General features: G+C 32.6%; 6 protein-coding genes across 8 annotated transcripts; 3 read left to right on the forward strand and 3 right to left on the reverse strand.

The window, feature by feature from the left end:
- The first annotated feature begins 9,029 nt into the window (after positions 1–9,029).
- On the forward strand, positions 9,030–13,254 carry LOC129883133 (low affinity inorganic phosphate transporter 1). Of its 2 annotated transcripts, none has more exons than XM_055957724.1 (2): positions 9,030–9,248; positions 11,390–13,254. In XM_055957724.1, exon 2 carries the CDS (start codon positions 11,401–11,403, stop codon positions 13,018–13,020), a length of 1,620 nt encoding a protein of 539 aa, XP_055813699.1. In that variant the 5' UTR covers positions 9,030–9,248; positions 11,390–11,400; the 3' UTR covers positions 13,021–13,254. The 2 variants fall into 2 exon arrangements, with proteins under 2 accessions (XP_055813699.1, XP_055813700.1); XM_055957725.1 differs by lacking the exon at positions 9,030–9,248 and adding an exon at positions 11,260–11,294.
- Positions 13,255–16,663: 3,409 nt separating this feature from the next.
- LOC129881858 (low affinity inorganic phosphate transporter 3) lies at positions 16,664–18,453 on the forward strand. Its single transcript, XM_055955967.1, has one exon. It carries the CDS (start codon positions 16,679–16,681, stop codon positions 18,284–18,286), a length of 1,608 nt encoding a protein of 535 aa, XP_055811942.1. The 5' UTR covers positions 16,664–16,678; the 3' UTR covers positions 18,287–18,453.
- A 9,686-nt stretch (positions 18,454–28,139) lies between these two features.
- Positions 28,140–29,830, reverse strand: LOC129881859 (phosphoenolpyruvate carboxylase kinase 1-like). Its single transcript, XM_055955968.1, has 3 exons — positions 29,460–29,830; positions 28,676–29,114; positions 28,140–28,451 (listed from the first exon to the last, which is right to left on the reverse strand). Exons 1-3 carry the CDS (start codon positions 29,802–29,804, stop codon positions 28,414–28,416), a joined length of 822 nt encoding a protein of 273 aa, XP_055811943.1. The 5' UTR covers positions 29,805–29,830; the 3' UTR covers positions 28,140–28,413.
- Positions 29,831–31,811: 1,981 nt separating this feature from the next.
- On the reverse strand, positions 31,812–37,060 carry LOC129883134 (cryptochrome-1). Its single transcript, XM_055957726.1, has 5 exons — positions 36,008–37,060; positions 34,668–34,889; positions 33,551–34,257; positions 32,377–33,058; positions 31,812–32,182 (listed from the first exon to the last, which is right to left on the reverse strand). Exons 1-5 carry the CDS (start codon positions 36,318–36,320, stop codon positions 32,169–32,171), a joined length of 1,938 nt encoding a protein of 645 aa, XP_055813701.1. The 5' UTR covers positions 36,321–37,060; the 3' UTR covers positions 31,812–32,168.
- A 3,485-nt stretch (positions 37,061–40,545) lies between these two features.
- On the reverse strand, positions 40,546–43,959 carry LOC129883135 (actin-depolymerizing factor-like). 2 transcript variants are annotated; one of them, XM_055957727.1, is made up of 3 exons: positions 43,798–43,959; positions 42,490–42,755; positions 40,546–40,965 (listed from the first exon to the last, which is right to left on the reverse strand). In XM_055957727.1, exons 1-3 carry the CDS (start codon positions 43,816–43,818, stop codon positions 40,815–40,817), a joined length of 438 nt encoding a protein of 145 aa, XP_055813702.1. In that variant the 5' UTR covers positions 43,819–43,959; the 3' UTR covers positions 40,546–40,814. The 2 variants fall into 2 exon arrangements, with proteins under 2 accessions (XP_055813702.1, XP_055813703.1); XM_055957728.1 differs by lacking the exon at positions 43,798–43,959 and adding an exon at positions 43,043–43,146.
- A 661-nt stretch (positions 43,960–44,620) lies between these two features.
- On the forward strand, positions 44,621–52,459 carry LOC129883136 (uncharacterized). The gene is made up of 7 exons (XM_055957729.1): positions 44,621–44,715; positions 44,809–44,900; positions 45,373–45,473; positions 46,557–46,626; positions 51,547–51,574; positions 51,771–51,831; positions 52,033–52,459. The coding sequence occupies exons 1-7, from the start codon at positions 44,703–44,705 to the stop codon at positions 52,139–52,141; spliced, it is 474 nt and encodes a 157-aa protein (XP_055813704.1). The 5' UTR covers positions 44,621–44,702; the 3' UTR covers positions 52,142–52,459.
- The last annotated feature ends 19,247 nt before the right edge of the window (positions 52,460–71,706 follow it).

A 71,706-nucleotide genomic window follows, 5' to 3' on the forward strand; every position in this document is an offset into this window, starting at 1 on the left:
TGCAAGATAGTCAAAACGCGTTTTGAACGCGTAGTCAAAAAAGGAACAAAACGCGTTTTGAACGCGTAGTCAAAAAGGAACAAAACGCGTTTTGAACGCGTAGTCAAAAAGGGAGGTTCAATACGCGGATTTTACGCGTTTCTAGTTTCCTATAAATAGAAGACCTCTTGCCCTCATTTATCCCATCCCAGAAAGAGAGAGTAAGAATACAAAGAGAGTTATACACCAAGATAAATATTTTAGTCTTGAGTGTCCTCTTTAGTAGTTGTTCCTTTTACAAGAGAGAAGTGTTAATTGTTGTTTTCTCCTTGTATTTGAGAGCTGTGTACTCCATATTTTTATAGTGAGATCCTTCTACCTCGTGGTTTTTCCCTTCTATCATTTAGAGGGGTTTCCACGTAAAATTCTCGTGTCCAATTTATTTTCATTATTTTCATCATATCAAACTTTAGTTGTGGTGCTTCCTCCCCCCAACAGTGGTATCAGAGCCCTCGGTTATTCTGTCTGTTTTATGCGAAGATACTATTTGTGAATAGTAAATTTAGTGAATAGTACTATTCACGTGAATAGTAAATTTCGGTGACGGTACAGTTTGTCACGATTGTTCGCAAAAATATTCAGAAACGATCTAGAAGGGTGTGAAGCAAATAACAATGTCGAGTACAACAAAGTTTGATGTTGAAAAATTCAATGGGACTAATTTCTCATTGTGAAAAATGAAAATAAAAGCGATATTGAGAAAAGACAATTGCTTAGCTGCAATTGATGGCAGGCCCATAGACTTTGTTGATGACAGCAAGTGGAACGACATCGACAGCAACGCAGTTGCTGATCTACACTTGGCACTAGCTGATCAAGTGTTGTCTAGTGTAGCGGAAAAGCGGACGGCGAAGGAAATATGGGATACCCTTACAGGGTTGTATGAGGCTAAGTCTTTACATAATAAAATCTTCTTAAAAAGAAGATTGTATACTCTTCGAATGGCAGAGTCCATGTCAGTTACTGAACATATCAATACTTTGAATACTCTATTTTCGCAACTTACAACAATGGGTTGTAAAATAGAGGGGATTGAACGTGCGGAGCTTCTACTTCAAAGTCTGCCTGACTCGTATGATCAACTCATCATCAACCTGACGAACAATACAGACAGTCTAGTTTTCGATGAAATTGCAGCCGCTGTCTTGGAAGAAGAAAATTGGCACAAAAATAAGGAAGACAGACAAGCAAGTTCGCAGCAAGTTGAAGCTTTGATGATGGTGAGAGGAAGACCAACGAAACGTGGCCCCAGTGGGAGTCACAATCATGGCAGATCTCAATCAAGAAGTAAGAAGAATATCAAGTGCTACAACTGTGGCAAGAAAGGACACTTCAAGAAAGATTGTCGGTTCAAGAAGAAGAGTGAAAACCCTGAGTCATCAAATGCTCAAGGGAATGTTGCATGTACCTCGGATGATGGCGATATTTTATGTAGTGAGGCAATATCAAATAATGAAGGCAGAAAACGTTTCGCTGATGTCTGGATCATGGACACAGGAGCAACATGGCACATGACTTCCAGGAGAGAATGGTTCCATCAATATAATCCTATCTCAGGAGGGTCTGTGTTCATGGGAAACGATCATGCTTTGGATGTTATTGGTATTGGGTCCATTAAAATAAAGATGTATGATGGCACGGTTCGCACCATCCAGGAGGTACGACATGTAAAAGACTTGAAGAAGAATCTATTGTTTTTAGGACAACTAGATGAAAATGGATGTTCATATAAGACTCATGGTGGAGTCATGAGAATATCCAAAGGAGCGCTTGTAGTAATGAAAGCGGAAAAACTTGCGGCAAATCTATATGTGCTTAAAGGTGAAACACACCAAGAAGGAGAAGCATCAACCGCATCAGCAAGTTCATTTGAAGAATCAACGATGATGTGGCATCGTAAATTTGGCCATATGTCGGAACGAGGTTTGAAGATTCTTGCTGAGCAAAAACTTCTTCCAGGGCTCAAAAAGGTTTCACTACCCTTTTGTGAGCATTGTGTTGCCAGCAAGCAAAATAGACTGAAGTTTAGCAGTTCCTCTGCTAAAAGCAAGGAAATACTAGATCTGGTTCACTCTGATGTCTGGCAAGCACCGATGGAGTCTCTAGGAGGAGCAAAATATTTTGTGTCATTTATCGACAATTACTCCAGGAGAAGTTGGGTGTATCCAATCAAGAGGAAGGCAGATGTTTTTTCAGTTTTCAAAGAATTCAAAGCGCGGGTGGAACTTGAATCTGAGAAAAAGATCAAGTGTTTGAGGACAGATAATGGAGGAGAATACACTGGTGATGAATTTAATAACTTCTGTAAACAAGAAGGTATTAAACGACAGTTCACGGTGGCATATACTCCACAACAAAATGGAGTAGCAGAGCGGATGAACAGAACCTTATTGGAACGGACAAGAGCTATGTTGGCAACTGCAGGGTTGGAAAAACCATTCTGGGCAGAAGCAGTCAAAACCGTCTGTTATGTGATCAATCGGTCACCATCAACCGCAATTGATCTGAAAACGCCAATGGAGATGTGGACAGGAAAACCAGCTGATTATTCTCGCTTACATATATTCGAAAGTCCTGCTTATGTTATGTACAACACCCAAGAAAAATCAAAATTGGATCCATAATCCAGAGAATGCATTTTCTTAGGGTATGCTGATGGAGTCAAGGGGTATCGCTTGTGGGATCCCACAGCCCGCAAGGTGGTAATCAGCAGGGATGTTGTATTTGTTGAAAACAAGATACAAGCAAAAGAAGGTAGCACTTCAAAAGAAAAATCTGAGACTACTACAGTTGAAGTTGAAGAAATAGAAGAAGTTCTAGTTTCTTCTGAAGCAACACCAGAGCACGAAGAACAAGAGCAAGCTGAGATCGAAACTCCAGAAGTTCGACGGTCAACTAGGGAGAGAAGAGAACCAGCTTGGCACTCAGATTATTCTATGGAGAGTAATATTGCATACTGTCTATTAACAGAAGATGGAGAGCCTTCAACCTTTCAAGAAGCTATGAAAGGCCAAGAATCATCTCTATGGGTGGCAGCAATGCAAGAAGAAATTGAAGCTCTTCATAAAAATAAAACATGGGATCTTGTTCAATTACCACAAGGAAGGAAGGCCATTGGAAACAAATGGGTCTACAAGATCAAACGCAATGGTAATGATCAAGAGGAGAAGTATCGTGCAAGATTGGTGGTAAAAGGATTCGCTCAGAAAGAAGGTATAGACTTCAATGAGATATTTTCTCCGGTGGTTCGACTCACAACAATTCGAGTGGTCCTGGCGATGTGTGCTACATTTGACTTGTACTTGGAGCAGTTATATGTCAAAACTGCATTTCTTCATGGAGAGCTTGAAGAAGAAATTTATATGCTCCAACCAGAAGGTTTTGAAGAACAGGGAAAAGAGAACTTGGTTTGCAGGTTGAACAAATCTCTATACGGTCTCAAACAGGCGCCGAGATGTTGGTATAAGAGATTTGATTCCTTCATTATAAGCCTTGGATACAACAGACATAGTTCAGATCCTTGTGTTTATTATAAGAGATTTGGTGATGAAGATTTTGTTATTTTGTTGTTGTATGTTGACGACATGTTGATAGCAAGCCCCAATAAAGATCGTCTTACAAAATTAAAGGCACAGTTGGCTAGGGAGTTTGAAATGAAGGACTTGGGACCAGCAAACAAGATTCTAGGGATGCAAATTCACCGAGACAGAAATAATAAGAAGATTTGGCTTTCTCAAAAGAACTACTTGAAGAAAATCTTGAGACGCTTCAAGATGCAAGACTGTAAGTCAATTTCTACCCCACTTCCTATTAATTTCAAGTTATCCTCAAGTATGAGTCCTAGCAATGAAGCAGAGAGGATGGAGATGTCTCGAGTACCGTATGCATCAGCAGTGGGAAGTTTAATGTTCGTCATGGTATGTACAAGACTTGACATTGCACAAGCAGTGGGAGTGGTTAGTCGGTACATGGCTAATCCTGGAAGAGAGCATTGGAATACTGTTAAGAGGATCCTGAGATACATCAAGGGTACCTCAGATGTTACAATGTGTTATGGAGGATCAGACTTTACTGTTAAAGGTTATGTTGATTCAGATTATGCAGGTGATCTTGATAAAAGCAAGTCCACCACAGGTTATGTGTTTACTCTTGCTGGAGGAGCTGTAAGCTGGGTTTCAAAACTGCAATCTATCGTGGCTACATCTACGACGGAAGCAGAATATGTAGCAGCTACACAAGCTAGCAAAGAAGCAATATGGATGCAGATGTTACTGGAGGAGCTCGGGCACAAACAAGAGAAGATTGCTCTGTTTTGTGACAGTCAGAGCGCTTTGCACCTTCAAAGAATCCGACATTTCATTCAAGGACAAAGCACATACGAGTTCAGTATCACTTTGTTCGTGAGAAGGTGGAAGAAGACAGTGTGGATATTCAGAAAATTCACACTAATGACAACCTGGCAGATATATTTACGAAGCCGATCAACAGTAATAAGTTTATATGGTGTCGATCTTCTATTGGCCTAGCAGAAACGTAACATTGCAGTAATTGGGTAGAAAGGATGGTGTGAAGACTTAATTGATTCTCAATTAAATCTTCAAGTGGGAGAATGCAAGATAGTCAAAACGCGTTTTGAACGCGTAGTCAAAAAAGGAACAAAACGCGTTTTGAACGCGTAGTCAAAAAGGAACAAAACGCGTTTTGAACGCATAGTCAAAAAGGGAGGTTCAATACGCGGATTTTACGCGTTTCTAGTTTCCTATAAATAGAAGACCTCTTGCCCTCATTTATCCCATCCTAGAAAGAGAGAGTAAGAATACAAAGAGAGTTATACACCAAGATAAATATTTTAGTCTTGAGTGTCCTCTTTAGTAGTTGTTCCTTTTACAAGAGAGAAGTGTTAATTGTTGTTTTCTCCTTGTATTTGAGAGCTGTGTACTCCATATTTTTATAGTGAGATCCTTCTACCCCGTGATTTTTCCCTTCTATCATTTAGAGGGGTTTCCACGTAAAATTCTCGTGTCCAATTTATTTTCATTATTTTCATCATATCAAACTTTAGTTGTGGTCTTCCTCCCCCAACAATATATAATGCTATGAGGTAGAATCAGGCATGTTCTAGATAAGGGATTAGGTAGCAAAAAGGAACTTTTATCTGAATTAATTCAACTTTGTTATGTATGACATGAATAATGAAAAGATATACTTAAAAAAACACCATAAGTTAATGTGAATATAGCTGGCAAAAGATTAAATACGAACAAATCATATAGAAATTAATTTCTTCTGTTTGGTATAAATGCCGCTTAGGTAATAGAATGTGAAAAAGCTTTAAAAGATTTTTTTCTAAAATCTTTTTTGTGATCATTAAACTATGTTATAGTTGACTCTAAGAGCAAACATCCAACTGTGACATGACAAATTAAATATTTATAAAATAATTATAGGAGTATTTTTTATAATTGAAAGTAACATGATAGTCTGACGTTGAAAAGGGACACATTATAATAAATTCTACTTGCAATAACTAGCATGACCCGTTGACTTGAGACTTCATATTGTCACAATACATCAGGAACTTGCATCAATTTGAGCTTTAATTACTGATATCATAATAATTATTATTTTTAATAGTATCATATTTAATATTTATACTTTTTATAAATATATATACAAATATATATGTATTTACTGATTTTCAATCAAAATCAGAGGGTGGTGTGGCATCCCTCCGAACTATGTAATTCCTCTCCTGATTGGGAGTTGATTTTTTAAATTAAAAAAAGGGCAGTCCGGTGCATTTAAGCTCCCGCTATGCGCAGGGTCCGGGGAAGGGCCCGACCACAAGGGTCTGTTGTACGCAGTCTTACCTTGCATTTCTGCCAGAGGCTGTTTCCAAGGCTTGAACCCGTGACCTCCTGGTCACATGACAGCAACTTTACCAGTTACTCCAAGGCTTCCCTTCGATTTTTTTTTTTAAATTACTCAATTAATAATTATTATTTTTTAAAATTATTTTTTGTTGAAAATATTAAAATTAAAAAAGAAAAATGACTTTTTAAAATAATAACTATTAATTGAGTGATCATATGAGAAATCAATTTTAGTGATTAATTTTTGGTATTGTGGTCCAAGACAAGGGAAATATCATATATCTTTGAAATGAAATATATAAGGACAGATATGTGTTTGCAGCTACTTAAAACTTGCTAATTTTTTACTACATTTTAAATGCTGGCTAATAATTGAATATTAGAATCATAAAATAACCATATTACACCAGTTTTATAATTTCATAAATTAGCTTTAGGAATTGAGTTAAATTCAAGTTTTATTTCTTATTAATTAGGTTTTTATTTTTGGGTGGTAAAAATAAGAATTAATTGTTAAACACACACTTATACTATTTTAGTTTTTGGAGTTTTATATTTGACTTATTGAGAGTGTGAGTTTCCTATCTATACTATCACTCAATGATTAGCAAAAAACATATCGACTAATTTCTGATGGTGTGTACTATACTCTTTTTTGTTTAAAAATTATGCCATATGACACTCCACGTGGAAAAATAATTCCATCTTGGCAAAGTTAAATATATTAATATTAGGTTAAAAGTGAAGGTTAAAATTCTAACCGTATAAATTAATTTATCCTCCTTCGTGACATCCTACATCTTCTTCTCCACCATCTAATTAGTCATGGTCTCACGTCTCAACTGTGACGTCTATATATGCTAGCACCCCTGTGGTCAATCTAGTCAGTATCTAGGTGTGTTATACTTATCATTAGGTAATAGTTCACGTGAGAAACTCACTCTCTATAATTCAGATATAAAACTTAAAAATCTAAATTAGTTTAGAACGCGTTTTTGACCTTTTAACTCTAATAATAACAAAGGAGGACTAATTTCGTCAGCATCGTAGCATTTCAAAATATGCCCACAATTTATTTTCAAAAGTCTAATTAGATAAATCTTTTTGTTCTTCTTTTTCTTCCTCCCATTTTTAGCATCTTTTCAAACCACAAAGTCACAAACGCAAGTCCCAAACAAAGTAAGTTGAACGCCAACTTAGTTTTACTTTCAAATATTCTAAGTTCATTTTTTTGTCAAAAGACAACTTTTCACATCATATATATATTTGATTCTTTTCTAGAAAACAATTTACATTAATGATTGGATTATTTTTTTTTAAAATTTTCCACCTGATTCGAATATTTGCATTGAGGCTTGACTATATTCAGCTTCACACATTACAAAAACCATTTCTGAAGGCAGTGATCTCAACAAAATTCTTTTCTATTTTCAAAAAATCGAATCTGATTGTATTTTGCCAAGAATCACAACATGTCTACTACTACTATATAACTTGTAAATGCATTATATTTTGACTTAAGATATTAACAAAAGATTGGCAAGCATGATAGCTTCACCCCTACCTATCCCTCTAAAAATTAATATATAGTCGTCTCTATCAAAATCAATTATCTACTCATCATATCTTGCTAAATTTGACTTCAAAAATACAACCGGGCTTGTATAAAATTATTTTTAAGAGTACATTTTGAGACTTTGCAAAAATAAATAATATAACTAGTGAAGTAAACGAAGACAATCATATAAGAAATTGTTTTATTTCAGTCACCCTTAACATATCCATATAAAAATACAAAAATAAAAAAAAGAGTGACTAGGAAATATCCACAATATTTTTTAAAAGAAAAATGTAAACAGAAATTCGAAATATATGGGGTAAGTTGGAACTTTTCTAACAAAACATTAGGATCATTAGTTGGGATTTAAGTTGTATATATACATGTAATAAAAGGATTTTTTATACTATATACACCAATATTTATTTGACTTTCATCATATGATTACGTTGATTTTGGTATTTTAAGACAAATCCATAGCTTTATTGATAACCATTTGTTATATTTTGTTATTTTGAGAAAAAAGTTTACGTACTTTATTTTTTACTATATATATATATATATGGGGTTACAAAATTCTTCTTTTTGATTTTAATTAGGGTATGAGTAATAATTCAATTATAAGTTTTTAAGTGATTCTCTAGCACAACAATATTGATATATCTCTTTTTTTATGATAATATGATTCTAAAATAATATGTATGTACCTAGATTAATATATCGAAGAATTTGTTATAATAAGCACAAATTGTGAAAAAACAAATTTGTCTATCAAGACTAAAATAGATGAACTTGCATGTAATATTCTTAGGCAAATTTGAATATGAAATCTTAATTACGATTACCCAATTATAACTTTGGATTATAATGATCTCTTTTTAATAGTTAATGCTACCTGAGCTACCATATATCTTGTACTCATCTTTCAAGTTTTTCGTATATTTCTTTATAAAAATATTTAATAACTTTAATTATATTTACCTAAAGTAAACTATGTCACTTTTTAAGTATTCTCTTAATAAATACTCAACCAATTAAAATAATAATAGCAATAACAATAGTTATAACAGATCTAGCGTAATCTCATAACTGAAATCGATAAAACATAAAATATATGCATATTTTAATTCTACTTTTATGAAAATAAATAACTTATTTTCGATGCATTCTCATCTCAAAAGAATTTTATTTGAAGCAAATAGACAACTAAGCAATTCCTAAACTAATATTAATATTAAAAAACTATATAAATTCATTTTTTTTTTAAAAAGGAGTATTATTATAAAATAGAGTAGTCAACACTAAACAGGTTGGGTGATCCGGTGAAGTACGTGTCTTATAAGGAGACTTTTGACTTACATCAAACCAAAAAAAAACTCAAAAACCTCTGATCATGCCACGTGTGAAAATAACACCATCTTGTGGACCCTGTCTACCACGTGGCAAGATCAAACGGTTCTAAATCCTATAAAGAAGGCAAGTAGAAGGAATATACCTTAGAAATATACCATCATCAAAGACCCTTTAAATACGGCACTAATTCTCTTAATAAAAACTCAGTTATATTACGTTCTCTCTTCATATGAGTGCAGATTCAGTGAAACTAATAATAAAAATGCAAAGTAACCCAAAGCTTTGATTTTTTTTGTTGGGATTTTTGTTGGAGTTCTTGAACGTAAAAAAAAAAACCAATCTTTTCAAGATTTGGTTTTTTTTCTTTTTCTGGTGTTTCTTGATTCTGGTGGAAATTGAAATCTTGGTGAAGAAATTTCTTTAAGGTTAGTGTAAAGATCTTTACTTTTTTACCCTTTTGTTAGTTTTCCTTAGTTTTTACTCCCATGCATTAGTGTTTTTGATGGAAAAATAGTGAAAAATTTGAGTTCTTGATTGTTTTTTTATGGTGGAAATGAAGGGTTTGATCAATGGGTATGTTTTCTGTTCATACCCATATACTGATTTATCTAAAAAAAATGATTTTTTAGCACATTGATGATGTCTTGGAAGATTTCATTTTTTTTTCTATTTTATATGATTTTTTTTCAGTAATGATGGATTTCCCTGTTGATTTAAGGATCAAAGATATAGTTTTTCCCCTTTTCTAAACACCCCCAAATGAAAAAAATTTGTATTTTTTAATCTCTTCAACCTCCCACACCATATAGAGGCTAGAGAGGGATATTTATGGTGTTTCTTGTTTGTTTTTTAAAGCTATTCAAAAGAGTCTAATTTGTACAAGAAAATAAAAAATCTTTTGATGTAACATAAGCTCTTGTTTTTTCTAGTATTATATGTTGATTGTTGAAAATGGGAATCATGAAATACACTTGTATGCTCCTATGTTTAGTTCTGTTTAGTAAAAGTACTAACTTGTCTCTAGATTTATGGTTCACATGTATTTGTTAGGCTGTTCCTTTCTTTTTTGAAAAGTCTCCCCTTCTAAAAATAAATTAATAATATATATATATATATATATATATATATATATATATATATATTCTGCATGACTTCATAGCATGGACCATGTATAGGGAAAGAAGGTGTATACTTACTTTCTCTCAATTATTGCTCTTTGATAGCAACTTCAAAAATAATTTGACTAATATCACCACTCCATATGTAAACATATTTTTTTCTGAATGAATTGTTTTTTACCCAAGTGCTTTACTTTAGTCGGAGTTTTTTTTTTTATAAAAAAGTCTCTCTATCTTTTTATAGGTAGGAGAAAGGCTTACTTAACGAGCTCGGAATTGAATTCTGATTAATCGACTAGGTCCATATCATTATTTAGAACTACATAAACAAAAAACCTCAAATTCTGAGATATACACCATCTTTCGAGACTTCATTTATGAGATTAGACTGAGTTTGTTGTTGTTATTGTTTATTCAAGTACTTCATCTTTGTGATCATAACATCAGCCAGAATCTCAAGGAATCTGTATATCCCTATCTGGAAATATTATTATAGTAGTAAGTACTGTATATCTGATGTGATTTATAACCCTTTTTTTTTCTCAATTTTGACTATTAAACGCTTAGGTTCTTTATTGCTTTCACATATACACTATCATAAATATCACAGCTTAGGTCACCAGCTTTGAAAAGTAGCATGCATGCCCAGCATGTGTCAAATAAAAACTAATAAAATAAATAGATAGAAAACAAGACTTTTGTGGTCCCCTTCCTTTGTCTTTTTTACCAAAAAGTCAATTCTCTACCCCCTAGTGGACAACTTACAGACTTAGTAATTATTCAGATTAGCTTTGATTAATGCAAATCCCAAAATATCTTCTTGTTTTGTTCTTTTATTTGAGTTTAACTTCAATATACTACATTGTAAAGCCACGATAAAAACAGGGATTAGTTACCTCGAACAATAGCTACTTGTTATAACCCGTTAAAATATTCGTTCTTGTGAAAAAAAGTTTACTATGTTATAAGTGATGTAAGTTAAATCCTTATAATTTACTTGTGATTAGATTTGATTGATGCAATCCAAAATATATCTTCTTATTTTGTTCTGTGATTTGAGTTTAACTACTGTATACTGACAGTGTAAAGCGACAATCAAAAGTGGGTTTAGTAATCTTGAACAATGTTACTTGTTATAACAGGCTAAAATATACATTCTTGTGAAAAAAGTTTACTATGTTATAAGTGACGTAAGTTAAATCCTTATAATTTACACCGTCTTGTTGTGATTAGATTTGATTGATGCAATCCTCAATATATCTTCTTGTTTTGTTCTGTAATTTGAGTTTAACTTTTGTATACCGACAGTGTAAAGCCACAATAAGAAGTGGGATTCGTAACCTTGAACAATAAGTATGTTACTTGTTATAACAGGCTAAAATATATGTTTTTGTTAGTGATGTAAGTTAAATTCTTATAATTTACACCCTCTTGTTCTGTTTTTGCAGGAAGTTTAGTCATGGCGAAAGATTTGCAAGTGCTAAATGCACTAGATATAGCAAAGACACAATTGTATCACTTCACAGCAATTGTGATTGCTGGCATGGGCTTCTTTACTGATGCTTATGACCTTTTCTGCATTTCTATGGTCACTAAATTGCTTGGCCGCATTTACTACCATGAAGACCATGCATTGAAACCTGGCTCTCTGCCCCCTAATGTAGCAGCAGCTGTTAATGGAGTCGCCTTCTGTGGCACCCTTACTGGACAATTGTTTTTCGGGTGGCTCGGAGATAAGCTTGGAAGAAAGAAAGTCTATGGAATGACCCTTATGATTATGGTCATTTGTTCAATTGCCTCCGGGCTTTCATTTGGTCATACACCAAAAAGTGTTATGACTACGCTTTGTTTCTTCAGATTCTGGCTAGGATTTGGCATTGGTGGTGATTATCCCCTTTCTGCCACCATCATGTCTGAGTATGCTAACAAAAAGACTCGTGGAGCATTCATTGCTGCTGTGTTTGCTATGCAAGGTTTCGGAATTCTGGCTGGTGGAATGGTGGCAATCATTCTGTCTGCAGCATTCAAGGGTGCATTCCCTGCACCAGCATATCAGGATGCTCCTCTTGCTTCAACAGTCTCTCAGGCTGATTTCGTGTGGCGTATTATTCTCATGTTTGGTGCTATCCCTGCTGGACTTACTTATTACTGGCGTATGAAGATGCCTGAAACCGCCCGTTACACTGCCTTGGTGGCCAAGAACTTGAAACAGGCAGCTAACGACATGTCCAAGGTGTTGCAAGTCGAAATTGAAGCAGAGCCAGAGAAAATTGAGACTGTTTCTGAAGCAAAAGGAGCCAATGAATTTGGTTTGTTCACTAAGGAGTTCCTCCGTCGCCATGGACTTCACTTGCTCGGAACTGCTAGCACGTGGTTCTTGTTGGACATTGCTTTCTACAGTCAAAACCTTTTCCAGAAGGACATTTTCAGTGCAATTGGATGGATTCCACCAGCACAAACAATGAATGCATTGGAAGAAGTTTACAAGATTGCAAGGGCACAAACTCTTATTGCTCTTTGCAGTACTGTTCCTGGTTACTGGTTCACAGTTGCATTCATCGATAGAATTGGTCGATTCAAAATTCAGTTGATGGGATTCTTCTTCATGACAGTCTTCATGTTCGCCTTAGCCATTCCATACCATCATTGGACTCTCAAGGATAACAGAATGGGCTTCGTTATCATGTACTCACTCACCTTTTTCTTTGCTAATTTCGGTCCAAACGCCACAACATTCGTTGTTCCCGCAGAGATTTTCCCAGCGAGGCTGAGGTCCACATGCCATGGAATATCAGCAGCAGCAGGAAAAGCAGGAGCCATGGTTGGTGCATTCGGATTCTTGTACGCTGCTCAGCCCTCGGATCCAAAAAAGACTGATGCCGGTTACCCTCCTGGCATTGGTGTGAGGAACTCGCTGATTGTCCTAGGTTGCGTTAACTTCCTTGGTATGGTGTTCACATTCTTGGTGCCAGAATCCAATGGGAAGTCATTGGAAGTTTTGTCAAGGGAAAATGAAGGGGAAGAAGAGCAAAGTGAAGCTGAAATGAGGGCAACTAGTGGAAGGACAGTTCCTGTTTAATTTTTAGACAAATGAATTAGTATATAACTATGATGCATTTTGAGTTAATTTGTGGTCTTGGGAGCAACAAATCTTTGGGATAGAAAGAGGTGCTTTGTAGTTTGTTTTAAGATGGAATAAGCTCTACCTTTTTTTTTGTTTGTTTCTGATGGTAATTAAACATTATTACCTTAGTACTGCAAGTCTCAGAATTTCTGAGATATATAAGTAACCAAAGGAGGTTCTTTTGTTATACATCTCTTTCCATAAAACATGTCTTGACTCTATTTTTTATGTTCTTTCTTCATGTGTAAACAACTTGGTAAGCTTTCATCAACCAGGATTGTGGTAGAGTGGTAAGTACTCTTTCACTTTTGTTACCAAATGGAAAACAAAGTAAAAACAAACATGGTAAGCTTTCTTCCTTCAAAGAGAAATTATGTTGAGCATATAAATAGTTATAATATCCCAACATTGTTGGTGGTAGAAGTGACTCTTAAAACTCGCTCATGAGATAAAAGGATTGATCAAGATTATAAGATCAAATAATTCACTCACAACTGATGTGTGACTATAACATCCTCCGCATGCAACTAGACATAGGCAGAACCTAGAACAAGACATAATAGGTTTTGCACAAATCATATGTTTGAATTGAAGAATTCACTAAATATTGAACCCTGAACCAAATTTTTATTGGATGTTTGGATCCGCAATGTCTGATAAGAAAATGAATCTTGGTCAGTCAAATTTAATCCCAAAAGTTAAATCATGGTGAGATAAGGATCATACAAAATCATATAAGACGACCAAATAATTCAATCAAAAACGACGTTGGACTCTGATTCGTTAATGTGTTCGACAATAATTAGGCATAATACATAAATATATTTTTTAATTTGGCCTCATTTCACATTCATGCCCTCCAGCTTTGAGTGTGCACAAGTAGGCACTTAAACTTGTATAAAATTAAACAAGTAGACAAAAATGTCCTACGTGGCACAATACACGTATGACGCCACGTAACACACAAAAATTGCCATGTAGGATGTCATGTAGGACGAATGTGTCTTCAAGTTTTGGATAGTTAAAGTGTCTACTCGTGCATTAGTAAAGTTAGAGGTTATCGTTGCTTGCTAAAGCCAAGTTAAAGATCATATTTATGTATTATGCCATTATATAATGATCAAATTCTAATAGCGACAGTAAGAAAACTAAAAATCAGCTTGGCCTAAAAAATAAAATATTGGGAGAACAGCTTGCGTTACGTTTCATCAACAAAAAAAAAACAATATTTTTCCTTAATCTCTACATTAGACAAAGGAAATTAAGAACATAATGTCCTAGAAATATAATTAATTTGTTTCTCCTCGTAGTTTCATTGAATATTCTTGCACAGGGACGGAATCAGGGTACCGTAAAGAGTTCATTCAAAACTAGTTTGTTGGAAAATTACACTGTATATATAAAGTCAAAATTATTTTGTATGTGTATATATGGTGTCTCTTTAGTTTCATCGTGTATTTTTTACCTCTTTTTATATTTTGAATCCCTTAATAAAAATTCTGATTCCATCACTAGTAAATTATAGTAGATGTTATGTTGCTATTGGAGCCTTACACATAAGATGTTAATTAACAATCTTGAAAACTAGGTAAATATCTCTACTATAGTCAATAATTTATGTCACTCTTATTTTGATGGATTGAGACTATATTTCCCTTTCTAGTATGTCAATTTCACGTAGAACGCGTATTGAGATTAAAAACAAAAATGTCAATTGAAGGGCCACAATTTTTACGCTTCGCTATCGATCTTTTGAGAAATAATTAATCTTAGCAACGAATTTATTTTCTTGCATAAAAATAATTATACAATTCAAACATGTAGCGTTTTACTGAAAATGATTGACTTCACCATATTGTCAAATAAAGTGAACCTATATATTCTATTTTTTAACTTATATTTAAAGAGTGAGAAAGTTAGACTCTACGTAGAGCTAAACATCGAGGACTTGTTTAATTTGTAAAGTTCAAACAATTGTTAAACTCAATTAATTATAGGGTTAAAACCAAATTTTGTATGATTTAATATATTTTGTTTATGTGTTTACAATGATGATTTATCTATAATTTTATCATTGTTACGGGAAATTGACGAAATTGGCATGTTTACACAATGACACTCATAACACTTGCTTTTAAGAAGTAACTAAAATAGTACAACTATATTTTTAGTTACTCTTAAATGTTATACTCCATATCTCAAATTATCTGTCGTGATTCTTTTTTACATATCTTTTAAAAATCAGTAATTAGGAAGAATTTTATAACTATTTTACATTTTACATAATTTAAGATAACTATTTTTAATATTTATGACAGATAATTTAAGACGGAAGGAATACATCTTTTGGTATTTTGCACGTATTCTTGTGATATATAATGCTATGAGGTAGAATCAGGCATGTTCTAGATAAGGGCTTAGGTAGCAAAAAGGAACTTTTATCTGAATTAATTCAACTTTTTTTATGTATGACATGAATAATGAAAAGATATACTTGAAAAAACACCATAAGTTAATGTGCATATAGCTGGGCAAAAGAGCAGAAAAGAGAATCCAGCTTTCTTCTTTAATTTTTCATTTTCCACAAGGAGTTTGTTTCAGCTCATGGAAAGTCATTATTAATTTGTTCTGAATATTCTTGATTTGGATTTTGAAAGATGTGATTTTTTGTAGGTAGTATATGGACTTCTTGTATTACCCATTGTCGTGTAAAATTAAGAGTAAATTTCATAGTAATAAATAGTTATAGTTTAGAGCGTTATTATGAAATGTAGTTATAGTTGTTGGCGGAAGAGTTGTATCAGGCGGATATTTATTGTATCAACTAAATAACTGTATTCAGGTTGCGGGTATTGATTGTATCAGACATGTATCAGTTGTATCAGTGCATGTGTTGTATCAGTTGAAAACGCATGAAAGAACTATATCAATACATATTGTATTAGCGCACGTGTGTATTAAAGTTATTAAATTCACCTAAACCTGTAATCAAGTCAAAAATAGTTAGTTGGAAAAAAAAAGGTCATAATACATAAACGTGTCATTTAACTTGATCTCAGTTGGCATCTATGTATCTCACATGTCCTATATGACATAATACAAATCTGTTCGAGTGTATCTCATACGAATTGTCATGTAGGACGTGTATGTCTATTTGTTCAACTTTATATAAATTTAAGTGCTTATTTGTGCACACCCAAAGTTGGAGGATATAGATATCAGTTGAAGCCAAATTAACGGATATGTTTATGTGTTATGCCAAAAAATATATATTTGGACATGCACTAGTAGTTTGTGACAGTAGAAACAGGCTGTTTTCTGAAGATGTTTATAAGTTTTAACAAGGAAAAAGAAAACTTAGCTGCATTATATTGGAAGTATCTAACAACTATACTTCTTGTTGTAATATACAAAGTCGGCCGAATATACCCCTTTCTATGAGACCATATGCCTTTCATACAATATATTTTTTGATAATATTAAAGATATTTCCAAAATTGAACTTGTTGTAATCTTGTCCTTTGTCTTATTCTGTCAAATCATTCTATTAATAACCCCTTTTATACATTAGAAAAAATCTATAGGAGTTTGATAAATATTAGTACCTATAGCTATGGCTAAAGATCAATTACAAGTACTAAATGCCCTTGATGTTGCCAAGACACAATTGTATCATTTCACAGCAATTGTAATAGCTGGAATGGGATTTTTCACTGATGCATATGACCTTTTCTGTATTTCACTTGTCACGAAATTGCTCGGTCGAATTTACTATCATCATGAAGGTGCACCTAAGCCAGGAATTCTCCCTTCTGGCATCTCAGCTGCAGTCAATGGTGTCGCGTTTGTTGGGACCCTCTTGGGCCAGTTGTTTTTCGGGTGGCTAGGTGATAAAATGGGAAGGAAGAAAGTATATGGAATGACACTTATGATTATGGTCATTTGCTCCATTGCCTCAGGACTTTCTTTTGGTAAAACACCTAATGGTGTTATTGCTACATTATGTTTTTTTCGATTTTGGCTTGGTTTTGGTATTGGTGGCGATTACCCTTTATCTGCTACCATTATGTCTGAATACGCGAATAAAAAGACACGTGGAGCTTTTATTGCTGCGGTTTTCGCTATGCAAGGTTTTGGTATTTTGACTGGTGGAATTGTTGCACTTGTTGTTGCTGGTGCATTTAAAAATGCTTACCCTGCACCAATTTATTTAGTGAATGGTAAAGATTCAACACCTCCTCAAGCTGATATTGTATGGAGAATTATTCTCATGTTTGGTGCTATACCGGCTTTGCTTACTTATTATTGGCGTATGAAGATGCCTGAGACAGCGCGTTACACAGCCTTAGTAGCCAAGAATGCTACCAAGGCTGCTAAGGATATGTCCAAAGTGTTGAATGTTGAAATTGAAGCAGAGGAGGATAAAATTGACAAGATTGTTGAAGAAAGAGGGAACAATTTTGGTTTGTTTACTAAGGAATTTCTTCGTCGCCATGGTCTTCATTTGCTAGGAACAACTAGTACATGGTTTTTACTAGATATTGCTTTCTACAGTCAGAATCTTTTTCAGAAAGATATTTTTAGTAAAATTGGATGGATACCTCATCCAGAGACGATGAACGCGTTGGATGAGGTTTTCAAAATTGCAAAAGCACAAACTCTTATTGCACTTTGTAGTACTGTACCTGGTTACTGGTTTACTGTTGCATTCATCGATAAAATGGGTCGATTTGCAATTCAATTGATGGGGTTTTTCTTCATGACAGTTTTCATGTTCGCGTTAGCCATACCATATAATCATTGGACTAAAAAGGAAAACAGAATTGGTTTTGTGATCATGTACTCACTTACCTTTTTCTTCGCGAATTTTGGTCCAAATGCTACAACATTTGTTGTACCCGCGGAGATTTTTCCAGCTAGGCTAAGATCAACGTGCCACGGGATATCAGCTGCAGCTGGTAAAGCTGGTGCAATTGTTGGTGCATTTGGATTTTTGTATGCTGCTCAATCTACTGATCCATCAAACGTCGACGCGGGTTATCCAACTGGTATAGGTGTGAAAAATGCACTTATTGTTTTAGGTTGTGTTAATTTTCTTGGAATGTTGTTCACATTATTAGTACCTGAATCTAAAGGAAAATCATTGGAGGAAATGTCAAAGGAAAATGAAGGAGAAGAGGAAATAACTAAGGAGGGAAATGGACAAACAATTTCAGTTTAATTTATATAAGTGGTAGTATATACTATATACTATATACTATGATGTTGTTGTTTTATTTTTGAACAAAAACTTCATTAGATATAGCAAGAGTTTGAGGCCTTTAATAAGCTTTATGTTATTGTTTTTGTATCTTATGATGAAATAATCATCTACTCTTTTTTGCTTTGTGGTTTTTTTGTTGTGTAATTCTACCAATCTTGGATGCAGGAGCATTTGATTTTCTTACTATTATAATAAAGAAAAAATCAGTATAATAAAAGAACCCTTCTATTTCTTGAAAAAGTTTTCTAGCTTATTGCAGCTTGTTGCGGTATACTTTTATGGATTTCATTCTCTAGTGCATGTCACGATAAGATATGATTTAAAGGGTATGTAATTTTACATAAGTATTTTGAGTTCACACATGGTTGTAAAAGAATGGTAGCTCAAAAGGGTGTAATATAGATAAATCTATTATAATGCAATTCGTGATTAATTTAACATGCAATACAGATTCATAATATTAACCATCACTATCAACTCGTTTATTTTCACTATTAATCATCATCACCACAAGCTACTATTATAAGTCAACACTAACACCAACCACCCGCTCAATCGGGTCCCACAATTATCATCACTAATATGTTATAATTTTCTTAAAAGATATTTTATTGACTTTAAGTGAATATAAGAAAAGCCGTCTTTTAGAGAGAAACTTGAGAAAGATTGGTTTCAAGTTCCCTGCCCAACAAAAAAAAAGGTTGCCTTTTGCTTCAATCATTGACAATTTAAATACCGTAATTTGTCCGCTTAGTGAAAGTGAAGAGAAAAAAAAAGGGGTATTATCAACCAAGTAATATCAACCAAGTAAAATGGTTGTCCACTTAAAATGGTGGATAGTCCATTTACTTTTTAAGTGGGTAAAATGCCCATTAATATTTTCCTCCACTTGTAAATATGGCTATAAATATAGCCTTAAACTTCAATGTAAAATACACAAAAAACACATAAAAGAAAGAATTACTATTACTCTCTCTATATTACTACTCTCTCTATTAATATTTTCTATATACATATTCTCTTGTTCTTCTTCCTTTATAAAATTGTCAAGTTAGTTAATTCATAACACGTTATCAGCACGAAGCTCTAATTTTTCAGAAAATTAACTTCTACATCAGGTATATCTACTAAAGAAATTTAATTTTTAAGTTATCTTTGTTACTTTCAAATTAATTTTCATCATGTCAAACTTGTCAAAATTGGAATTTGTGGCACTTGATATTTCTGGTAAAAATTATTTGTCATGGGTACTTGATGCTGAAATTCACCTTACCGCTAAGGGTCTTGGTGATGCTATAATTGAAGGAAATACAGCATCAAGTCAGGATAAAGCAAAGGCTATGATTTTCCTTCGTCATCATCTAGATGAAAGCCTAAAAATGGAATACTTGACAGTGAAAGATCCACTTGAATTGTGGAAAGACTTAAAAGGGAGGTATGACCACCTCAGGGCAACGGTATTGCCAAGGGCTCGTTATGAGTGGATGCACTTACGGTTTCAAGATTTTAAAACCGTAATTGAGTATAATTCTGCTGTATTTAGAATAACTTCCCAATTAAAATTATGTGGGGAAAATATAAATGATGAGGACATGTTAGAAAAGACACTAACTACTTTTCATGCCTCTAATGTAATATTACAGCAGCAATACCGTGAAAAGGGTTTTAAAAAATACTCTGAATTGATATCATGCCTTCTGGTGGCTGAACAACATAATGCCCTTTTAATGAAAAATCATGAAGCCCGTCCCACTGGAACTGCTCCGTTACCGGAGGCAAATATGGTAAAAGCACATGGCCAGTCTGAAAGAAGACATAATAAATATCAAGGTCACAATAATGTGCGTGGGCGTGGCAATGGCAGAGGACGATATAATAATCGTCGTGGTGGTGGTCAACATAAAAGGGAGAACAATATCAGTTCTCAAAATGGCCCTTCAAAAAGTAACTGTCATCGTTGTGGCATGAAAGGCCACTGGAAAAATGAATGTCGGACGCCTGAGCATTTTGTAAGACTTTATCAAAATTCTTTTAAAAGAAAGGCAAATAGAGGTGGTGCCTCTTCTTCTAATGCTCGGATAGAGTCACACTTGGCGTTCGAAAATAATGTTGAGGCAAGGCCTTTGAATAATGATAATATTGAAGCAAATATGGCCTTAAGGGATGATGATTTTAATGACCTCAATGATATTACTCATTTGGAGGTTGAAGATTTTTTTAAGGATCTTAATTGATGTTTAATTTCATGTTTTTCAATATGTTATCATGTACTTCGAATTATTGTGTTTTTACGTTTATGTATTTGAAGAAAAAAAAATAATAATCAGGGTTACATTTTTATGATAATTGTATATTATTTATTACATTGTGCTATTTTACAATGTTGTAATTAATTACTATTAGTGTGCTATTATTTAATCTTAATATCATATTGTTACTAAAAAAAAATATTCGCCTTATTTAATGTCATTATAATAACTATTTATTCTTGTTAATGTTTTAGACATTAATAATATATAATGATTGTATTATTTATGTCAATAAACAAATTATCTATACATGATGAATAATATTATATTAATGTTTTATAATATTTTATATTTGTTTTTAATACTTGTGTATAATATTTATTTAAGGTTAATAAGTATATAATTCCATAAACTAAATTATCGTAACATTCATCATAATTGAATCATATAATTTTTTAAATTCTAAATTACCATAATTTAATTATTTTTTTTTAAAAAAAAGGGACTTATGTTTTTCTAGCAAAATTGTTACTTATTTTATTTCTTACAATGCATTTTTATTTTATGAAGATAAATAAATTTATCAGTCTTCAATTGGATTCAAGATGAATAATGGAGATATGTGCATTTTGGATAGTGCCACAACTCATACGATATTAAAAGAAAAGAAATATTTTTGTCATTTGATTATGAAAAAGGACTATGTCAATACAATATCTGGTAGTACAAAATTAATTGAAGGCTCTGGAAAAGCAACCTTATTACTACCTGGAGGAACGATATTGGTAATTGATAATGCATTATATTGTAGTAAGTCTCAAAGAAACTTGTTAAGTTTCAAGGTTATTCGCCAAAATGGCTATCATATTGAGACTGCAAATGAAGGAAAGGTTGAATACCTTTATATTACTACAATAAATATGGAGAAGAAAATTGTGCACGAAAAATTACTTGCACTTTCTTCTGGGTTGTACCATACAAATATTGGTACTGTTGAATCACATGCCATTGTAAACAAAAGGTTTACTAATTCTGATGATTTTATCATTTGGCATGACCGGTTGGGCCATCCCGGTTATAATATGATGCGCAGAATTATTGAGAATTCACATGGGCACACTTTGAAGAATCAGAAAATTCTTCAATCTAAGGAATTCTCTTGTGTTGCTTGTTCCCAAGAAAAACTGATTATCAAACCATCAGCAACTAAGGTTGGGATTGAATCCCCTGCGTTTCTGGAACGTATACAGGGTGATATATGTGGGCCAATTCACCCTTCATGTGGACCATTTAAATATTATATGGTCTTGATAGATGAATCTACAAGATGGTCACATGTGTGCTTATTATCAACTCGCAACATGGCTTTTGCGAGATTGTTAGCTCAAATTATAAGGTTAAGAGCACAATTTCCAGATTATGCAATAAAGACAATTCGTCTTGATAATGCTGGTGAGTTCACATCTCAATCATTTAATGATTATTGTATGTCGATTGGAATAAAAGTTGAGTATCCGGTCGCTCATGTACATACACAAAATGGTCTAGCGGAATCATTGATTAAACGCCTCCAATGGATAGCTAGACCATTGCTAATGAGGACAAAACTTCCTATTTCAGTATGGGGGCATGCTATTTTACATGCAGCAGCACTTGTGCGCGTAAGGCCAACAAATTATCATGAATTTTCCCCATTACAGTTGGCGTTTGGAAGGGAGCCAAATATATCCCATCTTAGAATATTTGGGTGTGCGGTATATGTCCCAATTGCTCCACCACATCGCACAAAGATGGGTCCCCAAAGAAGGTTGGAAATATATGTTGGGTATGAATCTCCTTCTATTATAAAATATCTGGAACCTATGACTGGAGATTTATTTACGGCAAGATTTGCTGATTGTCATTTTGATGAATCAGTATACCCAACATTAGGGGGAGAACATAAGCAGATGAAAAATAAGATAGATTGGAATTCATTGTCACTATCTTATTTAGATCCTCGAACAAATCAATGTGAGCAAGAAGTTCAAAAGATGATTTATTTGCAGAATATTGCAAATCAACTGCCGGATGCATTTACTAACCTTCCACGGGTTACTAAATCGCATATCCCAGCTGCTAATGCTCAAGTTCGAGTTGATGTCCCTGTAGGACAACTTATTCAGGCAAATGAATCTAGACCACGCTTAAAACGTGGAAGACCATTTGGTTCCAAAGATAAAAATCCTCGAAAAAGGAAAGGAATGAATGATCAAGATGATCATAATTTGGAGGCGAGTGCTCAAGAAGAGCCCAGAGACACAACAAATGGTGATACCACCGAGGAGGTCCAAGTACCTGAAAATAATGAGAATGAAGAAATCTCAATAAGTTATGTGTCGACAGGAAAACGGTGGAACCGAAATAATATTGTGGTCGATAATATTTTTGCTTATAATGTTGCCATTGAAATAATGCAACAAGATAAGGATCTTGAACCAAAATCTGTCGATGAATGCAGACAGAGAAATGATTGGCCAAGATGGAAGGATGCAATTCAAGCAGAGTTAACTTCACTTGAAAAACGTGAAGTTTTCGGATCAATAGTTCGAACACCTGAAGGTGTCAAGCCAGTAGGGCACAAATGGGTTTTTGTGCGTAAACGAAATGAAAAGGGTGAAGTCGTAAGATATAAAGCACGACTTGTAGCCCAAGGTTTTTCGCAAAGACCTGGCATTGACTATATGGAAACATATTCCCCTGTGGTGGATGCAATTACTTTCAGGTATCTAATGAATTTGGCAGTTCATGAAAAGCTTGAAATGCAGTTAATGGACGTGGTCACTGCCTATTTATATGGCTCATTGGACCACGATATTTTTATGAAAATTCCCGAAGGGTTCAAAGTGCCTGAAGCATACAAGGATTCTCGAGAAAATTGCTCAATAAAACTTCAAAAATCCTTGTACGGGTTGAAACAATCAGGGCGAATGTGGTACAATCGTCTTAGCGAATATTTGCTAAAAGAAGGATATAAAAATGATCCAATTTGCCCTTGTGTCTTTATGAGAAGGTCTGGATCTGAATTTGTCATAATAGCAGTATATGTTGATGATTTAAATATTATTGGAACTCCAGAAGAACTTTCAAAGGCAGTAAAATGCCTGAAAAAGGAGTTTGAAATGAAAGATCTTGGAAAGACAAAATTTTGTCTTGGTCTACAAATTGAACATTTTACAAATGGGATATTTGTCCATCAGTCAACATATACTGAAAATATTTTAAAGAGATTTTATATGGATAAAGCACACCCATTGAGTACTCCAATGGTTGTGAGATCTCTTGATATTAATACAGATCCATTTCGGCCTTATGAAAATGATGAAGAGCTTATTGGTGCTGAAATACCATACCTTAGTGCAATTGGTGCATTAATGTATCTTGCCAACAATTCTAGACCAGATATAGCTTTCTCAGTAAACTTGTTAGCAAGATTTAGTTCTTCACCAACACGCAGACACTGGAATGGAATTAAGCATATATTCAGATACCTTCGAGGTACCATTGATATGGGATTGTTTTACTCAAATGATTCCACGTCACAATTGATTGGTTATGCAGATGCGGGATATTTATCTGATCCCCATAAAGGTCGATCGCAAACAGGCTATTTATTTACATGTGGTGGTACAGCTATATCATGGCGTTCAACAAAGCAAACTATGGTTGCCACTTCCTCAAATCATGCAGAGATAATAGCCATTCATGAAGCAAGTCGAGAATGTGTTTGGTTAAGATCAATAACTGAACACATTCAAGAAACATGTGGTCTTTCTTTGACAAAAGATGCTCCAACAATATTGTATGAAGACAATGTTGCATGTATAGCTCAACTGAAGGGAGGATACATCAAAGGAGACAGAACAAAACATATTTCACCAAAATTCTTTTTCACTCATGATCTTCAAAAGAAGGGTGAAATAGATGTCCAACAAATTCGTTCAAGTGACAATTTGGCGGATATGTTCACCAAAGCATTGCCAACTTCAACCTTTGAGAAAATGAGATACAAAATTGGAATGCGTCGTCTTCGAGATATTAAGTGATATTTTCATCAGGGGGAGCAAAATACGCGCTGTACTCTTTTTCCCTTAGTCAAGGTTTTGTCCCACTGGGTTTTCCTGATAAGGTTTTTAATGAGGCAGCACTCAAGGCGTATTATCAGATATGTGTACTCTTTTTCCTTCATTAGGTTTTTTCCCACTGGGTTTTTCCTAATAAGGTTTTAACGAGGCACATTTCTCGTGGACATCCAAGGGGGAGTATTATCAACCAAGTAATATCAACCAAGTAAAATGGTTGTCCACTTAAAATGGTGGATAGTCCATTTACTTTTTAAGTGGGTAAAATGCCCATTAATATTTTCCTCCACTTGTAAATATGGCTATAAATATAGCCTTAAACTTCAATGTAAAATACACAAAAAACACATAAAAGAAAGAATTACTATTACTCTCTCTATATTACTACTCTCTCTATTAATACTTTCTATATACATATTCTCTTGTTCTTCTTCCTTTATAAAATTGTCAAGTTAGTTAATTCATAACAAAATTTACATAAATGTACTACATTAAAAAAAAATTACTATTTATAGCAATAATATTTTTTTTACTGAATATTTATAATACAATTTTAATACATATTAGCGAAAATAATTTATAAAACTCATATAATACAAGTTTTATTCATGGATGATTTATAAATCACATACTTTAATACACTTATAATACATTTATATTGCATGTATAATTCACTTTTAATACATAGTTGATATATCATAATATTACTATATATTGCTATAAATGGTAATAAATAAAAAGTATCGTTAAAATCAGTAATTATTTATTAAAAAGTGTTTTTCCTAGTAATTTTTTCAAAAAAAAACACAGGAAAATAAACAGAGAAAGAGATTGTTTTTAAACAAGACTAGACATATATATTTGGGCCATTCCTTTGGAAAAAACATACCAAGTTTTGTTGTTTGGGCTTTGTTGTCTTGGATAAAAGCTACAAAAACTTTCTACATAAACACGATTAGAATTTTAAGAGATGGATGAAACTGATTTTTCTTTAATCAGAGGTTTCGAATTTGATCTTTGAATATAAAACAAATCCTTAATAGAGAGTGGTTTTTTTCTGAATGAATTCCTATGCTCCGCGAATCCAAAATAGAAAAGGCAACTAAACTTTCCACATGTCCCTGATTCCTTGCTTGGCCTGCCTAATATGTTTCTATAGACTAAACATGAGAGCCCAATCCAAAAGAGACTAGTCTTATAGGTGGAAGAGCTTATTTGATTCTTGTAAACTTAATCATATTTCTCCTTTTTATTCGATAAGGGACAATTGACATATAACAAATTTTTGTTGGTTTCATTTTATTTGGTTTGGATAGAATTTTATTTTTTTTAAAAAAATGGGAAAAGAATTTGTTTTACTTTACTGAAAGAATGAATTTGTGTGACCTAAAAGAAAATAAGTCTCTCTATTTTAATGACTTTCCTTTCCTCGTTCTCTGGAGAACTCAAGCAAGAGAAGAAAATTATGAAACTTCCGTTAGTTTCTCTAATAAACCTTAATTACGGAGAGTGGTTCTTTATTAATTAACAGACAAATTATAGCTTTTAAGCGGGCCCATTTGGTAGGCAGTATTAATAAGAATAGTTGGAAAAATTACTTGATTGAGTGCTTTTTAAAAATTAATTACTGATTTTAGCGATATTTTTTATTTATTACAATATATAGCAATATTATGATAAATCTACACTTGTATTAAAAGTGAATTATGCATACAATATAAATGTATTATAAGTGTTTTAAAATATATATTATGTTTGTGTAGTAAGAAACTAACATAATGTATTATAAGTCTATTAAAATATGTGATAAATGTATTATTCATCTATAAAACTTGTATTATATATGTTTTATAAATATTTCTCTGCAATATGTATTAAAACTGTATTATAAGTGTTCAGTGAAATTTTTTTTTATTGCTATAAATGGTAAATATTTTCTTAATATTGTATATTTATGTTTTTATTGCTATAAATGGTAAATATTTTCTTAATATTGTATATTTATGTAAGTTTCCCAGAATAGTTTCGGGATTAAAATTTAGTCCAACAAATCCATTGTTTGGTTACTTTATTTAACTTAATCCATTGATTAGTTATACACCAGGTGAGGTCTTATTTTATCCCTAGAAAATGGAGGAATAATTAATCCAAGGTTTAACAATCCTTGAATAAGACCCCTAAATGACTAAACTATCCCTCAATCCCCTCAAATCCTTTTAATCTTTTTTGTTTTTAATTTTCTTGGTTTTATGTTTTATATTTGTAGTTTTGTACTAGTAAATTTATTTGAATAAAGTGGGTTCATATTTACATAATATAAAAAAAAAAGATATTTTTAACTCCAAGGATGTATTCTTCTTCTCCTGTGTCCTTCATTTCAAAATTGAGAGACAACCAGTTTATAGTCTTTACAAAAGTAAGATTATTTCCAGCTAATAGTATATCATCCACATAAAGGGACAATATCACAAAATCGGTTTCAGACCGATTCATATACACAATGGTCTTCATCGATCATATTAAAGTCATAAGACGTAATAGCTCGATGAAATTGTAAGTACCATTGCCTAGATGATTGTTTAAGTCCATATATAATTAAATAGACCTTTTGAGCTTGCAAACTTTGCGCTCTTGACCATTTTGGATGAAACCTAATGATTGTTCCATATAAATTTCTTCTCACCACTACACCACAACCCATGTTGGTACATACTAATGTTTCTCGCTCTTCTGAAGAAGCACCAATTTGCCAATCCAATTGCCAAGTGAAGTACATAAGGCGTTTTATATCAATTTTTTGTTATGATATCATGAAAAAGATTGGAAAGAGAATGATTTTGTTCTCCCGGTGTGAAACTAGTTGGTTCTGAATTTTACCGATCGATCTCAAGTATTTATCTCCATCATTGCATATAGGAATATAGAAAGTAAGAAATTAAGGGGGTTTCTGCCAAGAACTACATTTTAAATATTTATAGTTGTGCAAAAAGTATATTTTACCAACAATAACTATACCTCAGTCCCAAATGGAAGCATGAATCCTATGTATAAGTCCCAGAAGTATTTTGTTTGATTCTGATCCAAAGTGTGTTCTTATTTATTGAATAAGTAAATAACTATAAATGTGTCCAAAATGTAGAATGTATCAAAACATTTTCCAAATTTGTGGTTTTAAACATGCCACGGAAAGGTAGAGTTAAAGAGAGATAAAAAAGGAATCAATAAATGGAAAGAGTATATACTATATACTTTTCTTTGAATGAAATATATATATATATATATATATATCAACCTAATCTCAAAGTTACTTTGAAATTAGATTCAACAAAAAGTAAGACCAACAAACTGGTTAGAGCTGGAGAAAATCATGTGTGTGCCTTTTATCTCAGTTAATAATACAGTTGAAAAACTATCAACTTATTGTGGTTGGTGGTAAAAGAGAACTTATTCATGCATGATGATTTTTTTTTAGTGCTCACGATCTCTGTATGAAAAGTTAAATCAAAGTATAACAAAAGGAAAGACTAGTTTGATGATTCACATATATTTGGTAAAAAGAGAAGATGTCTCTTAATTGACTAATACTACTTAAAACACATTAATACTTCCTTAATTATTCTACAAGAACTATGTGTTATCTAAACATCTCCATTGATAATGTTGGATTAGAGGTCCAAATTTGATTCCGAGGGGCCAAAATTTTCAAGCTAGAACATCAACTTCTTTCATCATTGCTAGTGATCCATGGATGCCCTGTGTATTATTATATATATATATATATATATATATCAATTAATAATAATAATGTAAATGACTATTCATATCATTCTACTTTCTTTTTTATTTTTGAAATAGATATGTGCCTTAATTTAATTATTTTCAAGTTTTGATTAAAAAATTTGGTCAAATAACTGGATGCTGGTAAGCTAAGGAAAAAAAAACAGAGGCTAGAAGAATGATAGGGTGGTGATACTTACGAAGGACTTGTTCAGCTGAGAATCTTCTAGAAACATCTTTACAGAGCATTCCCCGAAGCAGATCCTTCGCCGCCGGCGACACGGAATGGAAAATCCTCGTTGGAAACCTAACGTTAGCTCTGAGAACAGCCTCAAAAATCTCCTCCGTAGAATCACCATAAAATGGAGGGATTCCGGCCAACATTATATACAGAATGACACCGGCACTCCAAATATCTACCTTCTCAGTGTAATCTCTTCCAGCTAAAACCTCCGGCGCCACGTAATACGGCGTCCCTACCACTCCGCTCATCAGCTCGCCGTCGCGGAAACACTGAGCTGAGCCAAAATCAGCCAATTTCAGGTAGTTCCAGTCGTTAAACAGAATGTTGTCAGGCTTGATATCCCGGTGCGCTACGCCGAGCCGGTGACAATGCGCTATTGCCTCCATCAACGGAACCTAGAAAAACAGTTGATCCAAAAATTATCAATGCTGAAGATAACAAACAATAGAAAAGCCTATCATATATATATTAATTCTGCTCCCTTTTTCACAACTCATTTGGTACTCTCACTTATTTAATCATCAATTTGTCTAACATTCCTGAGTTAAATTGGATTGGATTGATCATAAAAACGATGAAAATAGTACTAGATTTTAGAAATTTTAGTCAAATTCACTTAATTTGAATCTACAAAAACAGAAGTGCACTAAATTTTACAGATTGCGACCGGATTTCAAGCAATTACGGTGAAGGAAAAGCGTCATTTTCCCCTATTTCGTGACATTTCACTGAAAGAGTACCATAACGGCAATGGCATCAGACTCGGAAAAGACTCGTTGACTAGTGAGTCGTTGGAAGAGATCTGAGGAGTTGCAGAGCTCGAGAACGATATCGAGGTACGTATCGTCTTCGTAGAAATCGGCGATACGAACAATGTGAGGATTAGGGGAAACCAAATGCATGATTTTAGCTTCGTTATAAAGGCATTGACGATCGATCGAGTCATCGGCGATGAAAAGCTTGTTGATAGACTTGACGGCGAATTTCTCGCCGTTTCCCGGCGAGTAACACTTGAAAACGACGCCGAATCGCCCCCTCCCAATTTCCTCACAGACACGATAGTTTCGCTTCAATGCCTCGCTCATAACGTTTTTTGTTTTCGTCGTTTCCGTACACACACATTTCATTTATATTATCAGTACTGGGAGTCAAATTTATTAGAAACGTATATTCTTTGGAATCTGTTTCGACCAATGAAAATTAACCATCTGTTTTTCATATTTTCCGAAATCTCATACGGAGTACTCCTATTTGACTCTTGTTCTCCTTTTAGAGCTTAATTTTTCATTAATACTACTCGAGTTTCATTTTATGTGATATTTTTTGAATTTTGATGTTTAAATTAGTTTTAATCGATATGTTATTTTTTAAATTTAAAGATTAAAATAAGTTTATCCGTGTTAACTTTTTTCGTCCCATTTTAGTTGTCATGATTTTCTTTTTGAGAGTCAAACTACATGAATTTTGACTAACATTTTAAGATATATCTTATTATCATATTGATATGAAAAAAATTTAACTTATAGTACTTTTTGTATAGTTTTTAAATATCTAATTTTTTACTTTATAATATTGAGTTAAAGTAATATAATTTAACTTTAAAAATTAGTCAAACTGACTTTCAAAAAGCGTAATATGACAACTAAAATAGGATGGATGGAGTAACTATTTTGAAATGAAGAGAGTAATAAATACTATCTCCGACTCATTTTAGTTGTCATGGTTTTTTTTAGAGTCAAAGTATACGAATTTTAACTAGCATTTTAAGATATATTTTTTTATCATATTGATATGAAAAAAATTATAACTTATAATACTTTTCGTATAGTTTTTGAATATAAAATTTTTTACTTTATAATGTTGAGTTAAAGTAATATAATTTAACTTTAAAAATTAGTTAAATTAACTTTCAAAAAACGCAACATGACTTCAAAAAACGCAACATGACAACTAAAATGGGACGGAGGGAGTAACAAATATGGTAATAATGAAATGTCTTTGCTAGTTGGAAGAAGCAAGTATTTCGTAGAATAATTAATATGCACGTAAATTAATTTAAATAATGTAGTTATTGAAAAATATAATTATCAATATTGAGTTTTGTCCCGCAATATAGGTCTAATGTCTTAGGTATTGACACCAAACAATGTACAATTTGTACACAAAGAATAGACGATGGGCTACTTTGTTGGTGTTAAGATATAATAAAAAATAAATCAATGTAAAGATGTTTCAGTATTAATTAATCAAATCAATAAAGTGAAAATGACTAGAACGGTGGGCTACTTTGTAAAAGACATATTTAAAGAAAATAATCATACTTCAATTCAACGTATAAAACAACAGTTGTTTTTTTCCAAAATAAAGAATTTGGAGAAAACAATTCCTTATTAAGACAATAGGAAAACTTATAAGGTCCCAAAATAGTTGTCACATTTTGCCTCTTTAGAGTTAACTATACTAATTTTCGAAGTTAAATTAGATTAGATTAATTTAAATATTTTAAAATTAAGATATTCAAAACTTATAAAAAAAATTTAATATAAATTGAAAATTTTCTCATATCAATATGATGAAAAAAAATATCTTAAAATATTAATAAAAATTTATATAGTTTAACTCTAATGGTTACAAGTAACTTTTGGGACTAAGGGAGTATCAAAATAAAGTTTGAGAATAGACTTACCTTTACTTGATTTAGAAACCTTTCTAGGTAGAAACCCTTTAAGGCATGGACATGAGTTGGTTGAAATTTAAATAATAAAAAAATATCTTTAAGTTAAAAAAATAATTGGAAGTTGAAGTTATAGTTTAACATGAATCTTCCCACTAAAATATGTTCAGTGGCTATTTTAACTGATATTATGATTTACTCAATGACAAAATAAAAAATAATAATTTCATGTGAGAATCTGCTTTGCATTTTTTCAGTGAACTAGTTCAATAGAAATTGAATGAAAAAATCATGTTCTGTATCACAAAATTTCCACTGATTCGAGGCAAGAGAAACCTTCATTTCTAGTAGTGCTAATTCTTCACTAGTGGTACATATACAAATTAAAATTCTGTGAATTATGAGAAAACACAAGCACTTCATACCCAAAGTAGGATGTGTTATCATTTCTCAAAACTAGATGACCTCTTTCATCTTTTATTGTAATATGAAAATACAAGAGAAATTCCATATTCAAGATTACATATGAATAGTCTATATATATATTGTAACTGAAAAAAGCAGAGATCCAACCATGAATCTGAGCTGCTTCAGGATGAGTTCTATCACATACTATGTCAAACAAACTACAACCTTGCTACGATTAAGAGGTAGTTATATATACAAGACATTTTTAACAGAACATCGCCATTCCACTGCGTATGCTGATTGGACTATCTGTCTCCTATTGAACATTTTCGAAAGAGACAGATGTTTGGAGATGGTGAGGGAATCATCACGTTGTAGCTCCTGCATATGAGAAAGAAGACAGGGTCCGGTCATGATGATTAAAACAAGAACAGAGACAAGACAAAAGCTTGAACTGAATTCTGTAAAAATGCAAGTATTTTGATGTAGCAATACATGAAGCTAAGCTCTCCTGTTTTGAATGGAGAAATTAATTAGACAAACAAAAACTCAACCTTAGGGTGTTCAAGTTTTACCATTTTTGCACGGATTGATTTCCGTATCAATCTCTTCTTCCTTTTGCAGCTTCACGTGTGATGATGCTTCGTCCTCAAAGGATTTTATGTCGTGAGACATGGTAATTGTTCGAGGTACAGAAAATGAATTTCTGCTGACGGTCATCTGCTTTTTCATAGAAGAGGATTCTGCAGTAGAGCACAAGTCACCGTCCACGTTTGACATTTTCCTTTCTTCCTTGTAGCTAAGCCTGTTATCTTTGGGCTTCTTTGTTTCTTCTTCGGGCTTTGGTCTTTTTTTATAAGTGCACCCATGTTGCATTGAAGGCACTCTCTGATCATAAGATGAACTACTCGGGCAAGGCACCTTTCTCTTTACAACGTCGTCCTTTGGAATATTGGCTGAATCTCCAACATTTTCAGAGTTATCAAAAACAACTTCAATGGTTCCATTTGCATCTGAGGCATTTACAGCTGCTTCTTTTTCTCGCATGACAAATATAGCTTGCATTAGACGATCCCTCGCAACATCTACATCAATTATGGGGTTCGGATAATTCATTCCGAGTTCCACCCCTGCAGCTTTGAGAACATTAAGTGGTGCATCCCAAGGATGATGTATCCACTCAGCTGGCATTCTTGCTAGCTCAGGTAGCCAATGCCTGACATATTCACCCTCTGGATCATAATTGAACCCTTGAACCTGCATGAAGAGTTGATATAACTAAATAAGCTCTCGACTCATGAACTAAATGTCCTGAGAATACACCCTGCTTTTTGCTAGGTTTAAAAAGAGAGGTTTTTTTCACAATATCGATAAAAGGCTTTCGTAAATAAGGTAAAAAATGTCTAGTAGAAAAAGGAAAAAAGAATGTTTTCTTGAGTTTGGCATGATTATGCATTCTCTTGAAAGAGGCGGATCCAGGATTTTGAGTTTATGGGTTTTGAAACGTAACTCATATTGCATACTATGCTCCGGATACATTATTTAACATGTTAACTGAATGAATTTCTTAATACAAATATAGAGTTTGAGTCAAAGCTACTGGGTTAACCCGTAACTTCTATTGTGGTTGTGTCATAAAGATAATAGAAAAAAAAAAACATGCCAAGAAACATCATTAACTATTACATTTACATCAACAAAATGTTGGCATTGATAGACAGATGTTACATGAGCATAAGCATGACATACCTCTGGGTTATCGAGGCGCTCAAGTTCATGACCATCTGGCAAGCTACCAGAAATATATTGCCAACCAATAATATCACTTTCTAAATCCGCGTCCAAGAGTGTATCCCAGAAGTACTTCATCCCCCATTGCCATGGCAAAAGTAAAAACTTGACAAAGAAACTCGACACAATCACTCTTATTTTATTGTGAACCCATCCAGTTGCCCAAAGCTCTCTCATTCCTGCATCTACTAATGGGTAACCAGTCCGACCCTGTCGCCAAGCCTTAAAAAGGGCTTGATCAGCATTCCAAGGGAAAAACCTCAGGTTGTTCAGTAACGATCTTTGATGAGTAAATGGGAAATTAAAACAGATATAGCGAGAATACTCTCGAAGTCCAATAGCTCTAAGGTAAATACTAGCACTCTCTTTTCCAACAGAGTTCCCCTCTTTGGTCCAAAGTATCTGCTTCAAGAGCACACTGTTGAAAACTTTCCTCACACTTACTTCTCCGAAGTGAAGATAAGGTGACAAAAGGGATGTAGAGTTTCCCCCGACTCTTAGCCTATCCTTTGAGTATGCAAGTAGATTGTTCTCTACAAATTCGGTTAAGGCCTTGTCTGCATTGCTCCAACCTGGTGCCCATCCTTTCCCTAGTAATGCATTACTAGATTTTTCTGACTCGTTTTCCAATCCCAATTCCTCAATTGAACACATTTTAACTGATCCTGTCAATGAGAGAAATGAAAATTATCAGGTTTACTATAGGTATGCGATATGATGTGTATTTAAAATATAAAGCATTTAAGAAATGGAAAACATCATTCAATACCCATATCAACAATATTCACCAGGTTGATTTAAAAAAAGAAGAGGAGTTGTGGCGTAACTGGTAAAGTTGTTGTCATGTGACAGGGAGGTCACGGGTTTGAGCTGTGGAAACAGCCACTTGCAGAAAGGTAGGGATAAAGTTGGGTACAATAAACCCTTTTGGTACGACCCTTCCCCGGACCCCATGCATAGAGGCAGCTTAGTCCACCGGGCTACCCCTTTTTTTTTTTTTACCTAATGTAAGACATCCAAGAGATGGCTAACATTGGATGTAGTGATAATGAGATTAACAATTCTTCAGACATACCAGCAGCTTGAGTTAATCTCCAAGGAGGAAGGTGTGAAACAGGTTCGTTTTGGATACGCAAAGACTTCTCCCAGTATGCATCAAAAGTTGTAAAAACTTTTCCATCATCATCGTAAACTTCCCATGGCTCATTCAGTAAGTCCCCGCTGTAGCTCTGAACAGATATGCCAAGTTCCCCCAGTTTTTGCTTGATATTGTGGTCACGAACAAGTGAAACAGGATCTAAATCAAACAGAAAATTGATCATGTAAGTACTTCCTCAGAATCAGATACCTGGTACATGGAACTCAAATATTCAAGTACCGTTTGGCTTTCTAGGAATTCGTTTTAGAAAGCTTCTACAAGTTATGCAATAAACTCCAAATGATCTTACGTCTGTTTGGCTGAATACCAAGTGAACTCTGCACAATCCTACTAAAAGTAAACGATGCAGCACGTGCTAAAGCAAAGATAAGGCCTATCAATATTGATACCAGAAATCAAGTGCTTGCAAATTGAACACATCAGATCATCACTTGTAGAAGTTAGTCTTTTCAATTGGGATGATTTTCAGCTCCATCCTTCTTGTATTCAATATGAAATTTGAAAATTTAGAGCATAGAGTGTGGTTTATGTTTCTATTAACATTCTCCAGATAAGTCACTATTTTCAAGTTCTGCTCAAGGTCTATTAACTACATCGGATAATCCAGAGTGGCTTTGATGCTTAGGAAAATTCTATCAAGTAAAATATTCCCATCCTAACTAAACAAAATGTATCTCTCGATCTCATTCTCTTTTCTCTTTACAAGCAAAGAATTTTTAATAGAGAGGTGGCATGCTTAAACCCCACACAAGATATTTGTTCTCTGCGAAAGCAAATCATGTTCTTCCAGTAAATTCAAAAGTTCAATATCTCCAAAATGTCTAAACCTTAAATTCTGTCGATAAGTTGTATAACCGTTTCTTCTTTCCATATAATTTAAGTTAAAAGATGATTCTGTACAAATGAGCTTGATGAAAAACTTATCTATAGCCATATATACTTCAAATTTCACATGAACACACATACATATGTATATGTTTGTATGAACATATATGCCATGCATCAACCCTCTATTTATGGTCTTCCATATTCTATCACGCTACCAGACCTCACTTGCGGGATTACATTGGGTATGTTGTATATTCTATCACACCAACAAGAACAACAAACAAAGCTAATTAGAGCTTGTTTATTAGGACACTTAGATCCACCACATTACCTCACAATAATACAAATTATCAATAACATGACACTTTCTCCATAGATTCTATAACAGTAACTCTAACTGTAAAGGTCCAAGGAAAGTTACAACTAACCATATAGATGATTATACACAACTTTTGTTGCTCCAACAGCATCGACACACTCCGTGAGAGCAGAAAGTGTACTCTGAGCTTTGATCAGCACAAGTTCAGCCCCAAGAGATTTCAAAGACTGTTTCAAGTGAATAAGAGATTGCTTCAACCACCATCTTGAAACTCTACCGGGATAAAATTGCCCTTCTTCCTTAGGACACCAAATAAACACCGGTAAAACACTTCCATTTCTAGCAGCAGCAGCTAAAGCTGGATTATCCTGAATCCTCAAATCCCTCCTAAACCACACAATTGTCTTGGAATTGCTCTCCATTTCTAACTAGTCAGTTTTCACAGATCCCACAAAATTGGACAAATCCAAACAATACCCAAGAAATATCTTCACTTTAGCTCTTAAACCCAAATCTCAAAATATCATAAAAAACCCAAACTTTGCTCAAAATTCAGTCCAATTTTTCATCATATTCCCAAGAAAACTAGCATACTTGGTGAAAAATCATATTTTGTCAAACCCCAACTAAAGCCAACCAATACTAATACTCAAGAAATCAAGATTCTCAAAAAATTGGACAAATCCAAACAATCCCCCACAAATATCTTCACTTCAGGTCTTCACCTCAAATCTCATAATATCATAAAAATCCAATCTTTGCTCAAAATTCACTCCAATTTCTCATCATATTCCCAAGAAAACCATCAAACTTAGTGAAAAATCATATTTTGTCAAACCCCAAGTAAAGAAAACCAGTACTAATACTCAAGAAATCAAAAATCAATCTTAGCCATACCAATAATTCCACAAGAAAATGTCAGATCAGGACCAATAAAGAGTTAAAAAGAGATTTACTACTGAAATTTAGTACCAAGATTGTGTGTAACCAAGATAGTAGATCAGATAAGACAAAATCCAAGAACAACTAGTGGGAACATCCCACATGGATTATTAATATCTGGTGAGATGCAAAAAAAAGGAAAAAAGATAGTAAGTAGAAGATTAGACTTCATGTGATCAAGTAGAATGGCCTCAAGACAAAAGTCCAATAGCAGCAGCGCTGTATAAGAATAATAATCCTAAAAAAATATCATCTGCAGGACCACCAAACCAAATTACTGAAAATGAAAATGAAAATAAAATAAAATAACAAAGGATTTAACAGCTTTCTATTATGATAAGAAGACCCTTAAAAGTAATTTGGATTTCTTGATTATTCTTTCCTTTTTGGGTTTAAATTTTAGATATTTATTTTTGTATTAGGTATAATGCTAAATAAAATATTCAACCTCAATACCTCATACAAACTTTGGGATTTGATTTCGTTCTAATTATAGTATCTAGCATCATGACTCATGTCCACTTATTAGGTGGACGTTTTAATTTTAATTTCATTTCATACTCACAAAGGAGTCTGATGTATATATCACAAGTTTATGCTAATACTTATATTAAAATAAATTATTTATATCATATCCTTTAAAGTGTAAAAATTCAGATTCATATGCCGTTTCCTTTTTGAAAAATGTCCAATTAAAAAAATGCCAGATATTTTATGCATCTACTATACCTTTATCTTTATTTACAAAGTGCAGATGAGAGCATCTAAAAATGTTCTTTTTGTTGAGTTCTCATGGCTGCCCATGAGAAATTATACCTTAAATTCCTATGCATTTTTGCATACTATGATATGAGAATACATATTTGATACTAATTTCCATCTTTCATATTGGAAGAACAATTTAAAGCAGTAGGAAATCAGATTTGTTTAGAATTTCATATTTACAAGTTTATTTATTTAATATTTAATTAGAATTTAAAGTCAAATTTGTTTAGAATTTCATATTTACAAGTTTATTTATTTAATATTTAATTAGGAATTATAGTCAAAAACATATAAGAATAGGTTTTCTTGTTTTGAGTTAAAGTAGATTTCGTACTTTTTTTTAGTCAATAACATATAAGGATTTGTATTATTATTATTATTATTATTATTGAGGATATTATTATTATTATTATATTATTATTATTATTATTATATATTATTATAAAAAGACACTAGACATTCTTATCTAGTGATAAAATAATATATTGTTATAAACAGAAGTATTGCTAGATATGTGGAAAATTTTAGAAAGCATTCAAATATTTACTACTTTATAAATAAAATATTTTTCTTCATCTCATATCAAATAAGCTATGCATGAATATTTTCATTGTAAAATATGAGATGTATGTGAAACATGAATTTGTATAGTATCCTTTGAAATCAAATATCATGATAAAATTATAGTAAAAATACATCTTGCTTTGAACTTCTTAGCTTTATTTGACCTTTTTTTATGCTTTTTTTGAGCTGAGGGTCTCTCAAAAACAGTCGTCCTACCTCGATAGGAGTAAGGTCTGCGTACACTTTACCCTCCCCAGACCCACATTATGGGATTTCACTGAGTTGTTGTTGTTGTTATTAATACTAATACATCTTTTAAGAGTATACTAACTTTTTAAAAGTCAATTCTTGTGCTTTCTTAGTCATTTAACATAATAATTGTACTACGACATTCTTCCTTAACATAATTAAGATTTTATCAAATCATAATTATTCTAAATGACAACGTTGTGATGTGCAGTAAAGGGCACGATTGAAAATATTTTTCATACAATTTAATGCCAGATATGTTCTGGGGAGTCCAGGGATAAGCATGGTACAATATTGAAAATTTTGATTTTTAAAAACATTACAATATATTATTATTATCAGTATTTTAAAAGGTGAAAGTGTGAAACGGAATGCTTTACTTAGCACGGAACGAGGTGTAGATTTCATAGATCTTTAAAATTTTAATTTATAATATAATAAAATAGTATAATAACATAAAATTATGAAAATACATCCATAGTTTAAAATAATTAAAAACATAATTAAGAAACTCATAGAAAATAAAACTTCTAACATAATTTTACAAGTATAAATAATGTAATGATATAAAAGTTATTATGACATGCAATTCAACTCTAATATCTTAACTTTTAAATAATAAAATAATCATTATTTTTTAAAATATATTATTATTATGCCATGCAATTTACCTCCCTAAAAGAAAATAATCAATAAAATGTATTAGTAGTATAATAAAAATATCACTCCATCATGAATAAAAATAAAATTACTTATAGAGAAATAATAAATATGATAATTTTGAAACATATAATAAAAACATGAAAACCAATGACAAGTGAACATATAAAATTTTGCTATGTATTTTAAAAGATATGTTAAGTAATAGTCATCCTCACGGTATTATCAAATACTAAATATGCAATACTACGACTTGTTATTTGAATTTTGTCAATCTTTTTATTTCTATAGATGAAAAAACTATTAAGTATTATCCATTTATTAAAAAATTATGAGGGTCAACAATGTTAACTAAAAAATTTGACACATAATAATTTATGTAAAATTTATTAGGCGAGTCCTGAACGTTGAGCGTGTTTAGGACGATTAGGGCGTAAGTCTCGAAAACATTTTGTCAGAAGCCCCGCCTTGAGGCGAGTACCAATACCGTCTTTTAAAACACTAATTATTACATCAAATTAATTTGATATAATTTAATATTTGTAAATTCGAAGTAACATATATTATGGTCGACTCGACTTACATATAATTATATAATTGTAGAGTAGAAAATTATGATTTTAAAATAAAGTAGATAAGATTGAGCTATTGACACATATAATTATATAATTGTAGAGTAGAAAATTATGATTTTAAAATAAAGTAGATAAGATTGAGCTATTGACACATGGGAAATTAAAAGTCAAAAACATAATTTTCTTTTGGAAGTTATAATAGTAATTCAGGCCACGAAATTTACAAGAGTTTCATCAAAACCATGTAAGGTCTAATAGTAGCAAATTAATCAATTTTCCATTTAGAGAAAATAATACTGTATTCATCATTACATAATTATTTTCTAGACATGACGTACATATTATTACCAATTTAGGTAGGTAGACGAAATTTTTCCAGGACAATAATTGTGTAATATTTGTTGTGTGTATGGCCTTCTTTTACTTCTCTTATAAAGTATCGCTTTTAGAATACGACCTAAAGATCCTTTTTTAACAAATTGAAAATCTTATGAAAAAATATTAAACCATAAGAATTTTGTAGAAGTTAAACGGCAATCTAATATCTTGTCAATGCCAAGAGCTATACTTGCACACAATAAACAAAGCAAGCTTATACATGTAGAGTTATTTGTTTAACTTTTTCTATCATTGTTGTGAAAGTAAGATGGCTAAATCAAATTTTGGACCTGTAAAACGAGCTATTTATATTTCTAACATGTGAACACTGCACATTACATAAACATCCGATCGAATCGTAGCTATAGTCTTTTTCCAGATTTTTTAAAAAAAAACTGGATAGCGACCAAAAAACGCGCTGTAGTTTCAACTAAATATCTATTTAACTATCCCCCAACAGATTGACAAGATAATTATGTCAGTTATCAGAGGAAAAACAAGAAAAATTTATCGGTCAGATACTAATAACACATAATATTCATTGAGTAGACATACTGAAGTTGATAATGATTCACATACAGAACCATACCCGTTTCTCGACTGGGAAGCATCATGAGAATGAGAGAGAACCCATAACCAGAAAACATGATATCACCATCATGAATCAGGTAATCAGCAACCCAAGCGCGGAGTTATTTATCCCATAGTTAAGTAAATTTAGCCTTTTAAGACACGATTAGACAGAAATATTAGGAACGGTTGTTTCATAGTAGGATGTTTCAATCAGTAAGCGCGTTCTTTGAGCACTTCAAGTTCTACTTCAGTAGGGTCAGTAGCTTGAATCTCATAGTGTATGCCTTCCAGCTCCCTCCTGAACCTGTCCTTAGATGTGGCATACAGCATCTTCGATCGGATTCGAGAAACAGAAGGAGACCTGAAAAAGATGGATTAGCATATTAACTCTTTCATAATTATTTAATCCTATGAAATGATTACCCAAAGTAAAAATCTGTGTGGCTAGGACTCCGAAAATGCAACCACACCCAGGTCAGAACCTCCAAAAATGAACCACTTTTGACAACATTTTCCTACTGAAGACTTCCCTTCATCTCTGTTATGTTTTAGTTTGTCTTGTCAAGGAGAAGAAGGTCCAAGAACTTTGCAATAAGAAGATAAGGATCTAGGAAGGGAGGAAATTTCATATTCATGGAGGGATAATATTGCGAGTACACAACAGAGAAGAGATTAAAAGAACTGATGTAAATAAATAAATAAACAGCTTCAAATGGAACTTCATCCAACCCAAAATCAACATAGAAACAATCCATAGACACATGCCAAGAGCCCAAGACTCAAATGAAAATCCAAAATTAGCCAAATATATAGTCTCTTAAACTGTAGGAAATATACTCGCTCTGCAATGCCCCAAAGGCAAAGAATAATTTCCATAAATCTTCAGACCTTATCACAAGAAGTTTTGTCACAAACTTATCCTTGAAAGAAAAACATTGGTGTACACTCTACCCTATTACATGGAGACTTTCTTCATCCTCCTAAAACTTATATATATAATCTGAAAGGTCTTAAAGTTCAATTGCAGAAAGAGCGATACATACCTAACTAAGCTCTGAACACAATTGTCTTACAATGATTAGCTAGGCAAAACCACTACACACTAGTTATAGGAAAAATGAATTCTTAAAGACCCTGCACCCAACTATTCTTTGCCTCGATTTTTCTTGACTGCAATGTATTCTCTAAAAAGATATGGTTCCTCGTATGCATCAGCTATTCCCTTGCTGGTCAGTTTTCCACCTTTTCACAATATATGCATGGAAGTCTCACTCATATGGCTATTCTCATTACTATAACATCTTCTCAAGCCACTGACGTTCATTTCACATGTACCTCAAGTATCTGACCACTACAGCTGTCAATTTTACGTTTCAGAAACACTCTTCTTTCAAACCTAAGCCACATACACAATAACACAAATGGTCTCCTGACCTCTTGCTCTCTCTGCGGTTAACTCAACTGCTTCAGCCATCAGACACTCCCTTTAAATGTTACCATAATAATTGCAATTCAAATCGTCATGGGCTAGTTATATTCCATAAAGGAGAAAGACTATTCATCAACTTTTCCATATTGTTCTCGAATCACTCACACAAATAGTTTGACAATAATGCGGTACTCGTAAATTCGAAGGTACCTGCTCTGTGAAAATCATTAATGTGACTTGAAAGCATTGTAGACAAATTAGAACCAACATTCATAAATGATAGCAAAATGCCCCTTGTACATATAGACTAAAGTTATGATAAAACAGTAACCCAACACACCCCACCATCTTTTCTTTTGAAAATTGGAATTCCGTATTTTAGACTGTTGAATAGTGCAGCAACATTCACAGAGGACAGTGTAAGCAGATGAAATTGTGGATGAAATTATAACTTACCAGGCAAAGAAGAAAATCTTGCTCTTTTGGCAGTTGTCAGATGTCACGAAATCATAATCGTATACTGCATATCGACAGTCATTCTCAGGAAGAGCTGCAGTGAAATCATCATAGCTCTCAGCTGGACCTCCAGTTTTCTCAACCACAACCTCATTTTTCTTCTCATCAATCTTAAATATCACATATCGATGCACCTTCTTCCTTTGCAGTTCCATATAAGTAGCCTTGCTCTGATCAGCAACCCCCATGCCAGAGGATGCATTTGTCTAGAAGCATAACAGATATTCAAAAATTTTGCTCCAAAGAGAACCACATGCAATGGTAGAATAAAAATTGTACAGTCTATTTTAACACCAGAACTCAACAAATACTTTCCCACATGCAAATGATAGTATAATCAAGCAAATGTTAACATGCACTGCTAGTAAGTGGTTGTACAAACCAGTTCTCGCTTTATAATCCCATAGTTTGCTGGTTAGAGAAATACAACAACAACAACATACTCACTATAGTCCCACGAGTGGGATCTGAAGAGGGTAGAGTGTACACAAACCTTACCCCCACCTTAGCAGGTAGAAGGGTTGTTCCCGATAGTCCCTCAACTGGTTAGAGAAAAGAAAACAGAAATATAGTAGACTAGCTTTCGACTGAACTTCTTCTTATGAAAATCGCTCAAGAAGTTAACTGAAAAAAAAATCAAAGAATGAAATTTCTAATTATGGATCCCATTATGAAGTATGCACTTCCAACACCAACTCCATGTGACCAAATAGATCTCTAATCACCACCTCTCCCAAACCCACCAAGATAAAAAAGTAAAACCTTAGCAAAACAAGTTTGCTCAACTAATCAAAACTTGAATCTTCAATGGTATCTCAACTTCAAAATTACAACAACATACTCAATATAATCCCACAAACATGGTTGGGGAGGATGGGTGTACGCAGACCTAGAGAGATTGTCTCACCCTCCACTCAAGAAAATTACTCAAACTTCAAATTATTTGTGATAAAGCCTCAATCTTGATGTGACCCAAAATAGATCATGCTAAGGATCAAACAAAATTAACAGACCCAGTATATGAATCAGTTTGAATTTTACATTTCATCACTAAGATCTTAGCAAATAAAACTTCATCCACCACACAGAACAATGGAAAACAGAGATTTTCCTCAATCAAATTAAGCAATTTTTGTACTAAAAAAACAAAAATTCAGAAACAAACAGATAAGTAATTCAGCCATGCAAAGGAAAATCAGATCTATCAAAGTCATCAAATTAACAAAAAAAAAAAAAAAAAAACCTTACCCCTCTAATTCTGAAAGACATGGTTAAAGTGATCAGACCTAGAGAGAGAGTACCAAGAGAATTGCAGTTGAATCAAAAGCAGCCACCGAAAGAAAAATAAACGACTCAAGTCTCAATGTACAAGTGGATATGCACGACGTACAACAATCCGATATAGCATACATCATGGTGTAGTTGGTAAGAAAAATTGGACGTGTTTTTTTATCATTCTTTTAGTTTTTAATAAAAATTTCTAATTAATTTTGTAAATTATTTGTAGATTATTTGACATTATTATTAATTTTTAGTTTTTTAAAGAAGAGTATTGTTTTGATAAGTAATTGGTGATAGCTTAGATAGAAAAAGAAAGTGATGTTTCATGTATTTTGACCATTATCTCCAATCCAAAAATAAGGATAAAGCTAAAATTAGAGTTAATTATAATTGAGGGTATGAAACTTGCAATAAAAAATAATATGTTACGATGGATAATTAAGATATGAAACTCGCAAAAATATGATAAGTTAGATATGTTTTATACATTAACTCATAAAATTATTACTCAATCCATCTCAAATTAATAAAGTCATTTTGCATGTTGAGATTAATTTAATTTGAGAAAACCTTGAAATATATTTATTTGATCATCATATTTGAAAACAATAATTAAAGATCACCCCGAAATTGATAAGCTCTTTTATCTTTTCCATTTTCAGCCCAAATAGAAGCTTTGTGGACTTTGGCCCAATTACTCAGAGTAATTTTCTCTAAGGCCCATTTCATTTATCATGTTTTTAATTTTGTATTAATTGTTTTTTAAAGATAAGTTACATTTTTATTTTGTCAAGAATCTCACTGATAAAACTCATTGTTGTGGCTGCTGAATTTTTAAATTACAGCTTTTCTTCAAATTAATTGCCGCGAAAATGGAGCTCCATGGTAACCCGTTCAAACCCTAATTTCACTTTCCTTATCTAAATTTGGGAATTTTTTTTCTTGATTATTTCTTTAATTTGGAAAATTTTCCATTAGGGCACAGAGGTACAAATCCTAAGGCTGTTCTTGCATCCCTCTTGAACAAAAGAGAAAAGCTTCAAGAAGAACTACGAAATGTTGAAAAACAAGTAAAAAGACTCTATCTTTGTTGAATTATTCTATTATTTTGATTATGAAGTTCCTGTAGAAGCTCCTTAGTTGGATATTACTCCCTCCAATTCAATTTGTTTGTATTACTTTCCTTTGTAGTTCATTTTAAAAAGAATGTTTTTTCCTATTTTGACAATTTTTTAATTGTAACTTTCCCGACATGTTTAAGACTACAAGATTAGATTACATTTTGGTACATTTTACATATTGTTAGTTTAAGACCACAAAGATTCTATTCTTTTTACTTTTGTAAACTCCGTGCTAAGTCAAAAGTAGTATATTTCGTGTTGTTTTATTGAAATTTTTAAAAATTGTATCTGTAGTTTGATATCTTGTGGTAATAAGTTTTTGCTGTAATTTTGAGTATTTGCAACTTATGTCACGTGAGAAGTCGTTGCTTATTCGCATTATTCCATTTTCTTGTTCAAATACGGTATTGGTTTGATGTAGGTTTATGAGCTAGAGACGAGTTATTTGCAAGAAACAGGCACTTTTGGGAATGCTTTAAAAGGCTTTGAAGGCTTTCTATCAACATCGAATAAGAATTCAAAGTACACACCTTTCTAGTGTTTATCTGCTCAAGTTCTTGTAGTTGGAAAATAGAAGTGCTAGTTATTGTAGATGATTACTTTTTGTTGCAAAGTGTCTCATTTTTTCACCAAAACTTGCTCATGTGCCGCTTAGGCACAAAGATGATTATTAAGGTTTAGCAGTAACCAATAAAGTTATGATAGTTGATGGAATTGGTCGTGAAAATTTCGTTCTATGAATCAGCATTATTAGTGTTTTTGTGCTAATTGTCTTATTTCAATAACTACTTAGTTTCCGCCTGGTATTGAGATAGTGAAATCAGTGTTGAGGTTCTACACTGTATGGGATTCGGTTAAGATAGATCAGGAAGTAGATGTACTCTCACAAAAGCTAGTAATTGTTGGCTAGGTGAAAAAAAGATCACATGAAAAAAGGGCCATTTACTGCATCTGACGTTACAAAATCTTTTTTTCACATGAATTGAAGTAATATACTGGTTCCGTGAGACTTTACTATCCTCTGAGTTACAATCCATAACTCTAGATACTATATAAGAAAAGAAAATCATATCTCTAGACAAATTTAAGGTTTATGTCTATGGTAAGTTACCTGGAGTTTGTCCATTAAAGAGCGTGCAAATTTGATGAAATTTCCTGCAAACAGAAATCAAATGTTGTGGAGATCTGAGTAATTGTTTCAGTAAGCTTAACAAGCCACTAATTAGGGATATGGTCTATGACATCCAATGCACTAACATTTGGAAGCTGATTTTAGATTCTGATAATCCTTGAGCTTCTTTCATACACGGAACACCAAAAAACACCATCCTGAATGAATAAACATTCAATGACCTGACAAATATGTTAATAAGGCTCGGTGAGTATTTTTTTTAATTAAACATTGATCCAATTTAGGTTCATACTTTTCATGTTGCCAAAATATTTGGGCTGATTTAATTGTACTAATGACCAGCATTTCACTTTGCTTTCATGAATTAGAACGTTGTTTCCTTTTCCATAAGTGATTGTTCGTTACATTATCTAGTCATACTATGTTTCCCAAGGATTCAGTAGTTAGAATTTCACTTTTATGTCATGTGGCAGCCTCAAAAGGTCAAGAAAATTTCAGCTTGAAGACAGGTTATTCTCGTTGTCTTCAGTCACTTCACCAGCTGTAAGTATTTGATCTCTTTAGAGCTTACTAGTTCTTGGAATTTCTGATATTTGCTAAGTTCTTTACTGTTGATGTTTATGTTGTTGCAATTTGATAAAAATTAGTGTTCAGACCGTGTTTTGCACTGCTTATACTAAAGCATTTGACATTAACTGGTCCTGCAAACCATTCTGTCCCCTACCCCTAATAAGAAAAGTCAAAGAATATCTTCTGAATCTCATGTCATATGCATAATAGATTTAATATGGTTTGGCAAATTGACCTACCTATAAGAAAACTATTGAGAGAATAATCTCCCCCTAAACGAGACCTTTTTGATGACTACATGATGAATGTTATTGTTGTTTGCTAATCTCATATCATGATTTTTTTTACAAGTTCTTTATACCATGCATTTAAGATAAACCTTAGGTTCAATAATTTGCGGACTGGTAGGATGATGATAATAATATTGATCTCATTAGCTATGTTATGAATAAATTTTAGAAGTATTGATACTTCAAAATATGCAAAGGCGAAGCAAGAGAAATTTGCTTTAGAGGATAGGGTGCTCAGAGAAGGACTAAGAAATGGTAGTATGTCATGACCTCGACCCGCCGTGACTGGCACCCACAATAACCCTCCAGTGGGAGAATCATTTTTACAGCCCAACTGTCAAACTTAAGAGATAACAATTAAAGACTTGCGGAAGCAGGAATAAAATCAGAAATAATACTAAGTGTTCCCATAAACTCAGCTAACAATTTTAATAACAATGAAATGCGGAAACATCCTAGGAACTGAAAGTCTTCCGTACCAAAACTCTAACCAAATATCAATGTAAAGAAAAAGCAGAACACTCCCAAAAGAAGTCATAAAACTAAACAAAGTTTGAAAATCTGAGTCCTGAAAAAGGGACTAGAACAGAGAAGAGTCTACGGCAGATTGAAACAAACAGCTCACCCTTGAACTCAAACAAGCTTTACTCTTCTAACCGATGTCTCTCCGCAGTCGGCTGAATATTCTCTGTACTCAACAAAATGGTAGAGCAAGAGTAGTATCAGTACACAAAAACAACGGTGTACTGGTAGGATCACGCGGTTAGCCAGTAAGCGGATCTTAGATAAGTAAATTCTACACAATAGGCGTATACATATACAGAATAAGTCAGCTAATCTCAAGTTCAATCATATTCAGTAATATCACAACTCCATATTTTTCACATGCTATAACTTCACACAAGGGTCCTCTCAAGGGACCTACAAACAATCAAATTTCTGTCGGAACGTGACATCCGGTCCAAATATGTGTTGGAACGTGACATCCGATCCAATTATGTGTCGAAACGTGACACCCGATCCAATTATGTGTCGAAACGTGACTTCCAATCCAAACATACCATAATTACAAATACGTTCTGTATTTACAACATTATATCGCCAAGAACAGGTTCATCACAAAACAGGCCAGTAAGTGATCATTTCACACATAATCTAGCAGGTTTCCCTATTCATATACACACATGCATATCATAAAGCAATTTAAAAGTATATGAAACACATACGGAAAACTAGACCATCACCTACCTCAAATTCAAGCTTCAACAACTTTACAATGTAAGAGTCTTCCCTTTCCGGGTTTGTTCTTCTCGTTCTTGGTCTAGAAAACACTAAATACATATAAAGGATCAACAAAATAGCCTAACTATCATGAAATATAACACAATTTACACCCTAGGCCAAACCCATGATCCTAACCCCGCCCTAGGGCTATTTACACCATTAGTTTTCAGTTCAAACCCTCTCCCAATGATTACCAACCATAGTTCTAGGTTCTAGGAATCAAATGATGAATTCAGGTAGTAACATCCTTACCTTAAGCATGGAAATCCGTGGAAAATTGATAGAAATCGCCCTAGGTCGCCTCCTGAAGTTTTTGGAACAGTTTTTGCAGAAAAAGACCGTTCTGAAATTTTTCCCCGACTTAAGTCACGTCTGCCTCGCTCTGGTGGGGCCGCTCTGGCTGGAGAAATCCCACTTTGGCGGGTTGCACGGAAACAAAGAGTTCGGAGTTTAAGCTCCAAGCCCCCATTTCACAACATATCCTCTTCCCAAGACGTACTAAAATATACCCTTCACGCTAAATTCAATTTCGAGAGTTTTACTCGTCCGAATGTGATTCCGCAAAGCCGTAAATGCTCCATATCGTCTTGGCTATTAGCCTATCCTATCAAATTAGAGATTCGACCTCCCATCATTCACATGATCACCCTAGACTTCACTTGACTCAGAATTCGTTCAAGTCTGTCCTAGGCTAACTTTTTTCGAGGTTACTATCCAAAGTTTTTTGGCCCGAAATCCTTCCCTAATGGCCTATTCCTAACGGCAGGGACAGGTCGTTACATAGTAGTTCTTGCAATCCAAATTCCTGAATGGGTTTAAGTAAGTTATGTTTGTCAGAATTATGCACTGTTGTGGATAGAGAGAAGCGTCCCTTTTCTGAAGCGAGAAGCTTGAAGCAAAGTGCACACCTTTTTCAACTGAAGCGCAATTTAATACAAAAATTAAAAATGTTAAATTTCCGTAGATAAATAACTGTAGAAATAGTCTCTCTACCTTCACAAGGTAGGGGTAAGGTTGCGCACACACCATCTTCTCCAGACTTCACTTGTAACATTACATTGGGTATGTTGTTGTAATAACCAAGAACTCAATAGAAATAACATATTAAGCAAATCTTTCAATTTTAAAATGAAAAAGTAAACAATAGATACTAGAACTAGTAGTAGCAAGAAGAAGATGTGCAAGTCTTCATTAGTATTGGAGGAGAAGAAGAGCGGCAACTTCGAGTAGCAGCAGCAGGAAGTAGACGTGTAAGTCTCTGTTGCAATTGTTTTACAATTAGACCTAAAATTAACCTTTATTTCAATTAAATTTCCTAAAGTCTCGCTTTTTTCGCTTAAGCAACACTTAACGCCTCAGTCGCTTCTTGCTTCTGCTGAAGCTCATTTTTTTTGTTCTCACCTCACTTCAGGACATAAAAGCATTGGACCCAACACTCGCTTCACACTTTAAGCGCTAAAGCGAGCGCTTTTAATAACACTGGAATTATGATTAGATCTTTTAGGTATTGATTCTTAAAAAGGTACACATATTGCAAAGCAAGAGAAAGAGAATTTTGCTTTAGAGGTGGAAATAGGGTGCCCAGAAAAGTAGAGGCGGGCATAGTTGCCCAAAATTGAAATTCGAATTTTTCAGAATTTTGGTTAGTTTTTTTTGGATTATGGTTTGGTGTTTGTTGTTAATTTTTGTAGATTTTGTATTTTGGATCTAGGGATTAATATCTTTTGGATATTCGAAAGTCTTAAATTTTATACCTTATATTTGACCCTTAGGCGTCAACTACAAAACCAAGCATACCCATAAGACATTGGCCCAATCCCAAACAACAACAGCAACAACAACATACGTAGTGAAATCCCACAAGTGGGGTCTGAGGAGGGTGTACGCAGACCTTACCACTACCTCATGGAGGTAGAGAGTCTGTTTCCGAAAGGCCAATTGCCCACGTACAGACAGGGTATTATCTTTCAATCTTAACTTAGATAAGCTAAAACTAAGTACATTATTGTTCTATCCATATTATATACTCCCTTCATTTCAATTTGTTTTTCCTACTTTCTTTTTAAGTATGTTTCAAAACAATGTCTCTTTCCTATTTTGGCATCTTTTTAGTTCTAACTTTTTAGTCCTAAATGGCATTTTGGTAATTTAAGACCATACGATTCAAAAGTCTTTTTTATCTTTTTAAATTCTGTGTCAGATCAAAAACAAGACAAACAAATTGAAACAGAGGGATTATTACTTAATTTTTTAAAAATTTTTTGTAATGCTTTTCTTATATCAAGTGTTTGCATTTGTACTTGCAATTAGCAAAATTTAGTAAGATTGTAGTGGGATGTGGGAACGAGGAATTATTAAGGCAATATGACATGAATATTTTATTTGGTGGTTCATTTTTATAAGAAGAAGAAGAAGAAGCCTGGCCTGTAGGCTCAAACCGAAAATCCGAATAATCTGATCAAAATGAACTCTAAAAGTTTAAATCAAACCGAGTTTATTTATTTTGAATTTGGATTGTAATTTATTTAATTCAAAACCCAAAAATTTAAACGGAAATTTTCATAATGCAAATAAAACTGCCCAGTGCCAACCCCTATAGAAAAGGACCAAGAAATTGAAATAGTTCTTGCCATCCAAGTTCCTTTTTTTTTTTCAAAATAAAATAAAATTGTCTAGCCTAAGTTCCTGTTTTATTTTGTTACCAATGGTCACGAGAATTTAATTCTTCTCCGTACTATAGCATGAATGATGAAGTGGGAATTCAGACAACGCTGTATAGGGGCATTCCTCTTGGTTCAACAGATTTTGATAATTGTTTATTGATCGATGCTAACACATGCCTTCGGTAGGAATTACTTTTTCACCTTTCCAGGGTCTAATCGATGTTATTGATTTAATTGCAATACTTTCCCACCACTTATCTTGAACAATTTAAAGTACCTGTGGTTATCCCAACACCTATTTTTCTGTTCTGATGTTTCAGAGCTTCCTTTATTTTTCACTTATCAAATAGAAGCTTCCTTCACTTTTAACGTCTTTGCGCACACAGATTTAGGGGGGGGAAATGGTTGAAAGTCCAATTCGAAGTTGAAGTTGTGCTGACAGGATTTGTTCTTTTTACTAAATAAACTGTATCTCTCATGCATGTATTTGCAAATTCATAGATCTTATTCTATCTTGTTATCTTTATGTTGGATCTCCTTGCTTTATCTCTAATTTCAATTGATTTGATGCATTGGCCGTGTGTATACTTAAAACGTAGCACATCGTTTGATCTTAATAGATGCCTGATGCGGCTGTTAAATTCATTTATGTTTAGGCGGAAGAGCTTGGACTTGGACGTGAAGGTTAGTCTTTTTAGTTCTACACACTTTATAATATAAAGTTCTTGCAGGTTTCTTTTGGGGCGGGGAACTAAACTCGAGCTGTTTCTGGGGAATGTCACATCACGAAACCAAACTTAGATAAACCATATAGGTTATAACAGATATTGTATTGTTATTGGAGAAGCTTTTGATCTTTTATTTTTGTTTTTCTTCGCAGATGGAAGACCAGATCCTACTCAAGGTCGAATGAGAGGAGGAGGTTTTGCAAATAACGGACAGTATGTTCTGCTCGTTATGAACAGATATCTTTCATTTATTGGAATTATTACAACGTTTAAGCCTATTATATTCTAAGATACTTGGATTGAGGATGGAAGATGCAAATTTACGTTTTCTTAAAATAAACTTGCAACTTCTTTATATTTGTTCTTTTGCTTACATGATGTTTATGAGTACACCTCATGCAACTATTACTGTAGGGGTAAACCGAAGAAGGGAAGAACAGGACCACGAGATGGGAAGAAGTTCCGAATATCAAACGAATTGGATCTTGATGATGAAGATGATCCAGATTCAATCTTGAGATAGCTATCTCTAACTTTATTTCAAGAATTCTGTATTGTTATCTGTTGTACCATAGTGTTGTATCATCACACGGTTAAATAAAATCGTATATAACTATGTATGCAGTTGATTAATTTCGAGCTCACTAAATTATCATTAGCTGTGGTTGTGGATGTGTTCAAAAACATCCCTTAGACAAAGTACATGCTCTGATTTTGTTGTACAGTAACATGATTCGCAATGTCATTATGAGATGCAGGATTTGTCCATCGGAAACAACTTTTCTATTCCATAAAAGTAGGGGTAAGGACTAAGGTCTGTGTACACTTCATCCTCTTCAAACCTCACTTGTGTGATCGCATTGCCTATGTTGCTGGATTGATTCATTTTAGGTTTTCAAATCTTTTTATTTGGTGCTAGTTTGTGCCTAAAAATATGTTGTTTAAATGCCTTGGTGGACCGAGTTATTAAATACTTTTGTACTAGTGAGAGGTAACAAGTGCTGCCCGATTATCAATCGAGGTGTGTACAAGCTATATCTCCGTTTGCTAAAATAGGTCCAAAAAGTCTACAAGATCAGGTCACTGAATCAGTCATATAAGCTGCCCCTCAAAGACTTCCCCATATATGGATAAGGTGTGTGTAAAGCAGGAGAAATCAAGTTTACTCTTTTAAGTTATCAATAATGACAATGTAAAGATATATTAATTTATTTTTTAAAAAAGGTCATTATGATTTTCTCTTCCAAATCAATTTGAAAATAATAAGGTTAAACGAGTTTTTATATGTACTGTCAAGGATTGTGACGTCAGTGATCACGGGTTCGAGCCTTTCGAATGGAAAAAAAAAATCGTGTCAAGGAGCATTTTTTCCTTAAATGGCTTTACACGGAACAAAATTGAATTAGCCTGAGCTCAAAGTGAATATTGAATATCGATTGATCAGAAACATATTTTTTTTTGATATATTAGGAGTAATATATCCAAGAATATATCTAAGGCTCAAAGAAGGAAAGTTGCTTGCCGGATGAGCCCAGAACTCAAGCAAGAATCGACTTCACACACTAAGCATATCATCATTATCTTAGAAAGAGCTTAAAAGATCAAATAAGACGAAGGATTTTCCTTTTTTTTTCATACTACGACATTGACTAAGCTAAGAGAAGGACTTAGGACTGACGGAGAGACTGAGTCAAGCACTATAGCATAAGGATTATCATTTGCTTGCCTCAAAGTTTCTTTGAGCATTTCTTCCTTAAATGGCCTTCCACGGAACAAATTCAAATTAGTCAAAGCTCAAAGTGAATATTAAATATCAAGTGATCAGAAACATTTTATTTTCTTTTTGGATATATTAGGAGTAATTCACTTTAGAATGTGTCTACACACTGAATTATTCAGCGCCAAACCATTCAATCCCATAGTTGAATTTGCTGAGTTAGTAAAATAATGGAGTCACCAAAATAATAAATTAAATGTATATAATTTTTTTAGTTGTGAAATCTTAGCAGAATTTTACCTAGTGCCTTTTAAAAAATATAAGTTGATATATTCAACTTCCTTATCAATTAATTAAGAAAGTGTCATTCTACTAACAGTATTTCACTAGTATTACTTAATAAACTTAAGCTTTAAGCTACATACTAATATTATCTGCTTTTTGTATATGTATACTAATATTAAAATTTCTATTATAAATTTAAAGAAGGTTATCAAAGAGCTAATTTTCTATCTGTTGACCACTTCAAAAGTAAATAAGGTAAAAATAAATCTAAGTCACCTTCACGTAAGGTAAGGGCCATGTAGAGCGTAACCAATAAGTTTATCCGAATTCAATAACTTTGGTTTAAATACCAAATAATTGTTTTGAACTTAACGAATCAAATGAGTGGCGGTAGAACTTCGAACTCAAATGCACAAAGTATTAATTTTATATACACATATGAGTCGTATAAGGTACAAAAACAACTAAGTACACTTCTGTTCAAACAAGTTTGGATCGACTATATAAATCCAACGTAAATAAAGATAATAATTAGCAGACGAGTTCAACGTATACGGTTTGATTAGATATAGTTTTCAGAATGTCAAAACGTGCTAACTAAGCTATGAAATGTTACTAACAAAAACGATAACCACACAAATAATTTATAATATTGTTATCTAATCATTAATGCTTATTATAAGGCAATATTTTATAACACTAACTAATACTTAAACAAATTAAAAGGGAACTAAGTCATTGTAAAAATTTTGTTAACCTCATCAACGAGATTAGGTAACATATATATGAAATAATGTGACATTTTATTACAGTATAATCCTATATATGAAGAGTAATGTTTTAATACTAATTAACATTAAGAAGGTATACATAAGCCAAAAATTTACCTAATGAGACTATTTCAAAGTGATTAAGACATTAATTTTGGAGACTATTTCAAGATTCATGAGATTATTAATCATATCCAATTTTATTGTTGAAATCATAACGTACAATATGGTAATATATAAAAATGTTCTTAATTTTTCCTTTTCGTCTTCGATTTTTCTATTCGAATTCTCTATAATACTTTTATTCTTAATGCACCATACTAACGATCCTTTTTTCGTTTTACTTTATTCAATCATTTAATTACGTATGTGTATACAATTTGAGTTATCTGATGTAATTATAGACGTAACTATAAATCAAAAATTCAATTCAACTTCTTAACTTCAACTATCGCCAGTTCGACGGATCAACTAAAAATACACTATCCAAAGTTAGAAAGCCAACCTTTGATAAAGAAAAAATGTCAAATTAAGTCACGCTTATTTATAACAATCATCTATTATAGAAATATTTTATTATCATTGCCAAAAATAATTTGGAATCATTTTATCATGTTATGTTATATCATGTATTTTCTATATATAATAGCAACATTTCATTATTGGAGCAAAAAGTATATATTCAGACAAAGCATATTATTATATAGAAGTTATCTAATTTCATTTTTCTATATTTAAAACTTTATATTGAGACATTTGATTAAGAAAGAAACAGTCTCATCTATTATACTATATCTTTTACCAAAAAAAAAAGAAAAGAAATTATTTCCTTTCATGCTAAATTATACTTTGGATTGTAGTGAAAAAGAAAACACAAAAGACTTTTTATTATTTTCAATTATTATATTATATTCATCAAGAAATTTCAATTCTTTTCATGAATACATCCATGATCCAACTGATCTCTAGTTGAAAATTGTTCAAATATATGGTGATCTCATTATAAGTTTAAATTGTTAGAGAAATTATATTTTTATATAATTAATTATGTTTTTAACACGTCTTTTACTTGATAGTTTGATTTTTTGATATGAGCCAATTAAAAGTGATTTTTTCTTAATGGGTGACGGCAGCTTGAACATATAGCGTATCTTCCATTGTTATTATGTTAAAATGTGTGGTCATATCATTTTAAAGCTTACCTCAACGGTTTGAAGGAATTCCACGCAAATGAATTACATATATAGATGAATAAATTATTGATATTATTTTTCTGACGTATGTGTTATCAAAATTTCAACCTTGCACAGAAAATATAAGTTTTATGATGAGGCTCAATGAGGAGGATATTGCGTATGGTCTGTTACCATTTAATTAAACTCAAGAATTTTTTTGTCCCAAATTATTTGTCATGTTTCGCTTTTCAATAGTTAATTTTTGTGAATTTTGATACAAAAAAAAATTATAATCTTTTGTACTTTCTGTTTAATTTTTAAATAGTTAAATTATAATTTTAAAATATTAAATTGATGCAATTTCATTTAGCTTTAAAATATTAATAGTCAAATTGTCAAAATATTACGTACAACTAATTTTGGTCGGAGTAAGTACTTCATTGGTTGGTTATATATAAATTAAATTAAATGTGAACATTACAATTGAAAATTGAAGTCAGTTAAAACAAAGAAAATCTATTATAATACAAGTTGCAAAATTCCACTATAATTAACAACAAGAAAAAAAACAATTAGTGCAATTTTAGCTACTAAGTGACAAGTGACCAGTGACAAAAAACAAACTCTCTTTTTTTACGACTGCTACTTTTTCAAACAAAATTTTAAAAAGTATTTGCAATGATTAATCATGATTTCTGGAGTTTAAAAATTATAGTTAAGTGGAATATGACTTGGAGAGGGGATGAATACAATAACGTGATACAGTAAGAATTTTTAATTGATTAAAGTAAATAGTCGACATATTTTTTTAAATTTTACTATGACTGTTAATTTTGTTAAAACTTAATTATCTGATTATTGTCGATAATTTTCTTTTTTTAAAAAATATTTTATTATTATTTTTTGCTCTTGCATTTCTTTTAAACCATGATCTGAAAAGCCAATCGACGATCTATTGGATACAACCTTTCTAACTCACAAAAGTATGAATAAGATCTGCAACAATGATATACAGAATGAAATTTCATTACTAAAATTAGGAGAATGTATATAATATGTAAACAGTCATACCCCTATCTTATGAATAAAGATGTTATTTTTTCAATAGACCATCACCTTAAATAAAACGTAACAAAAAAAGATAAAAAAGATATGCAATAGAAAATATCAATAGCATCAACAAATAAATAATATAATCATCGATGCAAAAGAAACAATAGATAATAATAAAATTTATATAAAAGGAGGAGAAGAAAACAAAAACTAATACCATAATAAAGGAAACTAGACCGTGCGTGTACCTAGTAATTACATTCTATACCTTAATCCACGATGACTTTCATATCCTCCTGTAAATTATAGACATCTCAAATTAAATCTTGTCTAATCACTTTTTTTTAATATTCTTTTAATCTACCTCTACTCACTTGTAAAGTAGATTGTTGACATAGTCAAAGATTTAAAATAAAATAAAGAGAAGCGCCAATCTCATTTATTTATATATTTTAAGGTAGATGCCAGTCTTACTTTACAGATGTATAGCCATTTTATTCAACGTTAACAATAATTTCAGTAATAATTAATGTATTCTGTCATTTCAACTAGTTGACCTATTACACGTAATTTTTCTAGTATTTGCATCCATTATATATATATATATATATATATATCATTATAAATAAATTCTAATCTATGATAGTTAGTGAGTTATTATCTTTATCAAGTTATCAAAGAATACATATCAAAATATTTATCTATAATAAATACTCTTTTTTTTTACTTTCGATACGATAAAAATTCAACTCTAAAAATAAAACTTAAATGTCGCCTTAACTACTTGTGGTTTGAGAAAAAAAAAACCTACTATATATTTTCTGTCAAAGGGTCTTTTTGATAAGACAATTGTTTCTTTGCTTTTAATAATTCAAAGAGAAATGACCTAATTTTGTCTTCTAATTATTTCCCATATACATAAATTATAAAGAATCTTTTAACACCTATATATTTGTGCTGAACATAGCTAGAAGTTGTTTCTTAACTGATTTTGACCACAAGACTTACCCCATATATTTTTCTCTAGTTACGTCTCAAATTTGAAGTTCCCAAAAGTCTTATTTTTCTGCTGAAGTAGAGAAAATCATACTACAATTTGTAAATATATATTTTATTTTTCCAAAAGTTAAACACTTGCACAAAAGTTTTGAAAGATGATTGTAACTTAATAATGATGACATGATATAATTTAGACTTGGTGTCACACGTCCAAAATACCTCCATAACAAAAAATGTGTATACTGAAATGTGTATAGTGTTAGATACATTGTTAGAATAATTAAATTTATAGGTTATAAATACAGAAAAATGGAGAAGGTCGAGATTTATTTTAGTTTATTACGTAGAAGTCTAACTCATTAGTTATATTATTCGTTCCAAGGCTTGCTTCATTTTTTCAACAATAGTATTAAATTCTCCCACATTTTATTTGCACTATATAAACTCCTAGTTTAAATTCCATCTATGTGCGTGAGTTATACACCGCTTTAGGGACTCAATGTCTTTGATTCCTTACCATAAGTGAAAATTAGACGGAAATGTAATATATTTCAACCAATAGTAATATTGTTTCTTTGGATCTAATATCAAATTCGCATTAGACCTAACTCACACTTCAAAAACTAACTCAAAGGGAAAATAATTGTTTAAGTCTTCTAAGGAGCCAAGAGATCTCGTTCTGATCCGATGTGAAATTCCAATCCATCCATTCAACAACCCCTCATGTCCGGATCCAAATATTCATTTATCTGGGATTCTACTATCCAGTACGGAACATGACATCTAAGGACTGGAAATATATTCACAACCCTCAAGAGGTGAAGCAATGGATATATATGGATCATATTTTATATTGTAAAATATTCATGTATTATATAGATTAAGTGACTAATGAACTTTTTTACTAGTTTAATTATAGTTGTGAAGACCACTAATGAAATAATTGGATCACATGCATGCACTTCATTTTCTTTTAATAAAAAAAAATGTGAATACGGCTTATTTTTTTAAGAATATACATCATGTCGATCAACAAAATACAAAATCAAAAGGAATATATATATATATATATATATATGTAAGTATGCTGGCACCCACACGTGTGCTATATATTTATATAAATATATATAATAGCCCAAAAAGTTGACTTTGACTAACTGATTCAAAATCTTCCCAAAAAGTGCAACATTTTTTGTTGTTACACTAAATTTAGGAATAGTAGTCAACCTTTTCTTAGTATTTATTTTATTTAGATGTGTTTGACAAAATCAAAAATCCAATAGCTGTTATGGCGAAGTCACCTACGTATTTCATCGTCCGTGATTTTTCGTTTAAGAAAGTTCGGATGAACCTCCTTCCACTCTTCTAATTCCGTCTCTAGTTGTAACATTTGGTAAGAAAAGAAATCGAAAACGTAAAAGAACTATAAAATGAAAAAAAGTAGTATAATAAGAAAAGGCATATATAAGTGTATTTTGGTAAGTCATATATAGATTTCTCTAGGAAATGAGATTTACAGCTTGTGTGGATAATTGTTATATTTTTATTTAATGTATTGTGTAGTATTATTAGATTAAATATAATATTTTTTATTAAATTTGATTATATAACGATATTAATTTAGTGTGATCATATTATTTCTTTATTATGATTATTTTCTTGATTATTTAATTTGTCTTTCTTTATTATCTAATAATCCTATTAGACTCTTATCATATACCTATTTTTCATGTATCCTTTAAATAATCTATCCATAACGTTGAATAAAACAATAAAGTATAATAAAATATAACACAAAATGTTAAAAGAAAAGGTCGTAACTCGTAAGATTATCAAGTATTAACATGATACTGAAAAAAACTAGATGAATAAAAAATTATTAGTAGTATCTTTTTTAAAAAAAATAATATAATGTTTTGAAAGGGAAATTATACAACAGTTTAGGACAAATAAGAGAAAATACTATCAAATTATAAACAATACAGCTGGAAACTTATATTTACTAAAAAAGAATTTGCGGCTGTGGGAGTGGGGGTAGGGGTGGGGTGGGGAGGGGTGGATATTAGATTTTGACCCAATTATTGTTGAATTTTTAGGAGGCTTCATGGAATTGAATGACAGACATATGAAAAATAAAATAAAATAGGGAAGTGCTTCACTGAAATTATAAATTAAAGAGCATAGTGGAGATCCAATTATTTTTCAACTCTATACACATTTGATTAATTTTTTTTTTGCCACTTTTAACACTGTTAGAGGTATCATTATCATGGACTAAGGTCTTAAACTTCACAACCTTAAATACAGCCTACAACCTTGCATATTGCTACTTTTTGTTAGTATCTCACATCATGTATAGTGGATGAGGAAATTTTGTCCTCTTAAATCTTATATCGTTTTGATCGATTCACGTCTCATAAGCTAATTTTGAGATTAATTCTTATCATATTGTCTCAGAATGACCAATCTAATTGCTTAATTACCTGATGTGGGCCACCATATTATGTTATTCATGTTCCAATTGTGAATGTGCAGGAGTTAGTATCCCACGTCTGTGGTAACTATAATATGACAATAATTTTGTCCTCTTCTATAGTTTTAGAGAAATTCTCGACTCTTGAGCTAACTTTTAAGATCAAATTTCATAATATGGTACGTACCTAAATAATCAAGTATATTCTAATTGTTAATTAACCAATATGGGATATCCCATAATGTTGTCCACGCTCCCGTTGTGAATGTTGCAAAAAAGGAAGTATCTTAGATCGTTGGTAGATGTGACATTTGTCTTCTTATATTATTTTATATATTTTATTTCTTTATGAAGTAACTTTTGAAATTGAATTACCCCTAAAGTCCATATTATTATTATCACGTTAGAGTCAAGTTTATTTCAATTGTACATTTACCCTATGTAGGTGCTTATATTATGTTGTTCATGTGCTCCAATTGTTAAGTATGACCATTGATAATGCTCTTGAAGTCGGTTTTGATGATTTGACAAACTCAGGGAACAGCTGGTCCCTTTGAGGACTTCTTACTGATAGCGATACCAGATAAATAGTACATAATAGATCCTACCAAGCCTGCAGATCTGTATGTACGTGGTCGAGTCCCAGTGCAGAAGGCCAGTTGTCTAACCAATACAAATCGTTCAGCACAGGGTATATCAGTGATATATACACTCTTTACAATATTTTTCCCATTTGACTTTCTGAATCTGAAAAAGAATATTCATACAAGCTCATGCTCTCAAGTATTAAAAATTTGCTCTTGAAGAAGACCAAGTATCTGACAGAGTTGTCAGTGTTTTTGTTCTTGTTTTTAGAGTTGTAATTTTTTGTTCTTAATCTTGTAAGGTCTACTTCCTAATCTATAAAGGAAGTTAGATCAACTCTCATTTGGTATCTCTTTTGTTCATCTTGTCGAAGTAACTAGAGCTAGTTATAGAGACCATCTGAACTCTAAATCATCTAGGAGTTTAGTGATTTAGAAAGCAATAGAGTTATTGTTTCAAGCCTATAACAGAGTTGTTGCAAGGAGTGGAGAGGGATTGTGAGTACAATTCCTAGGTTACAATAGCTTGTAATCTGAATCTTGACTCAGTTGTTCTAGTGAAGATTTGAGTTGAAATCCTATGGGACAAGTCGTGATTTTTTTCTCTTGAGCAGGGAGTTTCCTCATAAAAATATTGTGTCTATTTTATCTTTCTGTTCTTTAAGTTTCTGCACTGATTTCTGATAAGGGACCTGGTCCCTATTGTTCTAATGGAAGCATACATTCTAACAATTGGTATCAGCGCAGGTTTTCTCAATCTGGTTAACACCAAGAGAAGGTCCTGAGACGATGAATGTTTTGTACAAATACCCTGAAGGACAGAATATCAATAGACCTCTAGTATTCAAGGGACACTACTTTCTACTGTGGAAGGCAAGAATGGAAGCTTTCATTCAAGCTAAAGACTATGAACTCTAGGCAAGAATTTTTAATGGTCCTGAATATCCAATGAAGAGAGATAGTGAAGGAAATAATGTAAAAAAGAAAAAGATCGAGTATGAAGCGGATAACTTTAGATTGCTTGAAAAGAATGCAGAAGCCAGGCACATACTTATATGTGGTTTTGGACCATATAAGTATGTTCAAGTATTCAACTGTACCTTCGCAAAGCAAATATGGGATGTTCTCATAGAAACATATGAAGTGGAAAGATGACAGAAGTGATTCTGGTTCAATAGTTGCTCTTATGGCTTAATCAGACGTTGAGGAAGAAGTTGAAGAAGAGGTAACACTTTTTGATCTTAACAGAACCTGCATACTTATTCTGTAAAAAAATTGAGAAGTCTTGTTATCGTGTTGATAGATTCAATTATTGAGCTATCAAATGATAATAAAAAAACTCATTAATTGTTCAGATACCTCTCAAGATGAAAATTTGTCTCTAGTTCTACAAATATCAGATCTAGAAGAACAGATAATGGTTTTGATGGCAGAAAATACAAATCTTACTCTTGATATTAAGAAGTTGAACAAAAATTATATTAATGGCAAAGGTATAGTCAATAATGTACATCTTGAGGTAGAAGGAGAACTTAGTGATGCTGAAATAAATTGACTATGATTCTTAATAGAAATGTACAGCTTGAAAAGGAACTAGCCTTGATAAAAGAAGAACTTTTTAAATCACTAAATGGACTGGTCACCCAAAGTTTTTTGACAATGGTATTGATCAGAATAACAATGGTAGTAGAAATCTAGAAAATTCCTGAATCAGTTTCTCTCATAATTTTAATAAAAAGTGTGATTCAGAATTTGAAAACTGGTTGTGTCTTTACTGTGGTCGTAATGGTCATTTGAAGAAGGATTGTCTATTTTTGAAAAGGTCTCTAGACAGGGTTTCTTATCATGATAAACAGGAAGTGATTCACAAAAAGGAACCTAGTTCTAATTTTGAACTCTATTATAAGATGAGGAAAAAAAACTTTGCCTTATTGGGCAAAAAAAACTTTTTTGCACCTTTGTCTAATTATTGAGAATCCAAATTGAAATGCATTTCTAAATCTAACGAATGATCTGTACTGCAGAAAAGTGAGGAAAGCAACAGGCAATGTTCGTTTATGGACAGTGGTTGCTCAAAACACATAACTAGCAAGATCAAAAACTTCCTCTCATTTAAGGCACTCCATGGTAAAGGTGTCTCTTTTGAAAATGACAAAAAAGATCACATTCTAGAAGTGGAAAGAATTGGTAAATATCTAAGACACTCTATTGAGAATATTTACTATGTGAACGGCCTAAAATATAGTCTTCTAAGTGTTTCTCAAATACGTGACAAAGGAAATGAAGTTAAATTTCGATCAAAGTTGTGTATTGTTTCAAATCTAAAATTCAGAAAAGTGATTCTTACTGTTCGTAGATGTAAAAATATGTATGTTGCTAATCTGAATACCGCTCAAGAGAGTGATCTTACATGCTTAAATGCTCAAAGTGAGAGTGTTAATTTGTGGCACAAAAGATTGTCATGTAAGCTTATCTCTATTGAACAAACTGGTATCTAAGGACCTGGTCTGTGGTTGCCCAAAGTTAAGTTTTCAGAGAATAAAGTGTGTAAGTGATGCCTGTGTTAAACAAAAACATATCAAATCCTCCTTTAAATTCAAGAAATAAGTGAGTACCATAAGACCACTGGAATTAATTCATATGGACCTGTGTAGTCCTGTGAAAATTCAAAGTAAAGGTGGAAAGAAATATATTCTGATGATAGTGGATGATTATTCTTAATACACCTAGACAATGTTTCTGAGGTTTAAGAATAAAAATTATGATGTATTATTGATATTTGTCAAGATAATTCAGACAAAGCTAAACTGCAAGATTACTAGAATTAGGTCTGATCATGGGACAGAGTTTGAAAATGCAGGAGTTGATAACCTCTGTGCTGAAAATGGGATACATCACAACTTTTCAGCTCCAAGGACTCCACAGCAAAATGATGTAGTTGAAAGGAAGAACAGAACCTTGGTTGACATTGCTAGAACCATGCTCATTGACTCAAATCTTCCTAAAAACTTCTGGGCAGAAGTTATTAACACAACCTACTATGTGACTAACAAATATTTAATAAGGTCAATTCAGAACAAAAATCCCTATGAGCTTTTCAATAATAAGAAGCCCAACTTTAGCTATTTAAAAGCATTTGATTGCAAATATTTTATATTGAACAATGGAAAATATAATCTCGAAAAAGTTTGATCCTAGAAGTGATGAAAGAATTTTTGCAGGATACTCCTCCTCAAGCAAAGCTTACAAAGTCTATAACAAAAGAACCATGTGCATTGAAGAAAGTGTTCATGTGATTTTTGATGAAAATGGTGAAATCAAATATCTTACAAGCAGAGATGATAATGAATTGGAAGAACTGTTACAAATTCATAGAGACACCTTCGATGAAGTCACCTCCAGTAATATGAACCCTGTCACCAATGTGGCTGAACCTGGATAAAGTGAAGAAGTAATTGAAGATACTTTTCAAACTGAAAATGAGGATTTGGAAAGTGAGAATGAAGAAGTTGAGCAACCTACTCAACCTTCAACATCCCGAATGGGGTGGAAACACAAGAAGTCTCATCCTCTTGATAATCTTATTTCTCCATTGGATTCTGGAATACAAACCAAATCCAAGACAAAAAATCTTGTGGCATTCTCAATATTTATTTCGAATATTGAGCCAAAGAATGTCAAAAAAGCTTTGAAGGATGCTGATTGGATAAATTCTATGCAAGAAGAAGTACATCAATTCGAAAGAAGCAAGATATGACATCTAGTTTCTAAATCATCTGATAGAATAATAATTGGGATAAGGTGGATATTTAGAAATAAATTGGATGAAAATGGAGTCATTACAAAAAATAAGTCAAGATTGGTAGTGCAGGGATATAATTAAGAAGAAGGGATAAATTATGATGAGACATTTGCTTCTGTGGCTAGGATAAAAGCAATCTGAATTCTTATTACTTTTGCAGCCTTTATTGAGTTTAAACTGTTTCAAATGGATGTAAGAAGTGTCTTCTTAAATGGCTTTCTAAAAAAAGAAGTTTTTGTGAAACAGCCTCATGGGTTTGAGGATGCTGATCATCTAAATCATGTTCTCAAACTAAACAAGACTTTGTTTGGATTAAAACAGGATCCTAGAGCATGGCATAAGAGACTATCAACCTTTCTTCTTGGAAATGGCTTCAAAAGAAAAAGAATTGATAACACATTATTCTTAAAGTCTAGAGGCAAGGAATTGCTTATTATTCAAGTATATGTTGATGATATTATCTTTGGGGACACATCAGAATCTCTCTGTAATGAATTTGTAAATCTTATAGGAAGTGAGTTTGAAATAAGTATGATGGGAGAGTTAAGCTTATTTCTAGGATTGCAAATCAAGAAAACGCCAATTGGAATGTCTATCTGTCAAGAAAAGTACATCAATGAACTACTAAAGAAGTTTCATACGATGGTTGCAAATCTTATTGACACTCCCATGAGAACCAATCTAAAATTTGATGCTGCTGGAACTGATCATGCAGTTAATGAGACTATGTATAGAGGGATAATTAGGTCTCTACTATATCTAACTGCTAGCAGGCCTGATATTGTATTCAATTTTGATATGTGTGCAAGGTTTCAGACTTGTCCAAAGGAGTCACATCTAAAAGTTGTCAAGAGAATTCTAAGATATCTAAAGAAGGCTGAGGTCCTGGTCTTGTTTTACCCATCTAGAGACGCTTTTGATTTGGTGGGATATGTAGATGCAGATTATGCAGGGTTTCAGGTTGACCAAAGGAGCACATTAGGAATGGCTCATTTCTTGGGTTCATGCCTTATCTCTTGGGGAACTAAAAAACAGAATTTTGTTGCTCTTTCAACAGCTGAGGCGGAATATATCTCAGCAGCATCATGTTGTGCACAACTGTTTTGAATAAAGCAACAATTGGAAGATTTTAAAATTGTCACTTATACAATTCCTCTCTTATATGACAATACCAGTGCTCTAAATATGGCAAAAAAATCCAATGCAGCATAAGAAAACAAAATACATGCATGTCAGATATCATTTTCTAAGTGATAATGTTGAAAAAGGGCATATCTCTATGAAATTTTGCAAAAATGAGGATTAAATTACTGACATTTTTATAAAGGTTCTGAACAGGGATCAGTTTGGAAAGAACATACTGAAGTTAGAATTATTAAAGCTGAACTGATTTGCGCTATATCTGAGGTTTGCAACTCTTCTTGACTATGATCAGGATGCAAATATATTTAATCTTTACATTGTTCTATTTGTGAAAAGTCAATTAGGTATCTGTATAGGTATACACTCACAGGAATTACATTTGAATAAAGGAAGAACTGGAAGGAAAAAAAATTGTCTATAAAACTATAGAGAGGGACCTGGTCCTATCTCAAAGTTTGTGCTTTTTACATTACTCTATTACCTGATAATGTAAATCATTATGATTGGTACTGATCAACCATTTGTCCTTGAAACCGTTGTCCAAAAGGTTAATTCTCAATTACTATGATTGTGTCAAAGGAATTCGACTCTTAGGATCAACGAAATTTATTCTCCCTTTCTTCAAAAAAATTTTCCTCTCCTTGGTCCATCAACACATTGATCATATCCTTTAATATCTCTTTCTGGTATGAAGATGTCTTAATTGTGGTTCGAGAAGGAGCAGTTGAAGCACTCTTAAGTGCTAAAGATGTTGAGATTGCGAGGCTTAAGGCACAGTGTTGTTTTTATAATTACACATGCAAGTGTACGTAGTCTCTCAAGTAGTCAAGCGACTCTTTCAAGCCAGATATCGAACCCACAGAGACCTTAATAAGGCAAACAGTTTCTTTTAATTGACTATACTAATTGTAATTGTGCAATGGATTTAAGATGATGTGTTAATGATTTGGAAGTATGAAAAACTTTCTACAAATGAAAACAATGTAGGAATTCTGTTTGTTCATCAAATTTCGAGAGATTCTAGGGCTATAACATAACATAAAATCAAGTTTATTATTATTCAATCTTAGTTTCCGATGGGCTATTTAATTACTGATCAAAAAGGGTTAATAATCCAATTATGGTTTCCCAACCTATAATTGCCTATCTTCATTGTCAACCTAACTACATCGTTGAGCGGGGATAGGTATGAAACAATAAAAATGCATTTAACTATCATCCTTTATCATAACCAAATATGATAAATAGGTTTGTGTCACAAGCATCCTATATACTATTCATCCTAAAATACATTAGCATGAACACACTCCTTCCATTCTTTGTTCTATCTACTTGTCCTCTTCCGATTGCAAGATAGACAACACATATATCTTAATGTTGGCCAAACATCAAAATCATCACCACAAGAATGGAAGAGAAATTAAAATCAATAACTCATCTTCAACCAAGCTTAAATGATATTAAACCATGACTTTATAGCTATAGCCCCAGAATTTGGGTGTTTTAGCTACTCATATTTAAATAATAACACCAAGTAATTGAATTAATACAATTTAAGAGATACAACAAAAGAGGAAAAGGAACCTAAGATATTTTGTTCTTCTTCTCTTGCTTCTTCTTTCCTTTCCTCCTTTTCAGCCTCCAAAAACACTTGCTCCTTTTTGCCCTAGCACATAAACTATTTAAAGTACTTTTCTCCTTTTAATTATTGATGGACAGAATAATAAATAATTAAAAAGTGGATGGCGCTGCAGTGGGGCATCGCGCCACTATTGCGCCCATAGTATGCCTGTAGTTTTGTACCTGACGCTGCAGTGGGGCATCACGCCACTATAGCTCCCAAAACATGCCTTAGTAGTTTTACTCCTGGCGCATTGAGCAACTAAACTTGTTGCAGGTTTTGGCGCTGCAGTGGCACATCGTGCCACTATAGCGCCATGATTATTTTTTTTTTGCCCTTTTGCTTTACAAATTCCTGCATATGTTGGAACTCATACCTTATTGCACACTTGCTTGATATTCCATTCAAAATACATTATTTGGCTCCAAATCTTCTCAAAAAGCCTCACAAAAGATGGCCAAGCATAGTGCATGGGCTCATAAATGCGCCCATGATCACACAGCTAGCTACTGCACAATCTGAGGGACCAGGTTTTTCTGAATTAGAAGCACTCAAAGAAGAAAATGCTAGTTTGAGAGAACAATTTGTCAGTCTCAAAGACAAACTACTTCTACATCATGAAAATCATGACAATCAGATGTCTCTTCTCCTCAAATCCCTCACCCCAAAAAAACCATCTACCTAGTGGCATGTTCCCTTTCTTGAACTAATCACAATGGTTCACTTTTCAGTTAGTTTGTAATGTTTTGAATATTATCTCTTAGTTGTGATGAATGAATATTTTTGCATCTCCAGTTTAAGATTCATTACTTCTTGACTTATGATTGTGCTGCCCTCAGTGACTCTGACTTTTCTATAATATTGCATGCTTAGATTTTAGTTTATTGTTCTCCTTTTTAATGATGTCAAAAGGGGGAATATTGTAAACCTGATGATAAATGAGCTTGTGGTAAAAGGGGGAACATTGAAAGGGGGAACGTGAAAGAGAGAACATTTCTTTTATTGCTTGTTGGCTACAAAAATTTTGCTGCTCTGATTCTACTCTCAGGATGTAAAGGGGGAATGTTGTAAAGGAGTTTGTCATCATCAAAAAAGGGGAAATTGATAATGCTCTTGAAGTCGGTTTTGATGATTTGACAAACTCAGGAAACAGGTAGAAGACCTGATCCCTTTGAGGATTTCTTGCTGATAGCGATACCAGATAAATAGTACATAATAGATCCTACCAAGCCTGCAGATCTGTATATACGCGGCCGAGTCCCAGTGCAGAAGTGCGGTTGTCTAACCAATACAAATCGTCCAGCACATGGTATATCGGTGATTTATACATTCTTTACATTATTTTTTCCACTTGGCTTTTTGAATCTGAAAAGGAATACTCATACAAGCTCGTGCTTTCAAGTATTGAAAATTTGCTCTTGAAGAAGACCAAGTATCTGATAGAGTTATCAGTGTTTTTGTTCTTGTTTTTAGAGTTGTAATTTCTTGTTCTTAATCTTGTAAGGTCTACTTCCTAATTTGTAAAGAAACTTAGATCAGCTCTCATTTGGTATCTCTTTTGTTTATCTTGTCGAAGTAACTAGAGCTAGTTATAGAGACCATCTGAACTCTATATCATCTAGGAGTTTAGTGATTTAGGAAGCAATAGAGTTATTGTTTCAACTCTATAACAGAATTGTTACAAGGAGTGAAGAGGAATTGTGAGTACAATTCCTAGGTTACAATAGCATGTAATCTGAATCTTGGCTCAGTTGTTCTAGTGACGATTTGAGTTGAAATCTGTGGGACAAATCGTGGTTTTTCTCCATTTAGCAAGAAGTTTCCACATAAAAATCATGTGTCTATTTTATCTTTCTGTTTTTTAAGTTTCTGCACTGATTTTTGATAAGGGACCTGATCCCTACTATTCTGTTGGAAGCATAAATTCTAACAGGCATGCAAGGGTGTTAAATGCAAAGTCTATTTTCCTTGTCAACGTTATCATTTTTTAATGTTCTTATTAATCTACTATATTACCATTCAAGAATAGTCGCTATTACTGAATCCAATTGGATTTTTTTTTCCTTAGTTGCCATTAATGAACCAATAAAATGACAATAGGAGAGTAGAAAAAAGGAATTTGTGTAATAACATAGAGAATAAGTGGCAGGATTACATCTCTAGTAATAACTAATAGTCTATCGGTTGCTCGTTAGAGTTATATAAATATTGGTATTATAGAAATTAATTATCCTTTTTTATTCCTAAAAAATGGCAGATGAAATAGAAGTGAAATAGAAGGCTTAGAGGGGAGATAATGAAATTATGTGATTTGGTCTTCCAAAAGCAAAAGAATAATCCATTTTTTAGATTTTAATTATTTATGTGTTAATTTTTTATCTTTTATCATACGTTAAAAATAATACATAAATTTTTCTCAAAATTTATACATGTGATAGTTATGCGAAATAGTACAATGGTAATTAAACATTATATTTAATTAATATACTAAAATTTATACATAACAACTAAAATATTATCAAATATATTATTTTTATATAAAATTATAATACAGAATAACTAACTTTCCGACTATCCGTCAAACAACCCCATGCGGTAGTAATAATGCAATAAGAAATGATCAATTCTTACATAGCTTTGAGAAGAATACAGTAACTAATGTTAAAATTTAATAGCTAAGTCAAGCAATGAGGCCTCAATGTTGCAAATATTTTGAACATTTCAACTTTTGTATTTCTAGACTAGATTTTTTACAAATAAATCACCAAATATAACCTCTATATTTAAAGATCAAAATGCCTTTAAGAGAGGGTCAATGATCTCACCTCACTTCTCAGTTCTCACCATTAATTACTTTATTGTTCATGACATTGATATATCTTTTTATTTTTTCTTTGAAAGTGTAAGTATTAGGTGTGCAAATAAATTCATATTGATAGTTAAAAGAATTGAAAAGTTACATATAGTAGGATACTCTATAAATGGAATGAGGCTTTTAAGGGAAAATCACATCGGATTTGACCTAAAACACCAGTATTACACTATTTTAAAAGTATATGTTTTTTAAATAGTTTAACTAAACACTAATATTAGAGTCAATGATTCAACGAGATAAACATGAAAATAGTAGAGTGCTGACGTGAGGCTCGATATATTATATTTACCATGCTAAAGATAGTTTTTTTATTTTGTTTTCCACTTGGTACTGAGTAGCCGCATTGAAGCTCTTCTAAATTCGAATTCGCATATTACATGACCCATTTTTTAGGGTGCCGCTCTCAACAAAAAAACTTCCATTCATTCTTAAGAGTACGAATCCGAAACATTTGATTAAGAATGAAAAATCCTCCATCATACCTTCGTTGGTCATGCCATAGATAGTTGGAACAAGATAGCTCCGGATTTCGATGGCCACAAATTCTGTCATGCGGATGTCTCAAAAATTGACCAATGGATTGTGGTAATAGGGCCAAGTGCAACATGTCATGTAACTTAGTTTGAGAGAAAAATATGTTGAGTATATAAATAGAAGTCTCATATTAATAAATGAAAAGATTGAGAAACTATGTATAAATTATTAAAATATAGTTAATCCTCCTTATCCTATGGTGGTGAGTAGTTGTATAGAAATAGGAATTTTTTGGTGTCACTCTTACCTCAGGTGCATTAGGGTATATGCATCCAAATAAGTTACATAGGGATGTTGTGACTTTAAAATTTCCTTGAATTAAAATATACTTTTTGTTTTTGAAAGAAAACTGTGCAAAAACTAATTTTAAAAAAAAAACAAATAATATCATATCATATTAAAAACATTTTTAGAGTGATTTAGTCCAACATTTAGTAGCTGATGTCACTGAAATTGATCAAAGAGCAAAGTTTTGAGTATTATTTAACATATCTATGTTTTTAATTTCTTTCTTCTTTTTTTTTGGGGGGACCCTTTAAAATTTGTTTGTATTAGCAAAATTAATATATGCATTAATTAGGGGTATTAATAGTACCTTATTTGGTATACTTTTTCATGTTATATATAATTAATTATTGCATTAATTATATATTTTATTGTGTACTTATTAAGGTGTGTATTACTAATACCATAGATTTCTAGGTATTAGTACTGCGAGGGAATTTAATGCATGCATTAACATAATTAAAGACTCAATTATCCCTCAAAATCTTTTTTACATCTTTTTCACCATAATTGTTGAAGATATCTTTGTAAATAAGTATTTTTATGCAATGCATGTTATTTTAAATATACTAAATCAAACAATGCATTAGAAATATTCTATTTATAATTAATGCAAACAAAACTAATACAAATATTACTAATACAAGCATTATTAATACACTTTATTTAATATTACTTACGGTTCTGTTTTTGGCTGCAGATATAAACTTTATTTGACAATTTTCCCATTAAATCCAAAAACTTTATGTCATATCAAGCAATGTGAACACAG

Source organism: Solanum dulcamara, chromosome 3 (genome assembly GCF_947179165.1).
Source record: "Solanum dulcamara chromosome 3, daSolDulc1.2, whole genome shotgun sequence".
NCBI lineage: Eukaryota > Viridiplantae > Streptophyta > Magnoliopsida > Solanales > Solanaceae > Solanum > Solanum dulcamara.

Coding starts and splice junctions, on each gene's coding strand:
- LOC129881859 (XM_055955968.1), bottom strand. CDS start 29,804: ATGAGCGAGGCATTGAAGCGAAACTATCGTGTCTGTGAGGAAATTGGG. Junction 29,115..29,459: donor CTGATGCCATTGCCGTTATG/GTACTCTTTCAG, acceptor CTGTTTTTCTAG/GTTCCGTTGATGGAGGCAAT. Junction 28,452..28,675: donor CTCAGCTGAACAAGTCCTTC/GTAAGTATCACC, acceptor AATAATACACAG/GGCATCCATGGATCACTAGC.
- LOC129883136 (XM_055957729.1), top strand. Junction 44,901..45,372: donor TACGAAATGTTGAAAAACAA/GTAAAAAGACTC, acceptor GGTTTGATGTAG/GTTTATGAGCTAGAGACGAG. Junction 45,474..46,556: donor ACATCGAATAAGAATTCAAA/GTACACACCTTT, acceptor GTCATGTGGCAG/CCTCAAAAGGTCAAGAAAAT.
- LOC129883133 (XM_055957724.1), top strand. CDS start 11,401: ATGGCGAAAGATTTGCAAGTGCTAAATGCACTAGATATAGCAAAGACA.
- LOC129883135 (XM_055957727.1), bottom strand. CDS start 43,818: ATGTCTTTCAGAATTAGAGGG. Junction 42,756..43,797: donor TGTCTTTCAGAATTAGAGGG/GTAAGGTTTTTT, acceptor TTATGCTTCTAG/ACAAATGCATCCTCTGGCAT. Junction 40,966..42,489: donor AAGATTTTCTTCTTTGCCTG/GTAAGTTATAAT, acceptor CATCTTTTTCAG/GTCTCCTTCTGTTTCTCGAA.
- LOC129881858 (XM_055955967.1), top strand. CDS start 16,679: ATGGCTAAAGATCAATTACAAGTACTAAATGCCCTTGATGTTGCCAAG.
- LOC129883134 (XM_055957726.1), bottom strand. CDS start 36,320: ATGGAGAGCAATTCCAAGACAATTGTGTGGTTTAGGAGGGATTTGAGG. Junction 34,890..36,007: donor TGTGTATAATCATCTATATG/GTTAGTTGTAAC, acceptor TGTTTGATTTAG/ATCCTGTTTCACTTGTTCGT. Junction 34,258..34,667: donor GAGATTAACTCAAGCTGCTG/GTATGTCTGAAG, acceptor TCTCATTGACAG/GATCAGTTAAAATGTGTTCA.